The sequence below is a fragment of the Numenius arquata genome, chromosome 1 (assembly GCF_964106895.1).
Source record: "Numenius arquata chromosome 1, bNumArq3.hap1.1, whole genome shotgun sequence".
In the NCBI taxonomy this organism is placed as follows: Eukaryota; Metazoa; Chordata; class Aves; order Charadriiformes; family Scolopacidae; genus Numenius; species Numenius arquata.
Genome location: NC_133576.1, coordinates 54,218,733 through 54,290,821, shown reverse-complemented (window position 1 = coordinate 54,290,821; position 72,089 = coordinate 54,218,733). Strand labels below are relative to the sequence as shown.

At 45.0% G+C, this 72,089-nt stretch overlaps 1 protein-coding gene across 2 annotated transcripts; it reads left to right on the top strand.

Annotated features, from left to right (window-relative positions):
- Positions 1-36,008: 36,008 nt before the first annotated feature.
- PTCHD1 (patched domain containing 1) lies at positions 36,009-70,347 on the top strand. 2 transcript variants are annotated; one of them, XM_074152907.1, is made up of 4 exons: positions 36,087-36,437; positions 49,682-49,708; positions 49,874-50,342; positions 68,693-70,347. In XM_074152907.1, exons 1-4 carry the CDS (start codon positions 36,087-36,089, stop codon positions 70,345-70,347), a joined length of 2,502 nt encoding a protein of 833 aa, XP_074009008.1. The 2 variants fall into 2 exon arrangements, with proteins under 2 accessions (XP_074009007.1, XP_074009008.1); XM_074152906.1 differs by having other exon boundaries at positions 36,009-36,437; positions 49,682-50,342.
- Positions 70,348-72,089: the final 1,742 nt, after the last annotated feature.

The window sequence follows — 72,089 nt, the reverse complement described above, 5'->3', positions numbered from 1 at the left end:
ACTATCCTTTTGTGGGATCATTCTGTTGATCAAAAAAGCTGTTGACTCTGCAGTCACCTGAGAACAACATGCAAACATCCCTTCTAAATCACTGCATTCCTGTTTCAAGCTAGAAACCCTCATCTCCAGTCATGCGCTGCCACAGTGGTTAGACTCGTCAAGGACAGACCAATAACAGGACTGATGAAAAGCTGCCGTGGGTACAGTGTGAAAAGCATGTCTGGCCTTCCTTTTCCCAATCCCAGTGTTTTCCACTTGCGTGGTTACTCAGTGACTGGGCAGTGGCTGTGGCTGCAGGCTACCCTGTTGCAACCAGCCCAATAAGCAGGGGCCGCTTGCATTTGATGTCAAAGTTTTCTTTCTTCTTTTTCATAATACTGCTTCTTTAGCATTTTGTCCAGATGACATCTGGCTGACACCTGTACATTGAAAAAGCACAGAATGAATGGCTTTTGCAAATTCCATTATCACCAAAATAGTGACAAATGACTCAAGAGTTGCAGGAAATTCTACTGTCAGAAAAAGCCATTCTACAAAGAGGCTAATGACTTCTAATAGAAACCCATGATTTTAAGACTCAGAACTTATAATAAATAGTATCCAGGAAAGATGCCTGCTAAATGGTCTCTGTACGACTATCTAAAAGAAATTTTATTGATAATATTTACAGCTATTAAGCATATTGAGACAAAATGTTCTCACAAGTGATTCTAGAGCACCCATTTTTTAGTAGATATGTATACTATAGCTGAAGAATCTTGTCATTCTAAATTCAACTGGGGAAAAACAGTTTGGAAGGAGCAGATAAGTTGCAAACATCAATATTGCAATGTAGAGTTTGAAAAAAAATCAGAATTGTTTTCAGTGTCTTCAGAATGAGCCTCTCTGGATCTAAAGCTATTTGATGTCAATGGGAAGGCTCCTCTAAGTAGTCTTTTGGAGGCTTAGAAACTCTTTACAGTCATCAGAATCAAAGGGAAAGTCTTGCCTTTGGACAGAAACAGCTTGGCAGAATACAAAAGCCATGTAATAAAAATCAAAAAGAAGATGGTCTTTTCTGAACAGCAGGAATTTCCTTTTAACTTGTATAGCCTTGGATTGGTGAGGAGAGGTGGAGTCTGTGGCCAGCAACACAGTTTTGGGCTAGATGCGGGTGAGCAAAAGTGAGAAACTTCAGGTACATAGAGCTGGGCCACAAACTTTGTGGGTATGTGTTTCTCACCTGTATTTGGTGTAAATGCATATATTTTGTGGTAACTCTAAATAAATTAAAAAAAAAAAAAAAAAAACAACAAAGAAACAGAGAAATGTTGAGTTGCATGAAATGGTGGAAATTCTCACAAATGGTCTACTGAAACTAAGCTGATGGGTTTTGCACAGCTCTAGGTAAAAGCTATAGTTGTGTCACTCAAATACTGGGTTTACAAAATAGCAAATTTCTTAACAGTCCAGATAGGTTCCTTTCAAATAAACTGCTTCTAGGTAATTAAAAGGACAGAATAAAAAAAAAAACAAAACTTTCCTAGCATAATTAGAGTAGCTCAGACTAATGGTCCAAGGAATTCCCAAATACTCAGATGCCCTCTTAATTGCAGCTGAGCAGCTATAATGGTAAAAAGCAGTTCCAGCTAACTAAAGGCTGGAGGGTAGACAAGCTGTAAGATTCATTCTTGCTGGAAAACCTGCCAAGGCCAAGCACTGAGCACATGACAGCTGCATTCAGCACCATTTCCCCGTTCTGCAATAAAGTTGACAAATTAAATGACATTTAAAATAAGAAATCTTGCTTGAATATTGGTGCAAAAATATGCCACAATTTACTTCTGGAAGGGAATATCCTGCTAAGACTGAGGAAATGGCTATATCAAGGGACAAAAAGCCCAAATATTTTAAAAGCAAAGGGCTGTCTTCTCTGCACATGTCCCTATTCTCATTAAATATGAAGGATGAAGACCAATTCTTTCCAGAGTACAAACACATTCCTGACTTTAAGTAGATGGCATCAGTAGGATACCTTCTACATTAGGCATATGTTTAAGCGCCTCAGTAAGCCCAAGGCTGATTTTTCAAACAACTTTATCACACAAGTAAACAGCAATAAAAGGGATTTGGGAAATAAATGTTCAAAGAAAGCCCTCTAATTTCTATATTTTGGGCCTAAAAACCGATTGTCTCCCACCATAGGATGTGAAAGAGGACCAGTTTTTCAAAAGGGCTCAGAAGCCAGCTCTTTGTTGGAACATTTAAAGCATTACCACAGGCAGTTCTGAAAAGATGGACGCCAAACAGGTTTGAAAATATGCCACATCCGTGCACACTTTTTCACTATTACCTTTAGGTGACCACATATTCTTTCCATAATACTCGCATGTTCTTATGTTTAAACTATATTCACAAAGATGATCTGTGACCATCTGGTACAGCTGGTACGTAAGTGCTAAAATTTGCACATGTCAAGGTAGACAGGTCAAACATTTCAGGGCTTGCTCTTGTAGATTGGTGCTGAGTACATCTGACACGAAACACCTATTTCAGCTTATCCTGAGGTTTTCAGTGCCCAGTGGCTTTGTAGGTGGGGTGATGGGGAGGACTGTAGTTTGTGGTGGAAGAAACAGCCTGACACACTGGATCAATGGTCAGGAGGTCAGGGGGTCAGAGCAGTGGAAGCTTGAGGGGAAGCTGGGAGAGCTGGGGCTGTTCAGCCCAGCAAAGGAAGGCTCAAAGGTGATGTACTCATTGTCCACAGCTGGTGGTTACAGAGAAGACAGAGCCAGGCTTTCATCAGGGCTGCACAGCAAAAGGACAAGAGGCCATGGGCACAAGTTACAGCAATTAGACATACAGACCATTAGACCACTTTTCCATGAGAGTGGTCAGACACTGGAACCAGTGCCCAGAAAGCTCATGGGATCTCCAGTCTTGGAGATATTCAAAACTCATCTGGTCAAGGCCATGAACAACCTAGTCTTAACTTTGAATGTGGCCCTTTTTGAGGCAGGGCCCCCCCTCCCCGTGAGACCAGACAATCTCCAAAAATCCCTTTCAGCCTACATAACTCTATGACTGCACGATTCTCTCTATACAAGGATTTAAATGCACATAAATTTTTGGCAGAGTTTATCAAGGCATTTTCTGGCGACATTTGCATATGGATGTTCTCGTTTGCATATACAGAAATTCCTGGGTCTTAAGCAGTATGCAGGTTCTAAAATCTCCTTTTTCTATTTTAACTGTGCTCTCTATCATCAAAATGAGAAATAATAGCAGGCAAAAAACATTTGCTTTTATTGATGCTGAGATACAGAATGGTATTTTCCCTTAGAATAAGAATAACTTTTCCTCCAAAACCACTAAGTCTGAATATATGCTCATACATGACTATACCTCTAAAATTATAGAAGAGAAAAATATAAGCAAGCATTATGCTGGACGATTCAAGAAAGTAATTAAAAATAAATCTTTTTGTTTCCACATCCGGATTATAATAAACCCATAACTCAGTTTTATGTATCTTGACCTAAGGATGAACTAACTTGTTCAGAACAGTGGTACTTTTCTAAGTATCACAGGTTCAATATATCTCATTTCTCTTTTTCTCTAAACACACACAAAGAAAACCCATTAAATGTTTTGGATCTAGCCAATACATTTGGAGATTTTTCTGCTTCCTATGAACTCTCTGTCCAAACTGAGAAGTATTTCTCAGTGGCTCGGACATTAAACACTATAAAAAGAGAGATTTTTGAAAGCCTAAGAAAGAATACAGCAGTCCCGTCTCTGACTGACGGTCCAGCAATGCTAGGATCCTGCCTTCAACAGTAGCCAGAAGCAGGCATCTAAAGCGGGGTGTAACGGGTAGGTATATAAGCTACTTACCCTGAACACTCCTCCAGCCTCCACCAATTTGCAACTCAGGGACTTTCTGAGCCTGAGGTGCTTTCTGTGTAGTCAGTAACCTCCATAGATTGGTGAGTATAACAGCCAGCTCGGGCCATCATTCTTATGTATGAAGTCAGGACCGTTGCTTTCCGACATGCACCATTTTAGATTAAATTTCCTTTTTTCCTATTTTACTGCCCAGTTAGAATCATGCAATATCTTTCTGCAGTTCTGCACAATCAGCTTTCATCTTTACTGTTCTGAAAAAATTAGCATCATCAGTACAAGTTTGTCAATAGTCTATATTCACCCAATTTTACAGAGGATTATTTATAAATGAATTCATAACTTCATAGGTTGAATTGCACAGGTCTCAGCACTTCATTAATAACCTCCCTCCCCTGGGAGAACTGACGATTTTTACCCCGTGTTACCTATCTTTTAAACTACTAGTTACCCCTATGAGGGCCTTCCCTCTTATCCTTGGCTGCCTAGTTTCCCAAAGGGACCTTTTCTGAGGGAACTCAACCGAAGGAGGCGCTGATCTCTTCTCCCTGGTACCCAGTGACAGGATGTGTGGGAATGGCTCAAAGCTGCATTAGACAAGGTTCAGACTTGACATTAGGAAGCATTTCTTTACCAGGAAGGTGGTCAAACAGGCCTGCTAGAGAGGTGGTCAATGCCTCTTGCCGGTCAATGTTTAAGAGGCATTTGGACAATAGCATGGTAATATGTTTTAACTTTTGGTCAGTCCTGAAGAAGTCCAGCAGTTGGACTAGGTGATCCTTGTAGGTCCCTTCAAACTCAACTATCCTATTCTAAATTCTATCCTGTTCTATTCTAAATTTTGTCAAAAGACTTGGAAATGTATGTGGATAGTATCAACCAGGTCTGCTGCAGCTACATGTAAAGAAGACCAATAGGAGGCATACCTTCCTGCTACAAAAAACATAGCGACTCTTCCTCCGAACATAACATTCATTCTTCTTCCCACAGATTCTACTCCATTACTATTTCAACAGATCTGCTCAGTAGAGATGTCTGTCTCTCATCAGATTTTCCCTAGTCCCCTTAAAAATCAGGATCCTATTTACTTCCAAACTTACTTACTTACCAACTGCAGAAAACAAGGAATCCTGCAAGGGAAGCTTTACATCAGAGCTCATAGCTCAGGTGCTTTATCACCGTGTTCCTCTGGGATGCTGGGGTGAGTACCATTTCATCCCAGTGACTTGCTGATGTTCATTTTGTCTCTTTGTTCCAAAATGATCGCCGATACTGATCTAAATTCCACTTGCACTGAAGTCAGTGTGGGTTTTAAAACTGATGCCAAAAAGACTGGACTTGGATCGATATTATTTTTCTGTAGAGAATTTTGCATATTTTTCTTATTTTGTTCTAATCTATTTTGGCAAAGTCAGTCACACACTTTTGGTGACTCAAAAGTTCAAAGTTGAGCTAAGTCCAAAGCATATTATATTCCAAAGCTGTTTAAATGTCTCACTCCTATTTGTAAGAAAGAGAACAATTACGAACATGATGTCTTTAGATGAGCTACATCATGTCCATAGGCATAAATATTTTCTAAATTAAAGTATCCACCCAAGCAGACCTGTTGCTGTAGATGCTCCATACTTAAAGGGTGATGAAGTCTCAGCTGCATAGTTCTGCCCTTGTCTTAAGGCACCCAATTATCTGCAGCCCCACGTACACTTAGGATTGTTCAGTCAATGCAATATAATCGAATGCCCCAACACAGCAGAAACGCTGGTGTGGGTGAACCCCAGTGAATTACAGTTCACACAGTGCTATCATCCTCTGTAAGCATTTCACACAAAAGCACATGAAAGAAAAAAAAATATGAAAAAATATAATGTTTCATCCATTGGTGCAATCTTGTCTCACAGCGTTTTTCAGCTGGCACACAGTAACTTAGAGTGTCATGGTAACATGTTCATGGATTCACTTTCTTCAGCAAAAGCTCAGCTACAGACCATGGCACAGTTACCAATAGACCAGTATAATACTAATCTATATTCTTCCACGGCGGCGGGGGTAGGGGGGAGAATGGGTTTGCTGTTTCAAAAACTGAAAGTTTTTGTGCAGCAATATGAAAATTTAAGTATATCCATTACATATCCTTATGGATTTAGAGAGGATGCACTTCCTTGCCTCTGGAATAATTCTTGGACTCAAAAAATGTCTCTCCCTCTAATCTGTCTTTCTGGCAACAAGGCCAGCCCTTTATCATTGCCCTAATGTTGTCAATTACTTTCAGTTAATGCCAGATCCTTCTCATTAATGTCAAGAAAACATAAGCTCCTCTTTTTTCCTGAATTCCCCTTACAGAGGCAGGTTTTGCCTGTAGTGGAATCTGTGCCCAAATGCAGTCTGTGGGAATTGCTATGTGAGGCTGTAACCACACTGGCTGCCTGCTGCTCATGCTGCTTAAGACCTGAGTGGATGAAGAAAAGAAGTTTCATCACTGTTTGCCCTTTTTCTAGCTCAAGGTAGGGATTAGGAATTGCAAACTTTTTTCCCATTGTAAATTAACAGGCATTATAATCCTATCAGCATTTGTATTTTTTGCGCTGGTGAGCACCTTCCTTGAGTGCTACCTTAGACAATACACCGAAGCCCAGCATCCAGCCTGTGCAGCAGGTGTGTCTGTGCAGGGACCCGCCGGCGCCTTCCCCGAGCTGTAGCAGCCCCCGCAGAGACACCCTGGCAGCCCGTCACGTCACCCAAACCGGCTCCCTCGCCTCGCACCGCCTCCCACATCTCTCCCAGCTGCAAATCCTTCCCACTCCTCATCAGCGAGCCTCGCACCGGATTTGTCAGAAGCTTGTCTACATAAATCTGTGGCAGAGGAGCCCCTGATGTCGGGAGGGTGGGGACAGCATATTTATTGCTTTTGCGGGGCAAAGAGGAAACTCAGATTATTCAAGTTTGGTTTTCACCGTTGATCAGGAGGAGGAAAAAATAGGACTAAGAGGAATGGCTTTACAAAGCGCTTAAGCTGCCCACCCACGGCATGTACTCAGCATGTGTATTCAGGTCACCATACTATTTCCTATGAGTCACGTTCAGCTGTGCCTTAGCTGCATATTTTAGTCAGAGTGATCTTAGCTGAAGCCTGTGCTGTGAGGAGGCTGGTGGTGTCCAAATTTGTTCTAGTATCCTGGAATTTGCTCCTTTGAGTGTTGTGACTCAGTATAATCCTACAGAATTAAACTGTTTCTGTGTACCATTCCCACTGAGCTAATGAAATAGTTAAAATCCCCATCCGTGGTAGAGAATAGCAACACAATTGTTATATAATTAATAATACAATATCGAGGTGGGTGACACAGCTCAGATTCAGCTACACCAGCATTAACAAGGAGCATTTTGTTGAGGGAAAAAGCCAAGGCTTCTTTTCCTAATGCAGTTCTCTTGCCTGCTTCAAGTTCCTTATTATGCTTATCTCAGCTAGCAGCACGACTATCATTTTTGACTATTTACAAATGTGGGACAGCTGTCTGACTGGAGAAATAGGCACGGAGCTACTCACAGTAGAGACTGCCCTGCCCACAGAAGGGTGACTGCTTGCCTGTGCTTGCTAGAACGCCGCTAGCAGCTCTCAGCCTCCGGTGGTTCACTGAGGGCCGTGGCTTGGGTGCCACCTGTGAGCCCCCCAGTCTCTCTCAGCAGGGTAACTAACACCTATGTTCTTGTATCTTGAAGAGAAACAGAGACTTCAACTCCAAAACCACCCAGTGAAATCCCCATGTTGTCATCTCCCTCTCTAACCCAGCTTGTCCTGGTCCCATGAGTACCATAGAGCATGCTTTGCTGAAAGTTAGCTGCTTACATGAGGTTTTTTGGTCTTTAAATATTTGAAAACCCATGCCTCGGGGCTGCAGCACTCCCAGTGTTGCAGCACCATGTTGCATTAACACTTGCTCATCTTAGTTGAGACATCTTTTTGTCTTACAGTTCATAAGTACAGTCTGTAAATGCATGCCAGGGTGATGGGTGCCACAACTCCAGGGGATCAGGAAGCTCCCAAGCTTCTTCCACAATAAGTGGAGAAGGGGAAGAGCCAGGAACAGCAGAGCAGAGGGGAAGATCAAGCAGTTTACAAGACAAGAGGTTTTGTTTTCCTTGTGAGCAAACAGCTTACACCAGCCACTGCAGGATTGAGTCCCTTAACCAGCCTTGACCGCATCTGCGGACAGGAGTGTGCAGACTGGATGCTCTGGATACTCTGACGGGAGCAGCAGAACAACTCCCCACACCCAGCAACCACTTCACCAGAGGCAGAATACTTTACTGACTTCATATTATTAAATGGGTAGGCTCATCGCTTGGGATTACAATTAACGTTGGAAGGAGATCCAAGAAGTTGTAAAAGTTTAAAGGGGTGCCTGTCATGTAATATTCTCTTCAACTTAAATTATATCAAAAATCTGGAGCATATGCTTAATAAGTAAGAGCAGAATTAATCCCCTAGCTGTCAGCACAACTGCTCTGAAATGGTGACTTACATCTAATTACGTTTCCTTTTAAAGCCTGGTTGCAATCAGTTAGCTTCTGCCCTGGCTCACTCTGAGAGAAACCACAGCTGTGATGTGAGATTGCATATACAGTGATATGGGGGCATTTACATCAACTAACTCAGCCACCTAAAACAGGAGGCTGGTATCCTTATGTTGTCCATGGAGAGATGTAAACTTCCCCAGGGGGTAATTCAGAGTTTAATTTGGGCGTGCTGGATTGCCCACTGACAGAGTCTGTCCTCAGGAGGGAGCCTGACCCCTCTCACTTGTGTTAAAATAGGTGAAGCTGGATGGAGTTAATACCTCCAAACTCACAGAGAGCAGTGCAAAAGGATAGCATGCAACCCACACCCACCAGCCCTTTGTGCCTGTGAACTGGCATAGGGAAGTTTCTACCTTTAACGCAATCCTATTCCAAATAGCACAGTTCAGATCCGTTTCCTTCTGATCCCTGCTCCCAGCATCCCAGCTGCCACCACCAACTGGCCAGGCCATACCACAGCAATGAAAGCTGTGTAAGAGACTTCACAGACTTGATTTGGGGTTTTTCAGGGAACCTCTAATACCTTCTAATAAGGGAGGTTTTGCTAGGAGGAGCTACAAGAGAGCATAAGCTCATACCTTTGTAAAGTATTTTTGATAATGTTGTGTTTCCTAAGACATTGTAAGACTGAAGCAATCTAACCACTTAAGAAAAGCCTTTCTGATTTTACTTCTAGATGAAAGGAATTTATTTTTCTGGCTTCTTGTGTATTTCCATACTGAGGCCTGTGGGATGTAAGTGCATGACTTTTATTAGCTCTATTTCCTCAAATGCAGGTCAGTAACAAAAGACCATATCCCTTCAAGTTATTCGCTTGAGTTAATATTGCAGTAAAGTAAGAGAATTTTAACCGAGGAAATACTTCCCGCGTGAAGCTAGTATAACATTTTAGGCCTACGGTTTCAGACTAGTTAGTATCAATCCTCAAAATGGAACCGATGAAAAAGAGTGCCAGACAACAAAGCAATTCTTAGTCTCAATCACTCCTTGTATTAAGGCATATCAACTCAGTTTTGTGTTCATTCCTAGTGTTGTAAAACCACATCTCGCGCCTGACTTGGCCCACTCCGTTCCTCTGCACACTCAGATTACCCCAGTGAAATGCATTTTTTCCAGTAAGGCCTGCAGAGATCCACAGTAACTTTTCCTAGTGCACGAAGTGAAGCCGGTGGGGGCAGCTTCTCCCCCCAAGTCACACCAGACTACATTAAGATATAATGCCTACATGAGAGAGAGACTCAAGTGGTTCATATTGAAAAATCTGTCTCGTGATTTTTGTCAAATATGGTTTGTATTAAACCCCCTCTAGACACAGCTGATTGGTACTTTTAGTAATGTATTCAGGTTTTCTCCCATCAATCATCAACCAAATTACTCTTTTTTTTTTTTTTTCATTATTACAAGATCAGCTCCACCATGCAGTACTAATTAGGGAGGAGGATTGATTGAAAAGGCAGCATTTCATTGAAAAATCAAGGTTCCCAGTTTTTGCCAGTTAAGGCAGGCTTCTGCTATTATTTTTACATAACCTAGCCCATAGAGATAGAAGCAACATCCTGCAGAGAACAGAAACGACTTGCTTAGGAATACATCTATAAACCTGACAAGAATCAGCACCCAGAGACTGCTCCAACTCCTGTCCGCAGTCTTTAAAGTTTTCAGCTGAACTGTAGCGAAAATGAGTTTCTGCAGTGCTGGATCCTAACCAGAGAGAAGAGTGGGTACTGCGGGTTTTCAGCCAGGAATCTTCAACAAAAAGCAACAACAAAAAAAACCTTCCCTTGCTTTTATTTGATAAAAGAGCTTGTAGGAACTTTCTGTGTGAGGAGGGTAAGGAATGTGTTATTTTTCCTGGCATTGGGAGTGTAAATGAAAGCTTCCAGTGGGAAGTTTTGCTAATAGGAACTGATTTCGTGCTAGACGTGGTTTCTGTGCCATCCTGGGAACACTAGCTGGGGAGGAGTTGCCCACTGCAACTGACCCCACACCCAACCCAAAGGTGCAAAAGGCATAAGTCAAGGGGCTCAGACTAGGCACTGACACCCAGCATCTTCCCTCTCCCTCAAAAGGGAGAAAGCTGGATGTCTGGCCAGAAATCCGACAGTATCTTTGTAGCAGACTGAAGAGACATGCCCTCTCCTTGGTATGTGCCATTTTGCTTTTACAATATGGGTTGGAACTGGGTGCACAATACAAAACATTGATATCAATTTGGTCTGCCCCGTGGGTGAGGACCTAGATGTACCACTAGCTTGAGAAAATAAAGTTAGACAAAATGAATTCCTGGGCAGGATTTGTGTTCCCTTCAAGGCATCTGGACTTGGAGCTGGCTGGGAGGAGGGCTGAGGCTTGAAGTAGTGATTTCCCTATGAAATGGCTCCCGCCAAACATAGAGGTGGCCAGAGGATCTACACCAGCTACAGTAGCATCCAGCAGCCTCTTCTGAAGTAGAGGTAGCCTGAAGGAGCAAGAAAAAAAAAGATCTTTCTGGGAAATAAGGTGGTTTCATGAGGACATCTTGCATTACTTCATGACCAGGGAGCTGAAAGAGGACCAGGGAGCCAGCTTAGACTCCTAACTCCCATCAACTGCACTCAGTCCTAACAGCACTCTCAGGTCTCCTCCCTTGAGTCTGTGGGTCTTCACAAAGAAAGGGAAAAGTCTGGATACTTCTAGTAGCTTTATTCCGGGGTTTAGCCCAGACACGATTGCACTGCGGTTTATTGTTTGTTCAACAGCACAGCAGAAAATTCTCTGTCCCTCAGACAGAAAGCAGGTATCTGGAATCAAGGAGAGGACCAGAGATGGGAAAAGGGGAAATAGAAGAAGCAGCATGTTTCGGCTGAAACTAGCAGTTAAAAGGAGCAGGTATGCTGTCTTCTGTGTGTGTCCACTGCTAAAACCAACAGAAGCCCAATTTCCAATAGGGTTTGCAAAACACTACCACAGTACTTAACTATTAATAGAAGCAATTTGTATCTGGGTTGATGGGAAAATACCACAGCACAGATGATTTCATTGATCTTGAGAAACAGTATGAAAATTAATTTCATCAGGGTCAAGGAAGAGCAGCTTTTCAAGCCTCTCCTCATTTCTCCACTTCCTAAAAGCAGGTCCCCTCCATTGACCTGCCTCCTGTACGAGTCTTCTTCTCATCTAAAATCAAACCAAACCACACTTGGCTCTCACTGGTTCATGCCACAAGAAGAGGGCAGAGAGATGGAGTCACAACAGTGCTGGTGTTCATATGTCCCTTAGGATGAGCTCTGAGTCTGTCTGTAGGTGGTGAGGAGGACAGGAAAGCTTCCTTCACTTGTCCACCTTTGGAAGAATTCAAAAACCTGCTAAGACCACAACTTGCCATCAGTTGACATCACTCCCACCGTCTTCAATGCACTGTGGTTCAGGCCTTCAGCGATTTACAGATTCTGTGCCATTTCTCTCCAAACCTCAACATGTTTCCTTTGAGGCAGGTAGTGCTCCCCAGGGCTGTTTCTTTCTCTTTCTCAAGGAATCCCAGCACATTAGCTCCACCTCCCTGCAAGGCTCCTGAAGAAAGTTCTTTTGTATAAAGCATTGGCCCCGATAACTGCAAATGAAAGACAAATTCACCAGATAAATGAGCTGGATATTATTTTATTGTAATTTAAACAATCATTTTTGAAGTGTGTAAGATTATATAGAACCTGTAATCAGAGCCAAGAGATGTCACTGAATAATACATGACATGCTATAAATTAAGGAAAGAATGATTATACGTAATAAAAAGAATAAGAAATTTCTTCTTGCAGGAAGGATAGGAACCACATTATTACTGAGCAGAGAGCGATAAAAATCACCACCTTATGAATAAAGCAATGGAAAAAGGAAATGCCAGAGAGAGTGGAACCGACCAAGGAAAGCTTGGATAGGACTTAGTAAGCAAAGCCAGGGGCTTGTAACTCTTCCACACAGAGCAGTGCAGTGATGCTCACAAATAATTTATTCAACAACCAATGTATAAACTGTTGATGAATGATTTGGGGTTTTCAAAGGTTTTCGCTTACTACAACTTCTTGGCTGATAAAAAAAACTGACACAATGATGAGCCCAGTCCTGAACAGAAAGCAGAGTGTTAGCCAGCAAGAGAGCAGCATCCCCTGTGCTAGTGTTATTAACCCTGCGTAAAGGAACCAGAATTGTGTGCAAGCCACTTAGCGAGAGGAGGGTGACTCATCAGGACTGACACTGTGCTCCCAGACACCATTGATCTACCGGCAAAGTTATCTCATTCTGAGTCTGATAATAGAGGTAAAAATGCATTCGTTCCATGGAAATTTAGGCCTCTGCTATCTCCAATATTGAATGGCCACATAGTAAAAGAAATTGCCTGTGTTCAGCCACTCAAGATATGCTAATCACTCAAGATATGCTAATCAGTCACCAAGGTATGATAATACCAGGCTCTCTAAGAAGGTCAATGTGGCAGCCCAGTAGCAACATCACTCAGAAGCTTCTAACTTGTAAGGACAGTCAAATCAGCGCCTGTCCCTAATAAGCTTGCACCCCCAAAGAAAGTATGAGAGACTTTAACTTGTACCCCCTAAACCAGACTTAGTGATGATTGAACAGAAATTCGCATAGAGTGGAACCACTTTTTACTCCGCTTAGAGGAAACAGATGAAAAACATAAAGATATGCCATGCTGAGGACAGAGCAGCAACATTACTGTGACTCCTGTCCTCTGGTCTGAGCCTCCTCTGCCTTGCAGAACGAAAGACAAGGTGGTTCCCATACTCAAGCCAGAAATGCTGCCACAAAGCTGAATGGCAGGGTCAGATTTGGCAGCGCAGAGGGGTGCTTTCCCCAAACTTGAGTGACTACTCAGAGCGCGAGGCAGCAGAGAATTAGACATTCACCTCCTGGACTTGAAAACATTCACTTGAAACCAGGCAAAATTAAGCTCCTGCAATGACAAATAAACCACGGTGTTTCCGAAACAGATGTAAAGTTAAAGATGTGCCTTCAGCTTAAGAATGAGCAAACTGCAAAAATCACTCTCACATCAATTTAATTATCCTCTTATATCTATGCACTGCTATGACCTTCCTATCCCATAATATGCCAGCCCTTCCCAAGTATTTCAGCATAGGTACGACACTCTTTCAATTGCTTTCTGTCTTTGCAGCCGGCAGGAGAAAAAAACCTTATTAGTTTGCAGCTCGGGATGGGAGTAGGAGGCAAAAGGGCTGCAGTGCTCACTGAAGAAAAGCAAAGTCAGCAGCCTGAGCCTGGCATTGAGCTGGCTCACGCCTATGCTCCCTGGGTGGAGCAGCAAGTTCTCCAAATCCTAGAATATACATTGCAATAAGCAAAATAAGGGATTTATTTTTTTTCAGCACTGTGCCTTCAGAAGACGGAGAAATGCCCTGTTAATCAGGAAAGAAATTATGTTACCACAGCTATTTAGCATGCAGGATTGATTTCTAAATGAAACAATACACAGTCTTAACATCATGTCTTGAGTCATTTTATGTACAGAACATATATCACCAGACCTTCCTTCATTATAAAATACTAGTTCTTTCAACTTCTGTGGCTACCTTCCCTGATGGTTGCATATCTGTTTTTCCTTCCTCATTATCTATTTACAATGCAATGTGTCCAACAGCCTATCTGCAGGTCACTCTGTCCTTTCCCTCCGCCAACTAATGCTGGGGCGCTCTCCCAGTAAACAGGAAAATGGGCATTTACACCTGCTCCTTGCTTCATACATTAATCACGTCTGGTTTCTGCTGTACTTTCCCTTGGCACCTGTGAGCTTGGGGTTAGTTTTCCAGCTGCTTTCACCTCCTCTGGTGAAAACCTTCCCAGTTTGCACTGGTGTAAGGAGAGTAAAGGATAGTCTCCAGTACATGAAACTTCGAACAGAGTTTATAGTATATTATCTTCTACAGAGGAGTCTAAACAGGAATTTTTCTGACCAAAAATAATTGTCATTAGAAAATTCCATTCTGTGAAGGCCATTTCCTACATCCAAGAAGGAGTTTCCAGCAAAAAAAAAGCTTTTCTGTCCTCCTCAAGTGCAGACTTACAATCTTAAAGCTTACAGTTACAGAAATGCATGAGCTCAGACAAGTCCCTTGCAAATTCTGCTTCTCTCTGAGGTGACTGAAACTTTCATTTAAAAGATAAGAAGAAAACCTGGAAATTGTCATTTCTGAGTAGCTTTATTTACAGCTCTTTTTTTAAAATCTTCCAACTCTTTCATGGTTGCCTTGCAAGTTAAAAATGTTGAGAATACCTTGCTGAGTAATGCATATTAATGCAAATATTAATTTATTTAAGCTTGTTTGAAAGACTCAGCATCATATCATGCCTAAAGAGACCCATTAACCACTTCTGGAGATCTTTCGTCTTTTTAAATATCCATGATCTTGATAACCCTTTCCTGATTTTCTCCATCTGTACTTGCTAAATATTTTGGATTAAATTCTGTTCACAAAACCTAGCAAATCAAAGAAGCTACAAACCAAGTTTAATAGGCAAATTACACTTCTAAATCCCATTCTGCACTTACCTGGTCTCCTTCAGCAGAGATTTCAAAATATTTTATAAGAGCGTATTGAGTGATTGATAAATTAAGCCTAATAAAACCCCGGGAGGTAGTACAGTTAGATAAACAGAAACACAGAAAGGTTAATTGTCCAAGGTTACATAGCAAGTGATTTGCAAAACCAGGGCAAGCACCTAAGGAGTCCTAACTACGGTTCCTGCAATTTGCTCTGTGAAATATGTCAAGCCTGATTTGCAATTGTCTTCATCTTTGTGTAATTATTTACTGTAGTGCAAGACAAGTGTAAAACAGGAGTAAAACTGGTGCCAAATCAAAATAGCACAGGTATGAAAGGATGAACAAGGGAGAAGGTAATGCAGAATCTCTATATTTCTTGTCCATCATGACCAACTTGTCGCTGGTTCATTAACTCTCTTGTTTACCTACCAACTTAAATGATAAATTTAATAGTGCTCTGTTGACAAAAGGGTTGGCTGGTTATCATTTTGCTGATGGATGACTCTGCAACAAATGAAATCATTATAGGTGTACTCTAGGTGTCATACTGCTTTTTTCTTCTGGTTTTTCAGCAACGACATGTAGGTAGAATTAGAATTCAGATTTTTTTAGTGTGTTGTGGTGGCTAAAACCTGAATCTTAAATTTAACAGAATTCTCTTAAATATAGGAGTATATCATAGTATATATGTATAGTGTATCATAGTATACAATAATATATAATAGTCTATCACATACATATGTATCTGAACTCTCACGTCTTGTTGTATAGCCCTAACTTGACAGTAGTATCATGCCAGACAACATTAAATCCAACTTAATTTGAACAAATTATAGAAAGAGTAAGGTATCATATTAAAATACTCTTACTGGAATACAAAGTTACTAATTTAGCAAAATGCTTCTCATAACATTATTCTCCCCTGCTATCAGATAGCTAACATTTTAGAACACGCTTAATCTCAGTAGTGACTAACAAATACGTTGAAGTATGGGAGGGGTTAAGAGACAGTCACTACAGCCACTGTATTTTGGATTCATCCTACATAGAATTGGACTAGAAACTTTATATTGGAAGGATTTTTCAGCAGACAGTGCGTATCCCACATAATAAAATACTGGCAGGAAGGAAGATATCTGATGTTACTTTCTGTTTTCACTAACCATAAAAACCTTTAAAAGTATCTTGGTTTAGGTAGTCCCATTCAGATGTAAATATTTTATTTTAACACAAAATGCTTATGTTTCGAAGCAGTTCAGCTGGATTTCATTGTAATGGTACATTTCCCTGCTGTGGGCTATAGATCCATGCCCCACCTCTGCTTGGGCCAGTTTCCCTGAGCAGATTCCCCTGTTGCAAAATAGCTTTCTCCCACTACCTGCAAGACCTACATTTGGCTCCGATTGGGGCAAAATAATGACAGTAACATTTTCAATAGCCCACAAAATTTAGCAAAAATGTACTTCAGAAACCATTTTATCTCCCCATTTCATTGTTTCCCTATCAGAATTTACTTTTTTTAAATTCTGGGATTTCAACAGGTTTTTGTTGACTGGATAAAAGTCAATGTTCGAAAAAAAACCCTCCAATTTTCATCCAGCTCTAACCTTACATCTCCCAAACATGAAATCAAAAGAAGAAAGACAAATTATTCCTTTTTTTAAAAAGGAGCCAGCAAGCAAAACAAAGCAGGCTTTTCTTTTTTTTTTAAATTACAAAACCAGAAAAGACATTGCAAGTCACTTTTAAATTAACAGCAACACTAGCTCATTCTGCGGAGCATGGCATTAAGAATATCTATTTGAAAACAGAAACGGTAGGATACCGGGCTAAGTGTTTTTACGATGATCCTTTGACTAAAGTGCTTTTCATGGTACTGTCCATCCAAAGACCTCACAGCAATTTTCCAGCACTGATGCGCTGACTCCCATGACAATGACAAATACACTGTTGTTCTGTTTAGCAGTTATGGAAGCTGAGTCACAGAAAATAAAGTCTCTCACAGGAGGCCTTGCAAGAAGCCAAAGTTTTCTAAGTGTTGGTTCTGCAGATCGGCAAGCAGGCGATTTCCTCCACCCTGCGGGTGCCAAGTTCAAGCTCCCCAGCTGTACCCTCAGCAACATGGGTCCCGCACGTCACCTCCTTGCCACCTCTGTGACACAGATTTTTTCTGCAACCCCCACCTTCACTGCTTTGTCAACACCTCCAACTCAAATATCCTTAATTTTTCTCAGAAAAGTATGCCCAGCCACAATGCTGGAAAGGTCTGGATTGAGGAGTGCATGTGCTCTACTTGAGTCACGTTCAGCTGCAGACCTACCCCAGGACATCTGTCTGATTGTGTCCCTACGCTTGCTGCCTCTTCCCAAGCTCTTGTATTTTGCTCCACATGCTTCTTTATATTCAGTTCGCCCCCGAAGCATCTCCCTCGCCTCACTCCAATTCCCACACAAGCTGTCTGGAGAGGGGGTGGGAGGGTAAAGACAGGGAGGAGGAAAGGCTGCAATTACATGGACCCCGAGATACATTCATGCTACAGTGAGGAATGGTGTTATCCTTGCTTTACCTACCTCCCTTTCTCTCCTCCCTCGCTCCTATTTGCCTGCTTATGATTTTTATTTGTCTCACAAAGATTAGATAATACTTTCTCCAGGCAAGAAGAGGGACCATATTTGGCAGGCATGAGTGGTGAAGCAGCTCGTTGTCCCCTCTCCGGCCCTGGGCCATGACTGCTCACCCTGTGCCCTGCCCAGGGCCGTCCTCAAGTAGGGGCTGCAACTTTGCTCCTGTACATCAGGTGCCTTCTGTGCCTGGGAACACATGGGAAAATGCAAAATAAAGAGGAGGTGAGCTCTTCAGCTTGGCCGAGGCAGGACTGCTTTGACAGAAGCTTGAAAACCTCAAATGCTGTTTTCAATGTTTAACCTTTTAAACTGGCATCAGCATTGCACCACAATTAGTTTTTAATCTATCACTGCCTAAATCCGTGTATCTTTGTCCCAGCCATTATATTTGCTGTAGAAAATGTCTTATGATCACCTGCTACTACAGCATGACACAACTGAAATACGTTCTAGAATGTACCCATCTAACATCATAAAATACCAACGTGTCAAGCAATTTTCATCTTGCCGTCAACTGCACGTATACACAAGCTCAGGAGGACATACACCTCATCTGAGGCAACTCCGGTTTGCATAAATCACAATTAGGCAACAATCACAGTGAATAATAACCAGAGTTCACAGCACAGCACATTGATCTTAGGGAAGATGAGAGTGACCAGGGTAAGTAAAAGACACTAAGGTCACAAAACCTTTGCTTGTGCTGGCAGCAAAGGCTGGCAGATGAGGAATACAATGAACTCAAAAGGTACAAGCAACTAAACTTACATTGCAAGCAACGCACAGACATTAAAACCCCATCAGAGATGTGTTTGGAGCATGCAGGGAAATGGGGAGTGGGAGAGCCTCACATTAGGTGAATCTTCCTGGGCTATGCCACAAAAGCAGCTCAGAGTGTTGGAAACAAGCTGTGGAAGGCCAGGTCTTCACACCAGAAAAACATACAGCAAAGCAATGTTTCTTCTCCCCTTCTTGAAAAAAAAAAAAAAAAAAAAGACTTAAAAACAAAGCGAAACCAGAGTTCCTCCTCAAGGCTTCCTAGCAGGGCAGTGGGAGCTCCTCTTCTCCTGCTCAGTTTAGCAAAAACATGCAGGGACGGGAGGTGATAATCCCCTGGCGACATTTCACTTAACACTTCTCTGGTAGGCAATAATTCCTGTGTGCCACAGGAACCAGCATAATGGAAGCAGGCTCTGTCTCAGAGAAGTGTGTTAATGTATTTGCAGCGCATGAAGGCCATTATTATGAGCTTACCCCAAGTTTTGATGAAAGCAATGTAAAGCTCTTATAAGGCCTTTGCAACATTAGGTGCTTCTGCTTCAGAGCCAGTGGTGTTTGGCAACCTAAACACTGAGAGACACCTCATAAAAGGAAGCCCAGGCTTGACCTAGGGACCAGATATGCAGAAGGATTTCCACACACTGCGGGTACTTGAGCCACATCGTCCATCCCTTCCATTCAAGGTGAGGACAACAGTTGTGGCCTGAGTAAATAAGCCAACATAAGCACATGCACACAAACCCAAAAGTAATAAATGGTCTCAGTAGAGCTTCTCTTAATAAGGGCCCCATGATGAGTTTCAGCTGCTAATTCACAACAGAAGGCTGAGAGCATAAAAACAGGGGAACTTTCCCCTATCACCTTCTTTTTTAGACAACTTATTCCCTCTTCAGACATCCCTCAGAAGTTTGCATACTCATGCACCACGTAGGGCACAGGCTCTGTTGAGCTGCTTTGTAGAGCTAACACCAAGTTTTCTTACAAGCTGGTTTCTCTTCACAGTCAGTAACAGCAGTGCTTACTGCAGCCTGCATGCTAACATATTCTTACACATTTTTAAGGGCTGCTGTGGACTAAGACGTGTTTCGTGAAGACATAGAGAAAAGAAGAAAGAGCAGGGAAATCGGGCTAACCAGGGCTGAGAGTGTTAGAATATCAATGTGAAACTGTATCTGTAAATGATGGTCTTCACTATTTTCAGCTATCGTTAAAACAACAGTAATGATGGATACCACCTTTGTACCTCGACTCCTTACTGGCAGCTGCATCCCTCGCCCTTGTGGCTTTACCACTGCTGCACAAGGAGAAGATTCTCCCAAGGAGACAAGGAAAGCAGAGCAGCTCTGCATGGGACTGTGCCCAGTCGTTCAGCTGCAGAGCTGACACTCGTTTTGCCATGTTGCTGTATAGAAGCTAATTAGCCCCATTGAGAGTCAAGCTTTATTAGCCTGAGTGCATGTTTGTTAACCTTGTCTTACCATCCGGGGACACCGCTTGGCCAGCAGGACCAAGGGTCTTTGCACCAGGCGCCTGCACGTAGACACGCCACATGTTCTGGGTCTGTCCCTGATGCAGCATGCTGCCCCAGTTTCCCCAGTGCAGTGCCCAGCTGGGGGAAAAGGGGGTATGGTTCACTCTGCTCTCCATTTCTTTCCCACTACTCTCACCTGCAGGCATGGGAGAGGGCATGCACCAGCTCAGCAGAAACAACGTTCTGCCCTATAGCTGCTACTCACCTTAAGAGTAGAATCATAGACTCACAGAACTGTCTAGGTTGGAAGGGATCTTTCAGATCATCGGATCCAACCATCAACCTAACACTGACAAAAAAAAATATCATTAAACCATGTCCCAAAGCACCACCTCTACCTGTCTTTTAAATACTTCCAGGGATGACGATTCTACCGCTTCCCTGGGCAGCCTCTTCCAATGCTTCATAACCCTTTCAGTGTAAAAATTTTTCCTAATATCTAATCTCAGTCTCCCTTGGTGCAACTTGAGGCCATTTCCTGTTGCCCTATAGCTTGTTACTTGGGGGAAGAGGCCAGCCCCCACCTCTCTACAACCTCCTTTCAGGTAGTTGTAGAGAATGATAAGGTCTCCTCTCAGCCTCCTCTTCTCCAGGCTAAACAACCCCAGCTCCCTCAGCTGCTCCTCGTAAGACTTGTTCTCCAGACTCCTCACCATATATACTCCTATTACGGTGGTGGTGCTACTTCATTTGGGACTAAGCATAGGCTTACAGCAGTAAACGCTGTCACTATGTATTTTGTACCCACACTCCTGTTACTCCAACTGCAGTTTAGACCCAAAGTGCCAATGTTACTTACTACAAGCTGGACTTTAGGATACCTGGTAATGGACCAGATGCTTTGAGGCATCTCGCCTGGAGCCTGCCTCGCCTGGAGGCAGGAGACTACATGCCCATGGCAAGGCACCAAAGGTCCTCAAGCTTGCAGAATCCTTCAGGGACTGCAATAGACCTGTTCTGGAGCAAACGTGGAGGTGACTGGACAGCTTGTATGTGCATGGAGGTCAGGTTGGATGATAGGCATAGGCTCCCACTTATCCTGCAAAGGGGGAAAAGAAAGTAACACCTATATTCTGAAGAGAAGAAACTGAGGAAGACAATTTGGTCAGGACCACACAGAAACACTGGGCCAGAGCAGGCAATCAGGGCTGACTTGAGTCCTTGCTTTGCTCTTGTATTACAAGCCCAGCCTTCCTGCTCTACAGCAGCATTTTGGCTATTACTGAGAATATGAAATAATGCTATACATCATCTTGAACAGAAATAGTGTTAGGCCATAGTTCACATAACCCAGGGCATCGGGAATGAGTTCCTTAAGCCTTTGGGCTGCCCCCCATGAGATCATTTCACCTGCTGAGGATTTCTGGAGCCTGTTGCCCTTCCGTACGGAAACAGCTCCACAGATCAGGCCCTGGCCACACAATCCTCTCCCCAACACCTTAAGCCTCCGGGTCTGCTCATGGTCTGCCTTCTCCAGCCATCCCCGGGTTCGGGTGAGCACATCCCTGCGGTGTCTAGCATAGGCACACGCTGTCTCTATGGCAATGGCAATGAGAGGGAGGAAGCGCCTGAGAAAGATGCTGCAGAAAGGGCTGTGTCTGGCACCAGGAGGAGACAGCAGAATGTGCAGAAGCCCAGAGGGAAATGTTCCCTGCAGGCTGAAGAAAGTGAGGTGGCCATAGGATGACATAAGTGACCCAGAGGAGGGTAGCAATACATGACTGTTTTCTTCAAGTCAGGCTTTTCTTCCAACTAATGTTTTCATTACTTTTTATTTATAATGGATTAAATTTTAACTATGCAGTACTATAAAAAGTGCTTACTGCACATCACCCAGCTCAATCTTCACCAGGCTCCCGTAAACTAGGAAAGGCAACTCTTCCAGCTTTCTAGTGCAGAATTGCACAGCATGTTATGTACTTTGTTGTAGCGCAGGAAGGGGTGTTATGAAATAAGAAGTACTGCATAAGAGTACTTTTCAGGTGCTGTCTGTATTTGTGTCAGGCTTTTCCCACTCTGGAAGAACTGCAGTTAAAAGGCATCGCATTAGCATAAAAAACATATTTAACTAAAAACATACCTACTTTTCTGGTTTATGGCTGATGATTCAGAACAGGAAAGGAAAGAAAGTAAAACCTTCTAATTCACTCTCCCCTATTTATTGTTTGTTTCCTTTTTAACGCTTCAGACAAGAACAATGAAATGGCCTTGTCAGCCTCTGTTTATGGCTCCCTTTCAGTTCTCAGGTACTGGTGCCATCTTGCCTCATATGCAGAAACAAGGGAAGTATGTTTAAAAATTTACATGTTTTAATTCTGTGGGGATTTGACATGTAACTAGAGAAAGTGCAATAAAAGTCTGCAGGTTTCTGGTTCTGCTATAGACTAAACTACTGATCGTGACCAAGACAATATGAGAGGGATTATTAGTCATATTGCTACAATTCATAATCACAAACTAATTTTAATACTGCATGTACCTATTTGCTTTCAAAATCTACCAAGAACGCAAAGGTCACTTTTTTATTTAAATCCCTAAAAAGAAGCTATCTACAAAAGCCACTGCAGTTCGCCTCTATAATTTCAGGGGGGAAATTAAGGAACAGCACAAAGTTTTACTTACACCAAATAAAGTAAGAAGCAATGCAGCATGTATTTGCAAGATTATTCAAGCTTATTCACCTGCACTGTATTCCTCCTGCATGCTCTTTCCACAGCCAGTTATTCTCTACAAGTGGGGAGGAGTGAGGGGGGAAGTGGAAAGGATGAAATACTGGGATGAGAAAGGAGTATATAATCCTGAAGCCACTGGAGAAATCAATATATAGGTAATATATTCAAGTTCCATATGTGTGTATAAACAAAAGATCAGGACTTAGACATAAATCTGCATATGGTATATGGAACTTTTTTTGGAATGACTCCCTGAGAACATATACTGCTGCCCTACTGCTGTGGTTTTCAAAACCCACATCTTTTCTAAAAGGGAAAATGTCTGCACCTAGCAGATTCTAACTTTGTGTGGGTGTGTAACTAACTTGGTTACCAAAGAAACTAGTTCATGTTCTACACCACGTAAAACTAATATTATTATTAGAATAAATAATTTGAAGGAGAGGAAAGGAAGGAAAAAAAAAAAAAAAAACCATGACTGCACTGCAGATTTGTAACAACCAATTAATGGCCAGAGAGAGAAATGCCATAGCCTCTGTCACAAAATTTTCAGCCTCCCTAAATCGACCAAACAAGCCTTTGCTCTTGATGCAAATATTTCAAAACCAAGCCTACACTGCTGTGTTCACGCACCACTGCACTGCCTACATGACGTGTTTTCTGCATAAGTGAAGGAAAGTTGCAGACATCTTGTACTGTTGCCAAGACACTCTGACACTTGCTCAGAGACACTCGTCTGCTGCTGCTGCTGCTCAGAAATGCTTTGACTTCCTATACTTCAGTGCTGTACCAGGGCTGTTCCTAGCTTCTTACACCTTCGGTCTTGCTTTTCCGTGGCATTAGATTTGCTTTTCTTCTCTGCAGCAGTATCTGGAAGGTGAAAAAAAAATAGAGACTGGCCATTTCTTTTGGGTAGAAATACTGTATTGCTTCGTATTTGATATGCCGGCTGGGTAACACTCACATAGAATCATAGAATAGTTTAGATTGGAAGGGACTTTTAAGATCACAGAGTCCAACCATTAACCTAACATGGCCAAAACCACCACTGAACCATGTCCCTCAGCCCCATGCCTACCCATCTTTGAAATACCTCCAGGAGTGGTGATTGCACCACTTCCCTGGGCAGCCTGTTCCCATGTTTGATAACTCCTTCTGGGAAGGAATTTTTCCTAATATCCAGTCTAAACCTTAACGCAGCCCCACATTAGCATCACCAGCTGCTTTATCAGCTGAGGAGTCGAAGCGTCCGGTTCAGGGACCTGTTTTCCCCAAAATGACACCAGGGCTCCTACACCCGGGCTGGCGCCTCAGCCCATCGCCGAGGCCAGGCTTGGTCCCCTGCCGATCTTAGCAGGCAGGGAGGCATCGCCCGCCAGCCAGCGCTCCTCCGGGCTTTCTGCATCGGGAAGAACTTCCATGCCCGTGAATGCACAGTGGTAGCCAGGCTGGAGACGCTCGTGGCTGCCCCGAGCCTCCCAGCTTGGCCCAGGCCGCGGGGCCGGGCCGCCACAGGAGACGCCACCCGCAACCCCCACCCACCCCCCGGCCACGAAATTGCTCCTGGGCCCCGTGAGGGCTCCAGGAGCTGAGCCTTTCCGCGGTGCCATTCACCGGCGGGGCAAGGCGGGCGGGCGAGGCCCCTGCGCCAGACAACACCGCCACCGTCCCGGGCGGCAGTCCCAGCCCCGGGCGCGGGCCCGGCCCGGCGGAGCCCGCGGGAGCGCTGCGCAACACCGCCGCCCCGCGGCCGCCGCCGCCCGGCCGCCCTCCGCCGCAGGTCCGGCGGGTCGGGAGCCGCCGCCGCCGCATTTTCTTCTCGCCACCCCTTTTTTTGCCCTTTTACCCCCCACCCCGCACCGCAGGGAAAGGCGCGGGGCTCCCCGCTGTCTGAGGGGTACGGCCCGCGGCGGCCGCCGAGGCGGCGGGAGCCGACGAGCTTCTTCCTAGGCTCTTTCCAAGAGCTGGGGGGCAAGGGGAATCCGCACCAGTGTCGATGGAAGGCACTGCATTCTTCGGAAGAACTAATCGAGTTTCTCTGGCGGGTGATCCTCTGTGTTTACAGCCCGAGGCGCGGGCGGGCGGCATCCCCAGCGAGCGCTGAAGGCATTTGCCTCAGCAAATGGCACAGGGGAAGAAATCGTGAAGCTTTACCCAGGGCCAGCAGAGCTCAGCGATCTCTCTGCACCCTGGGCGCCACCTTACAGAAGGTTTCCCTTTCTTGCTAACCTTTTTTCTTTTTTTTTTTTTTTCTTTGTCATATCTGTGAGCTTGATTGTGCCAAAGCCTGGCCATTCCTCACATCCCACTCCCTTTTTTCCTCCCAGCTTCACCTCTGTCCAGGCCATTCCAAGCCACCTGGACCCCTGGCTACAGATCAGCCACCCAGGGATTTGTGTCACTTATCTTGATTTTCCCATTGACTCCGAGGATCTCCTGGCCCTGACAAGAAGACAGATAACAAATTGCAGAAGCTCAGGCTGAGTTCACCCACCTTACCGCAACTCTTCCCCGCTCAAGCCCTTTCCTCCCATACCTTTACCCAGACAAAATCATGCTTCCCAGCTCCTGAGTATCGGAGTCCCCAGGCAGTCAGGCATAGCAGGGAGAAACAAGGACAAAATCCGATTTGCAAAAGGGTATGCAGCTACATAACTCATGAATCTTTCCCTTTCTCTCCCTCTTTCCTCTTCTTTCCAGTCACAGCTTCCTTCCAGCACCTACGGCAAGTGACGCAGGGTCTGGCCTCCAGGGAACAGACTCATTCCATATGCAACTCTAACTCCTTCCCTAATTGATCCTGGACACCTAAAAAGGAAGGGCTTAATCCTGAAAAAAAAAAAGCTAATGTGTTACCATGTAAGTAAAATGTGTGTGCACAGAGGCCAAACTAAGGTCGTATTGGCATCTCAAATTAGGTGTCTCTGAACATTTTGGTGCTTGACTCTGCAACCCGAGTGCCCTTTAAATATATATCTTTATGTAAATTCTGGAATGAAGGCTGGGGGGGATGGTTTTAAAGGAAACGGCTTCCCCTCCCCCATATGAATTCCTGCATGCAGTATTGTCTCAGAGGACCCACTGGCAGATCTGAACTCTTAATATACAGGCTTTGACCTCACAAGCCGAGAGGGAAACTTTCCAAGGGAGGATGAAACATTCCCTTTACTGTGATTGGCGCTACTCTTCTCTGGCAATAGGAGAGACCCAGGAATACAAAGAGAGGGACGTATGGTGGTCGTTACAGACACAGCTCCCTGTTCATTTCCCAGTCCTATAAGTAACGCGTTCCCCAAGCCTGGGATTCACTTTCTTACTGGTACATCCCACCTGCTGGTCCCAGTTCCCCATTGCACTGTTATTCCCCATCAGCTTCCTAAGATTTCTGTATTTCCATGAACCTCTGTTCCTCTCCATTCCAGTCAGACTAATTCACCTTCCATGATGTCAGAGGAGGACGCATTAAGAAAAAGATACAGGAAAACAATCTGCCTGAACTTTGCAGAATTGCCAGGCACCAGAGCAGCCCCTGGCTTCCAAAAAAAGCAATTGCAAAGCCCCAAACTGAGCATGCTAAATACAGCGTGGTTTAAGCAGCCATCTCTTAGGAACCATCTGCTAAGCATGTGCAAATAGTGACTTTTGAGATTATTATGATTTAGTGAATTTGGGAAGAATTTTACAGGAACAGCAAGAGGAGGCTCTAACTACTACTGTGACATAAATATTACAGAATAATGAAATACTGTTTTTAGTCTTAGGAATAACATTCATCTCCCATGAACCAAAATGCAAGCTTGCAGCATCCTTGAGGGAAAAAAATACTCCTGATGATTTCCTCAAATGTACAGTAAATTTCATTGAAATATAAAAGTCTTTACTCGTATGATATTCCCATGCAGTCAAAATAAAGTGTGTGCTTTCAGGTGCAAAGCCGAACTCAATTAGTGTTATACACAAACCAGAATATATGCTGAATTCTGATCAGAGGCAAGCTGATGATTCATACTGCCATGGTCTGCACGTTCATATTTGCTAGGAAAGCCAGTGTACAGCTCGATAAGGGTTTTTGATCCAAAAATAGGCACAGATGGGATTTTAAACATTTGCCTTAGAAAATTAGGTTTTGACACTCTGCTTTAATTGTGTGTCACCTAATGCTGATGGGCACTTACCCAGGTAGAACACCAGCTCCTCAATTAAAATGTAAAAGAATATGTTAAATTTACAGTAATAATATAATTCTACATTCATAAGCAGAAAGCACTGTTTGGAATGCAGCTTTCATAGAAAGCAAACCCAAAACCCTATAAAGATCAAATGTACATCGTACAGTAGGATAATTCCCTGCTGCTGGTTTTATCTCAGGAACACCAGGAACAATTGGAAAATCAAGCCACTCCTATGAAAAGCACGTAAGAGAAAAAGGAATCTGATGTTTTCTTACTTTGAAGGCACACCTGCTTAGATATCTAATGCTTCTGAACTGAAAGTGCACGCCTTAAGAATAAGTGCTCTCTATTAAATGCTGGATGCATTTCACCTGCTCATAAAATGTACACCTGTGACTTACTGCAGTGGGTTTCTTCCAGAACTGTACATTCCGTGCTTTGTCACGGGAGATTTTTAGTGCTTAAAAATAAAACCAGACAGACTGTTGTCTTACCCTAAACATAATCCTCAAAGAAATCTTCAGCTACTGTCCTGCGTATTCTTTACATGGCAACATGGGGTAAGCAGGTAACAGGATATTTTTAAGGGCTATTAAAATATGGCTGTGGTATGTGTTCAGTGATCACATGTAACATAAGGGATGTATGAATTGCCAATCTCCTGCTTTAAAATAATGTGGCTGGTTTGTTTTGTTTGCTTTGCTACTTAAAGGTCCTAATTGGTCCTCTTCTACTATTTTCTCCTGATTGTAGTCAGACCCTGACTTCACTCATGAGTACTTACAGCAGTGCAGGAGAAAGACATGTTTGCACCAGAGAGAAAGAACAGCAGCAGCTCAAGGCACAGCAGAGAAACAGCACGGAGGTACACCCAAACTCTTGTCAAGCACATACCTGGTGCCAGTGCCTGGTGTACATTGAGAAAGCACTTGGGGCAGGACTGTGACAATGGCTATATGGGATCCATATTTTTGTGGGAAGCTGGAAATGGGCTGGCTAAAGAGCAAGTAAAACTCACTTCCCCTTAACTTTTTATTGTATTACTTTGCTCATTTTGACATTTAATAACAATTGATAAGCATAACAAAGCATAACATTAAGAACGATCTTACAAATATGGGTTCTCTGGCCTGAATACTCTACAACTCCACATTGGTATATCGTACTGTATTTCCTAAGTGCTGTTAAATTGCTGATTATGCTCATTCCACTCCCTGTGGCAGGCAGACAATCATTCTCATCCCAGTTTTAAAGATGGGGAAACTGAGGCAAGGGGATATTAACAGTGAATTGACTGTGACCATACAGCAGTGGTAGAACCTGATTCCTGCAGCTTTCAGTCTTTGGTCCATCATCTTTGCTGCACCATTTAAATGATGAAAAACCTCCGTGATATAGTCTAAAATCTAGTCAATCTGATACCAGTTCATGCACACATTCTGAAAGACTGGAGAAAAATTAAGATTTTTTTGTTAAAATGTCCTTTACTGAAGATCTCTTACTTTAAAGCCAACTACACTGTCAATATGACTCAATATGCAATCTAGATGCAGGTGGAAGAACGTGACAGAGCAGTATAAAGACAATTCTGAGTCAGAGCGTGCTGTCCTAAAGCTGTACATCTGTAATTTATATTTATATAATTGTCTTTACTAACAGCTTTAGAGACACAAATCCTAGCCAAAGGCTATAAAGGGGGCATAAGTCAGAATGTGAAGCAGTAAGGTGGGGGAGAAATAGGCTGATCAGCCCTGTCTGTACAGCTTGGCTGCTCTGACAGGGACTGCCACCAAACCCTTGTTTTCTGTTGTTGTAGGTGGGCTAGGGAGAAGCTGTCTTCTGTGCTCAGTAATAAGTGTCTCTGCATCTGCAAATCACAGGCTATTTTTGTTATACTTCATCAGATGTGTATGCGTAACATCTAACATCCTTTGGCTATATCCCAGAGTCACAGGAAATAGTGCTGGCTAACAGAGACCTCAGGGACACCTAGTCCATTTTTCTACCCCAAGGTGGGATTAGCAATACTTATGTCACACCTTACACATTTATCCACTTTGCTTTTAAAATCCTCCAATACTGGAAAGACTACACCATTCCCAGGTGACTCTAGTGCTCCACATTACTATCGGAAAGATGTTACTGTCAGAAAATTTTGCTAGTATCTAACTTAAATGTCCCTTTCTTGCATTTAAGCCCGTCTATGTAAATATATATATAAGCATTTACATGTGTCATAGATATGTCATACATGTGTATATATGTGTGCATATGTATGTATTTGTTCCTAAATTTGAAATCAGATGCTAACCTATTTCAACAGCTCCATGTGTTTTCTTTTGCTTTCACTTGCAACTTCCTTGTTTTGCCCAGTTTTGTATGAAGACACATAAACAGGAAAAAAAATTTCAAACTATTCTAGTAGTTACACTCTGCCAAAATCCCAGTGTCTCCAGACATATTTACTAAACTCCCAGTTAATGTTTTGTTTTATACTAAAACCTGTTTGTCTCTTAAAGCAAAAAAGCCATACACTTGCCTGTGATATTTAAATTATAAATTCCTATTTTTCTAAAATAATTTATCCACAAATAATACCTCTTTTTTCTTTTGCTCCCTTGAATCCTGAATAATATAATTGGTTTTTGAGTATCATCGGGTTTATTCTAACATGAACTTTGTATTGTCTACACAGGATAACACATCCACAGCTATGCTTTTTCATTGGCTCATAGACTTTGTTCCCAAAGAATATATTGTTTAAGTCTGTCCTCTGCTTCTTTGGACAAATTAAAGATCTTGACAAAATTCATGTGTTCTGTATTTTTTTAGGAAGCAGCATCATCCAGTTATTTGATACAACTGCGTTCAATTAACATCAACCAGACTGGGACACCAGGCAGATATATTGTGCTGTCTTGTCTGCTTGTTTTGTTTCTTAAAATGTAGTATGAAAGCTGTAAATTGACTCGTCTGCTTACATTAGCTGTAACATTTCAGTACATCAGGACCACTTAGACTGCATTTCAAAATAAGATCTTAATCCATCTTTCTGCAAGGAAGGACTTTTTTTTCAGGCCATTATTGTTTATGGCAAAGGAAAGACCCTTCCCTAAGGCTGATGGAAGTGTCAGCAGTCACTGTTTTAAAACACACAGGTGAGAGGCTGTGATTAGTAGTCTGGGCAATCACAAATATCAGATAGACTAGCCAAAAATAGAGCCAGAGAGTGACGGTTCAAAGGCTTCAGCTTAAGAAGTAGATCTAGATCTAACATAATATGGGAGGAACCTAATAAAAGCAGAGTTGTGTTTTTGTGCAGCCTATGCCAATATGCGAGGGAACAGAACCATCCTTCCCCTCTGCTGAGTTTTCATACAAGCAGAGAGAAAAAAAAAAACCACAAGCTCCCTGTTACATTCCAGTTTGTTTTTTCAATCTGTTCATGTTAATGGTACAATCGGGGATCTCCGATTTTTGTGTCATCACTGCCAGCAGCAGGCTAATGGAGCATCTCAGAGACAGACCACAGAACTGCAGTTCCAGCCACGCAGGGCACTTCCCTCTTTTTATTACACTCTATAAAAGATAAGTCACACACGCTTTCTCTTAGCAGTCCTCATGAATCAGCAAAGAGCTGCTGAAGAGTGACCATCAGGGCACTCGGGAAAGAATCGGGTGCCAGCTGTCAAAGTATTTCTTGGTGATTTACATTCTTTTTATATATCCCTGTATCCAGTAGGAGGAACGGGCCAGCAAAAGGAGCATTTACGTGTTTGAATTTTACAGGACAGGCTGCAAAAAGGAGATGTTGTCGCGCAGGAGCAGGAGGGAGGATTTCTTTCCTCGTAGCTGATGCAAAAAGATATTTCAGTTCCTGTGACTTCTCCCAAGATCTGCATTAGCAAGTCCAATTAGAGTATGTATGTCCTGTCACGGGTGGCAGAACGTCAGGGCACTGGGGAGCACAACGCCAAAGTGCGTGCACAGCCATAGCTTCTCTTCATCTTTACCTCTCTCTTCCGTTCCGTTTGGTGAACACTAGGGGCTTATGCACGCTGAAGGAAAAATTTCAACACAATTGATTTTGTCAGTAGCCTGTTTCAGGAGGTAAGAAATCAGCCATCTTGAATTCTGGCAACAAAATCTGTGGATGCGCATTGCAAAATGTGTAGCCATCCCTTGGCAGGCTATTGCATCATGGTTTGTACGTTGGGTTAAGAAGGCAGCTGTTGTTCAGATAGCCCCATCCTCCGTGCCCCGAAGGACACTCTGAGAGAGATCACACATGCTAAAAATTCTGCTTTGAGCCTCTATTTCGTTTCTGCTTTCTCTCGTTGCAGAGTTAAAAAAATCACCTTAGTTGTAGGGTTCTCAAACTCTGATCATGCCGTTTGTGGCCATGATGCCCCACTCTTTGGTGCCAGCCAAGAGAAGGTGGGACTGAGGAGACGAAAAGAGAAAAGCAAACCATTTAATTAATTAAATACAAACTATTAACTGCACCAAGACCAGCTTAGAGTTTCCCATGATTGCTTCTAGAAAGCCCTTTTCAGTATAAGCACATTGCCATCTTTGTGGGAGAACTGCTGCATGTATCAGTGAAAAGAGAGATACCTTTGGATAATCTTCCTACTGTGACGGGACCCAGGCTGGAAATATGGAGGAAGTCTCCTTCCACTCTGCTGTTCTGTTAACTGCAAATGGACAAAGGCTACAAGTTGTGAGGTTCCCTCACCAATCAGCAATGGGAGATTAACTTTATCGTTAACCTTGTCTGTGCCCTCGCCAACTTAATTGGCATTGGCCCAGGTCCCAGACCTATGGCCAAGAAATACAGAGCAGAGCTCGGCTGGGTGATGCAATGAGAGCTACTGTTCTCCCCAGACATCCTGGGCTGGCTACTTGTCGTTTTGATCCCTTGGCACAAAACACAGTGTCTTTGCACACCACCAGCTAGACTTTCAGCAGGTATAAATGAGCAGGGAACTTCAGCAAAAAAGGGTTTGCATCCCTTAAGAATCTAGCCATAATTATTAAACTCTCCTTGAAAATTTTCTTTTTAGTTCCCTTTAAAAAAAAAAAAAAAGGGCTTTGTTACCCATCTCCTCACTGTGGGTAACCTCATTCTTTCCAAGCTCCAGCTGGAACCTGCATCACACATTGCTCAGTGCTCTGTTGCAAAAATCATTCCCCATTCGCAGCACTAAATCCCCTGCACACACTCCTAAAATATCTTCTCTGGTTCCTCATGCCTAACTAAACAATGCAAAATCCTAATTCTCTGCATACCTCCCACAGCCATCCCAGCTGCTCCTGCCACCTTTCCTTTCCCTTAGGCCCTCTTCACTCATCTGAAGTTACTCATCAGGAATCCCTCTAACACTTCTCTCGGCTTTTTTCTTTCACTGGACCCCTTTTGGCGAGGCAGGAGGAAGAGGTTATTTTAAATAAAACCTTATCCACTTCTTCGTCTCGCATTAGTTTTTAAATTTGCCATCGTAACAAGATTTGAGCGGATGCACAGAGAGTTGCTCATTTCTGGATGCTCAAAGCATCCTGCTTGTGCTCACAAAAAGGTAAAGCCTTGTGGCCTGGGCCGGGGGTCGCTCAACCCATCCAGGCCTTGCAGACCCCGGGAATGACAGCATGGTCTCATGCTAAGCCACCAGACCTGTTTGTCCTCGAGAGCTCCTGAGCCGGGGTTGAGGCAGTCTTTTTGCACAGGTCAGAGAGTCAACAAATGTTTCACAGTGGACAGGTCTGCTCTTGAGAGTGGACTTGAACCCTGTGCAGATGCCGTCTTTATGAGTCACGTCTTCCCCATCTCCCTTTTACACTCTGTCCCCAAAAGTAGCTGCCCTGAGGCGTTTGCTTTGAAAGGACATAATCATATTGTCCTCCCCCTCATTACCGCTCTTCCCAGCATCTGTACCTCATTGTATGATCATCTCTTCCCATCGTTCTCTTCTTAATTTAGTTTGGAAACTCTCTAGAGCAATGAGACATCATTATCTATTTTGTAAAGCGCCATTCAGAGCTGGAGCAGAGTAGCACGTATATGTGATAGAAATCCTACCCTTCCATTTCCTCCAAAAGATAGGTAGAACTGGTTAATGCTCTGCAGGTTAATGCACACTGCCCGCCACGTGTTACCAACAAGAGCTCCAGTTATCGGAGCTTTTCCCTACGACAGAGGTGAGACCTCAACCGTGCTTTGCTCCCCACGGACTGCTGTGGGAGGCCTCCAGCTGCTCCACTCCTGACAACCGTATTACCACAGAACATATTTTGATGGCAGTTTTTGAAGTGCCAGAGCAGTGACGGTCAGTAACAAGGTGATTTCACTAGCTGCAGAGTCAGGAGTACACAGAAAGTTTCCCCTCTGGTTTGGTAACATCCACAGGATGCTTGCGGCAGCGTAACATTTTGACTCGGTGCGGTTACAGCACACGCAGCTGAGCTGTGTTTCCAGCAGCACACGTCAAGCTGCCTCACATCCCACCCCTCTGTGTCCCTCCCCTACGGGCAACCCCAAAGGCAGGGCAATACCCTGGGCCAAGGGGAGGCAGAATTTTGTGGGGTGAAAACCCACAACTACCTTTAGAAAGACATCATTTCCACCCCAGGTAACTGACGCTGGTTACAACAGGCAATAAAACAGACACTGGTCTGGGAAGACAGAGGAACATCCAGCAGAACTGCTGATACATGCTTCCCTCTCTGCCCCCACAGAATGGATATATCCTTCCTGGGGTCACCTATAGCTTATCCAGTGCTAATGTGCTGAGAACTGCGCTGGATGTCACCTCCTTAAATTAGTTTTCCTAAGGTACTGTGGAAAGCTGCGAATCAGCCACTGGATGGTTACTGAAATAATAATCCCCCTCATTTTTAATCATGATAAAATATACTTAATGGAGACAAAAAAAAAAAAAAATCAGCACAGATGATACTGTCAGCAGCAATGACAAAAGCTCTTTGTTTGTCACTAATGACATGAAGCTCTAGACACATCCCCATGTTTCGCCGTAATATACAATACTGTGACTAAGCCCATGCAGTGACCTGTGTACAGCTGGTAACGGGCACCGAGGCGAGAGTGCTGGACCGGGAGACAAGAGACCAGGGCTCTGCGACCCGACCTGATACCGAACTTCAAGCAAACTTGGGCCCAATCCTCTCCCATCTCTGCACTTCTGCTTCTATTTCCATCTTTGAGGTTTTCTTCAAATTATATGCTTGGGGGTTTTTTGTTGTTTTTTTTCTTAAACTGATGTAGGACTGATAAAAGCAGTAGGGACCCACCTGCATGGGCGTGGAACCAAGCAGAGGCACGATAGGATTACAAACCCCAGCATCCCGGGATTGGGGACACTAGATGCAGCCACGCCAGCCCCGCAGGCAGGGTACTGCCTGGAGCAATTCCTGGGCTTGGGCACAAAGTCCAGAAGAACCAGGGGACATGAGGACCTTATTGGCCATAACTCGGCACTGCTCAACCAAGCCATTCACTCGCTTGCCACCTGAGAAGCGGTAAAACATGGAAAGAGTTTAGCATTCAAGCTGCGTGACCTAGCCGTGAGCGAGGAGACGGGAGTGATGTCAAGGAGGTTTTGTGCATGAAGCGTCCGTGACAAAACATTAGCTCAGGTCAGACACTACTGAAATGTAAAAGGAAGGATGACTGTCAAGTCTATCAATAACCAAAACAGGGAGCTGCTGCCGTTCCATGCAGCAACAGGTCCAACAGCTGTCAAACACAAACTTCCTTTCCGCCGATTTGTAAAACCACTGGCCCGGGCCATAACTGGACTCGGAACACCGACACCTTTGGATGGAGAAACCCCAGCCAGGGCCAGCCGACGGCGGTGGGAATCAGTGCGCCCCAATGTGCCAACAGCCAGGGCTGCCACGACCAACGAGCGTTTCTCCTCCTTTCTTTTGTTTAATTGCCATTTGTGTTTAAAAACGGGGCTGCCTTCCCCACCCCCTCGATCGCACTCCGTGGGGAGGGCTTGTACCCCCCACACAGGTGGGCAGCGGCTTCTGGCTAGGGCAGCGCCGCTCCCCGGCACGGCACGGCACGGCACGGCACCGGCAGCAGCGGCGGAGCCGGCCGGGTCTCCCCACGCCGGGCGCTGCCGACACAGCCCGGGGCGGCTCCCGGGACGACACCGGGGTGCTGGGGAGGGCGAGGCGGGCAGGGGCAGCCTCGCCGCCGGCGCCCGGCTTCCCTAATGGGCATGTGCGGCGTTTCTCGCACATGCCCACTCGGGCGGCGCCGAGCCGGCGGGCTGTGCCGCGCCGCGCCCCCGCGGGAGGCTGCGCGGCGGGAGCGAGGGGCGCGCCGTCGGGCACCCCGGGACGCGGCCCGCCCCGGTCCCCCGGGGGAGGCGGTCACACGTTTCTGGCGGCGGGTCCCCGAGCCAAAGCATCCCCCACGACACGCACGCACGCCGCTCACCCTCCGCGGGAGGCAGGCGCCCGCCCGCCCGTCCGTCGGGGAGGCGGGCAGCCTGCGCTACCCGGTCGCCCCGTGTGCGGGGCGGGGGATGTAGCGGCGCGGTGGTGCCGGCGGCGGCGGGCGGAGCCGGCCGGCAGCCGGGCGGGGCGGGGCGGGGCGCGCCGCGGCGTCCCAAGCGCGGCCCGCGGGGCGGCCCCGGCGGGAGGCGCCGCGCTGCGCCCCGCCGCCCCGTCTTCGGCGCCGCCCGGCGTGGCCCCCGCGCCCCTGGGCGGAGGGCGGCGGCGGCGGGGGCGCCGCGGAGGGCTTATCCGCGCCCGCCCCGCCTGCCGCGGCCGGGGGATTAGTCAGCAGTCTGCGGGCAGCCCCGCTCCCGCGCAAACTCCGCGGCGGGGGCGGGGAGCGGCGCCTGCCCCTTCCCCTTCCCGCGGCGAGGGGCGGTGGGGCCGCGGCGGCGGGGCTCCCCCGCCCCCCCCGCCCCCCTCCCCCGCCTCGTCCGCCGCGGTCCGCTCCGCGGCCGCGGCGAGGGGCGGCGGGTTGGTGGCAAGTCAGGCAACGAGGCGCCGGGAAACTCCTCTCGGGCACGGCGGCGTTGCGGGAGGACCAGCGCCCGAGCTGCCCCACGCAGGCGGGCAGGCGCGCACACACGCACACCGCACACGCACCGACACAGACACGCGCGGCGGCGGCGGCCCCCGGCCCCCCGCAGCCGCGGCCGGCGGGGAGGCGGCGCCCTGCGGGGCTGCCCCATGGTCTTGCGGGGGCCGTGGGGGAGCTGCGGGGGCCCCGGCGCGGCGCTCGCCCTCCTGAGCGCCCTCCGCACTAGGATGTTGCGGCAGGTCTTGCACAGGGGGCTGGGGACGTCCTTTTCCCGGCTCGGCCACTTCGTCGCCAGCCACCCGGTGTTCTTCGCCTCGGCGCCCGTGCTCATCTCCATCCTGCTGGGCGCCAGCTTCAGCCGCTACCAGGTGGAGGAGAGCGTGGAGCACCTCCTGGCCCCCACGCACAGCCTGGCCAAGATCGAGAGGAACCTGGTGGACAGCCTCTTCCCGGTGAACCGCTCCAAGCACCGGCTCTACTCCGACCTGCAGACGCCGGGGAGGTACGGCAGGGTGATCATCACCTCCTTCCGCAAGGCCAACATGCTGGACCAGCACCACACCGATCTCATCCTCAAGGTAACCGCGGCGGGTCCCCGGCCCCGGGCATTACCAGCCCCGCCTGGCCGGGCGCCCCGCATCCCACTCCCCGCATCCCACTCCCCGCCACCCTCCAGCCCGGTCCCCGCACCTGCCCCTGCCGCCACGGACCCAACCCGCGCATCCCGGCCTCTGCCCGACCGCCCGCCCGCCCGCCACCGGCGCTGCCACCGCAGCTACCCGGTCACCTCCCTGCAACAGTTGGGATGCCTGCCCGCCGCGGGGAGCCGGCACCGCGCTCACCGCCAGCGCCGCGGGATCCGCTCTCTCGCCATCCCCCATCCCCTTCCCCCCTCCCTCCCCCCCTTTTCTTATATTTTTCCCCCCTTTTTTTTTCCTTTTTCCCCGTTTCGGCTTTATTTGCTTGGGGTGAGCGAGAAGGGCAGGCTGCTTGCTTAAATAATTTTTCGGTGCCTCTGTACTCGCCTTGCAGTTGCGCTCCCGAGTGAAGGCGACTCGGGCTTTGATAAACTCAAAACTTCAAAAACAGTTAGGTACCAATCTGCCAAGCTGCCGGGAATGCTTTTGGGAGCTGCTGCTGTGTCTGGACTGCACTTCTGCCTGGAGAGGGGTAGCACAAAAACCTCCTTCTCGTTGCTCGTGAAGGCAAATGACATAACTCCACTGATTATTTTTAGCGGGTAGTATTTTTTCTTTCCCCTCCACTCCCAACCCACCATCATAGAAAATGCTGGTTTCAGAGATGAAGAAAAATCCAGCTCAGCTGTAGATTGCAGGCATGGTGCAGCCTGTGCTGCCGGTTCAAGTTAGAGCGGGCAGCATCTTTCCCTGTCACTTGAGCAGCACAGAGCGTGCGAGTCACAATCTAACAGGACATCTCACCATACTCTATGTCATAACATGTCGGAAATCTGCATTTGTTGAAGCTGGTACTTGAGTTTACACCCCAGCAGTTCTGAACAGTCTTGGAAAGAAAAACAGGGAAGACAGGTGCCAAAACTGTGTGTTAAGAGGGTCAAGTTCACCCAAGAAAAAGGAAAGGAACGTTTACAAATAACCAGAGGTGTGGCTAGCTCAATCCTGCACGTTTTCACTGTTGCCTTGTGGAAACCCCAGACTCAGCATTGCCTTTTTTTCCCCCCCCCCCCCCCCTCTGAATGTCAAACTGTCAGCCCATACAAAAGCCAATGTTAATTCTTTTTAGTCGCTTCAGGGAGTGTCTCTTCTAAAATGAGAAAATAGATGCAAATGCCTCTCGTAAGAGACTTTGGGGAGACCTCACTCTTTACTAAACAAGGACATAACTGTTACAGTGGATTTATTTATATTTTATTTCCACTGTAGGCACATACAGAACTGTAGTACAGAGCCACTCAGTATTTTATGTTTTCCTTTTTTTTTGCTGTTGACATATTACCCAATGGTAATCAGCAAACAGATTTAATGAGCATCGACTCACTAAGTACAGTAACAGGAATGTTACTGGCGAACAAGAAAACTCCAGAGAGACGATTTTCATGCCTTCATTTTCTTGTCCCATGAATTGCATTTCCATCCAGTATGTGCACATTTACTCAGTCATAGGATAATAATGATAACGGATTTTTTCTCTGTACTGCTTTCTGTAGAGGTCTGTAGTTTTATCAATAGCATAGTGACACACAAAGAAATGGTACTCAGAATCTTTCCGCAAGCAAACTTCTGCATAAGATTTATCACATCAGCGGAAGAGCTATAACTTAGAAAGTTCTGTCAGTGTTTAACGCTGCCTCGTTTTTAATAGACAGAATTTGCTAACAAAATTATTATTTTTCATTTAGTGAGATAATGAACACCATTGCCATTTGACTGTTTACTCTTACTGTTAATCTGACATTGTCAGGCATATTTGATGCATTATTTCCAACTCTTTAGGTATCTAATTAATTCCAGTATGTCTTGTGCAGAATAGATTATGTCCTTTGTCCTAATTATTTTTCTGTTTGTGGGCAGAGCCAGGCTCAGGCAGCTTTCTACCCAACCCTGCGGACAGCCCCATGGGTCAAAGCACAGCCAAACAGGAGGGAGTGCTCCCAGCTCCCAATATTGTTCTACTCGTGGTGATGCAGGGCTCCATCATTTTTCTGTCAACAGGGCTCACCAAGGGAAGGAGAAAGGGAAAGGTGGCTATCAAGGTTTTCCTATATATGTGCAGTTGGCATGAAGGGGAGAAAGGAGCAAAGGCAGCCCCAGCCCAGAGCAAACCAACTCAAAGGGCTGTGCTTGTAAATAAGCGTCCTGGGTGAAACCATGGCATTAACCCACCTATGTTCCTGAAAATGCTGCCGTGTAGGCACAGTCAGGACAGAGAACCTATACGGCAGCATTGGATTATCTTTTCTGGAGGAGGATGACCTCCCTGAACGCGAGGTTTTGCTTTAGAAGAGGCATCAGGTTGGACACTGGGTCCTCCCGCGTGGTTGTTGCTGCATCTCCACCCACTAGCAGGAGGATGGCAGACCCAGGAGGATGGTTGCCCCAGGCAGGTGCCAGCTGCTCCTGCAGCACCTCTTCTTAGTTTCCTTACCCACCGTATCCCACCTCATCGGCCAAGGGGGGAAGGGAATGAGCCTCAAGCCGCTACAGCTGCCCTAGTCGTGTGGCAAAGGAAGGAGAAGATTTCTTCTGGTTTCGGCAGGGGAAGAAGTCAGCTTTCATTATTGTCCCTTTACTAAATGGGATACGGAGTTTTGGGCTCTGAGCAGTTGAGGTTGAAACATAGCTGGTACTGTCAAAAGTTAATCACTCTAACATCCTAGTCAATTAACTAGTTCATGAAGTAACTTCTTTGGTGGCATCTCTGAAATACTCTGGTTAGTTTAGTGCAATTCCTCATGGGCGCATTATCAGCCCGAGAAACTCCACCATTGCCACGACTGCACCACAGCCTGTTGGCTGGCTGGGGGGAGATATAGGGAAGGGCCCAGCCTCACGGCTGTCGCAAGCCCAGATCTCAAGCAGCGCCGCCAGAGCAGGAGCTGCCGTAGGACTCCCCGCTGACAGCGTGCATCTGCCAGCGCGACGCTGGCTGCTCACATGGCAGTGGCAGGTCTTGCTGAATGTACAAGCTGCTCCATGCAAGGTCTCTCCTGCTCATTAGCAGGCAGGCGTGTGGCTGCTTTATATAATAGTTTTGACTTGGAGGCGATGCCCTTTTTTTATTTTTGTATAAATCTCCATCCATAGTTCTCATAACTCCCCATAAATGCTTAAACCATCCTAGGCCCGCCATGCCAATGTTGTGTTTCCAGCTAGCATAGCCATTTGCAGAAGAAAGGAAGAAGCTTAAACACATACTGAATCTCTGGCATTGAGTAGATGATCCAACAAAACCCCTCGGTAAAGCCTTGGATATGCAAGAGATGCGTCAGGAGACTGAGATACTGTGCGAGGGCAATAATGAAATATTACTCGCGGCTGCACCTGCTCTGTAGCAGAGCGCAGGGCACTGGCATCCCGTGCTGTCGGCGTGCAGGACCTTTCTTCCTCAAGATTTCACTCTTTCAGGAGAGGGAGAGGTAGGAAGTAAAACCACCTAACTGAAGAAAGTGTGCTTTTACCCCTGTATTTCCAAGAAGTGCTTGAAGAAACAAAAATAATTGGGCTATTTGGTGTGGACCGTCATGCAGAAGTTCAGATGATTATGTGAAGTCTGTACAAATGGTGTTAAGTCTAGAATCCCACCTAAAAATAGCGTAAGAGCAGCCCCCTGCCATTTCCTGGTGGTATTTCCACTTGCAGCTAGAAACTTGGTAGGTCAAAGGCATACAGACCTAGCCAGATTTTTTGAACCCCAGAAAATATATTCTGATTTAGCCAGAATTTGAGACACCCATCCGTTTGAGCCTGTTCATTCCTCTGTACTTAGAGTGAGTTAACTGCGCTATACTACAAAAGACTTTTTTTTTTTTAATGAAAGGTTTCCTTTTTTGCAGAAGGATATCCTCTCTTCCACTTACGTTATTGTGTTTATAACAATAACACAATACTAATATTTTTTTGGCAAAAACTACTTAAGATGACAAGACGCAAAGATGAAAAGGGAATGAAATGTAACATGCCTTACTGAAGGGGACTGCATTTGCAGTTTGCCTCTATGAAAATCTGTAGATGGGGGTTTATTTTTTTTTTGAAGAAACCTCTCCTAACCACATATTTTAGGACAGTGCATATATATTACCCCTCTCCTATAACTGACCATCAATAGATCTAGATAACTGATTAAATATCTATTTGAACATGCGAGCAAATAGTGAAATTAGGTATTTCTGTTTAAGGACACCTTTATTTAAGAACTGCATAACTTCTCATTACTGCAGAACAAAACAGTTTAACTTCAAAATTGTGTAGACCTCCTACTTGAGATTTTATTTCGTCTCTCTGCTCCTTAATTATTAAATACCTGTTAATGCGTGTGCCTGCACACTCTGTCTACGGTCTTCCCGGATTTCCTCACTTATTTTCTACGTGTGAGGAAACTGACGGAGGAAATAACCATATTTATGTTCCCGCTTTTGTGGTATTTCCAATTGCTTTGCTGTACAAACATGGCATGCTTAAGCCATTATTTTCAAAGCCGGTGGAAGTGGGTTCTGGTTGTTCAGCAGAGCCGAAAGCTGGGTCTGTCGCAATGCTGGCTAAAGCAAGGTACCCTTTATTTTAAAACTTCGTGTACTTCTGAATGCCAGGACACAGGCAGTCAACCGTGGATCTAGCAATGGATGTAGAAGGTCTCCACATTCTCTAGGTAGCTCCGGCGCTGAAAACACTTCCAGGGAAACAGTCAACAGAACAAATAGTGAATTCTGCTAAAAAAAAAAAAAATAAAAAAAAATTAAAGAATGAAGTCATGTCTTTAGAGCAAGGCTGCGAGATAAGGGGAAGAGTCCTAATACAAGAAAAACAAGGGTGTGAAGGCAGCAGAAGTGCAAGCCTGTTGTCATAGCAGCACAATGCTGCAGGGCTAAAATGTATCTTATGCGAAAACAGATGAGAATTAAGATACGCAGGTAAGATCTGGGCACAGTCAGGGAAGAGGGAAGATAAATAGCGTGCTGCAAGGACAGCATGGAAGCGCCTGCAGAAACCCCCCCTGAGCTCCCGGTGTCAGCAGCATCAGCTCCTCGGCACAGTTCCTGCGGGCAAGAGGGTTTGATCTTTCCCAGCGGCTGGAGCAGAAGTCCTGAAGTTGCCCATGCCTGGGAGGACAACCACATCCTGCTCCAGCAGCCAGCCGGGACGGGATCCCTCCACTCTCCTTCCCACCTGCCATCGTGGGGCAATCCTCCCCCAGGACCTTGCGCCCCGAGCTGCTGCCAGCCGGGCGGCCTGTGCTGGGGACACCCAGCGCCCCACATTGCATCCCATCTCCTGCCCTTGGAAGGTCAGACCTTGCCTCCTGTCTAACAGAGCGCACGGGGGACCGGTTTTCTCAATAGATGGCTAGACATGTGTGACGGGGGGCATCACCCCTCCAGGTGACCCTCTGGGAAAGCACAGTAAGAGGCCAGGGCAGGCGTCGGAGGCTGGGGACCTCCATGCGTCACAGCCACCGAGGCCAGGCTACTGGCACCCCAGGCAGTGCCACAGGGCTTGAGGAGAGCTGCCAGGGCTCCCTGGCAACCGCATTTGGGCTTCCCAAAAGCTGTGACTTGGCCCTGCCTTTAAGTTGGGGTTTACAGCAGGAGAAGCCCTCTCTCTCCTGTTGGAAGGGAGAAGGAGGAGCTGGGTCGTTAATTAATGTGATGGGCTGTGAACTTGCAGTTATTGAGGTTTCCCCGCAGGGAGGAAGGGACCGTTTCTCAAACTTCTGCTGGAGGAGCCCTTGGCAAGAGCCTGCACAGTGTCTCCAGCCCCCTGAGAAGCAGTGTAAAGGATGGAGGGGTGTTTATGGAGAGGTCTGGGGAGCGTGGAGAAGGCCACGGGTGGTGGAGCTGCTGCAAGATCAGCCGCAGGAGCGAAGTTTTCCATCGTTTTTTCCCCATCATGAAAAATTGATTGTGGAGTGGTATGCCAGGCTGCACAGAGGGGTTTCTGCTGCCCAGGCGTCCCATCCTCCAACAGCAGTCGGCTGGAAAACTGGAGTGGGCTTCTCTCAGTGGGACAAATTCAGGCAGAATTATCAGGGCAATTGTCACAATTAAGATGGTATTGATTAGAAAAGGTTCTCCACTTCAGATTAGAAAAGAAAAATCACATCTAGCAATTTTCTGTATCTTATCAAGAGGGCAGATGGAAATGTAAATGCACACACATCTGCCACTTTGAGCACTAATAGTTGTCCCTCTGTTCATGACTTGTAGTTTGAACAATTTTTAGATTTTATTCACATGAAAATTGTTTGGAGGAAATATAGTTCACCAATTTTGGCAGCTGAAAAAATTACTTACAAAAATACATAGCTTGCAGAATCAGTATCTTAGCATCTCTTCAGGAAACCTGCTTGTAGGACTGCTAGAAAAGAAGCCCAGCTACCCATAGCAATCCTCACTGCACGCTCTCCAGCTGCAACTTGCAATGTTTATCCAGAGCCATTAGGATCTGTTGGCTTCCTCCATCGGCTGTGCGCACACTCTCCGTTCCTCAGCCAGACCAGCTTGGTCAGGGGGCTGCTGCCCACCAGCCCCCTTGGAACCTCTGCCCTGGACCCATGGTCTCAGACCGACAGCAGGGCACAGCCCCGTTCAGGGGTTCCCTTGGCTTCCCTCTCTGCACCTTCTTCTGATGAAAATACACCCTTAATAGTTTAATTCGGCCCATGTCTGCAGAGCCCACAGTGTTTTCTTTCGTGATTTAAGCTGGGAGCTGTGCAAGTCTTTTTTCTTTCATATCCCTTTTGCATTTTGACTGAGGCTGTCTCTTGAAGTGAATAAAAAAAGCACTCTGCAAAGATAGGAAATGCCGGAGATTACTGAGATCATAGAAAAAGTGGAGAAATTTATAGCAATCCATTAAAGGCTTTTTCTCCTCTTCATTTTCCTTGGCACAAGTTACCTGTAAAAATGACCAAAAGAGTAAACCAGCTTCACATGAAAATGAAGCCTATATGTAAAATCATTGTCTTCATCCCGCTTTCTAGTTTTTCAGTCTGTCTTGAGCCTGAAACAGTGATGAGATTTTAAGCAGTAATAGATAATTAGTTCATTCTTCACTTTATTTTTGAGCCTTCTCAGGCTTTCCTCCATAAGCATGAGATCAGATGTTTCTTTTTTTTTTTTAATGAAAGCTGAGATTTTATTTATTTTTTTTTTAAATCACAATACTTCAGGCTCCAGGGCTCAGAGAAAAACCAGACTTGGTGAAAATGACAGTAAAAAAATTGTAAGAGTTGGCAGCACTGACTAGAGCAAAGCTCGTTTTTAATTTGAACCATCAGATGTAGACTGAAAGACTAAATGGAGTCAAATAATGGCAGCATCAACCAAAAGAAAAGTAGTATGGCATTGCAAAGATCTTAGTCCTGCGAGTAAAACGTGTCTCTCTATGTGCCAGATCATTCGCAGTACAGGCGGACATCCGTGTATCTGGCTAGGTTTGTCTAGTTGGCCATTCATCGGCTATATGTCAAGTAACAAAGCGTAGTCAAGTCCTTACGATGAGTGGTGTTCCCTATAAAACAACGCATGTCACTGCTCAGCAGCAAAACCAAACACATTTTTGTGGTATATGTGATAAGCAGAAGGCAGTTGTACACACCCTTAGTATTAAAAATGGTGGCGGTGGCTCTGGTGCAGCTCCCGCGGGGAGTCAGGATGTCTTTCCATGAGCTGGGACTCGGAGCTTGGTGAGGCTGAGGCGTCCCGTTGCGTGTTGCTGTCGCTCTCACAGCGGGAGAGCAAAGCTGTACCACCAGCGAGGTGAGACCTGTGTGGGACACCAGTGGCCATCGCTGGGTCCTCATGTCTCATCACCTTTGCCCATAGCTTCGATCCAGGCAGCAGATTATATAATGTGGGCTTAAAGGATTTCTGGGATTGGACCATTTTGCAAATGAATCAGCAGTTTCTAACCCCTCCCTGCTGGGATGGGATCTGTTTGCTTCGCAGGGAGGCTGCAGACTTTTTGTGTTACCTGATTAAATTGACAAAATTCTGGTAATAACTGCTCACTTTCGATTTAAAGAAAGGACTTCTCAAGAAAGCGAAGGGGCTAGAGATTTTCCTCACCCCTTCTTCTGGCTCCCTGCATCTTTTGCATGGATGTAAGAATAAAATCAAGCTTTCCTTTCTGTCCTGGATATACATCTCTAAGAAGAACCCCTTTGCCTTCAGGTTCAGCTTTGCTGCCAGCGTTGATGGGTGTGCCAAGCTCTGTATGGGGAAGAGCTGCCTGGCAGAGTCTGTTGCGGGGCTTGGCCATGCCAGGGCAGCCAAACTGAGCCTACTGGGAGGCTCTGGTTCCCGGCGCCTGCCTTCCTGTGCCGGTGGCAGAGATAGGAGGACCGGCAGCCAAAAACAGCTTGAAGAAATCTTTGCAGCCGCGGCTCTCTGAGGCCCTGGAGCAAATGGTTTAGGCCAGGATAAGTGAAGGGATTTTATGTATTGCCTCCTGGCATCCCCTTCTGGGCCCGTGGGCAAAACCAGCCGGTGGGGCAGTGTGATTTCGCAGCCTCTCATCTGTCTGCTGTGCCACAGGCTGAAACGTGGCTTGGTGTGGAGAGGTGAGACCAGTACAGCCCTCACGTGGAGGTATTTGCAGAAAGGGATTTGTCTCCCGGTTGGAGCCATCTTTCCTCTCTGTCTAAAATAAATAACCGAGTAAGATGGGACTTAAGAGTAAACCAAGACCAGGATGTTACCAAATGCAATTGGCTAAAGAGAAAACGCTGTTCTAGAAATCTCTGGTGTGGCACGGGACACACATCAACACCATTTTCAGAAGGGAGAGGGGAAGTGCAAGTGATGGTTACAGTTTAAACGACAATGAAAGGGAGAGGTGGAAGTTATTATTTCGTGCCTGAGCGCTTCCAGGAACAGTGGGCCACCGTGGCAAGGGAGCTTAGGTGATGCTGTGCAGCTCTCGTGCTGCAGTGCTCTGGCATCTCAGCAGTAAACTGCTTTTTGGTTCCTTGCACTGTTAGCTAGCTGAAAAAGCTGTGAGCGATGAGCAAGCAGTGCATGTCTCCCTTCAAGAAAAGCCATTCATTCACCTTTTGTTACTCCTTTAAATCTCCCTTTCTCCTAATAGGATCGGTAAGGATAAGAAAACAGCTGGATAAAAGAGAATCTGGTGGTCAATCATTTGTCCCAGTACTAGGTGCCAGGTTTATTCAGAATATGGTTACTTGCTATTAAAATCTGCTGCACTGAGGAGTGCAATATGCATTATGCATTAGCATATTGCTAATGTTGTCCCCATCACACACCAGCCTTTACCATCTCCTGTTAAGACACTGAAGTTTCCTGGGGGACCTCCTGGTGTACCACAGGCAAGCCAAATTGCAGTCCGTGTAACCCCTTGAACTCGTAGGATGTGCCCTTGTAACCTCTTGGACCTCTTGTTTTCTGTGGAAGCCAGTCACCTGGGGCTATGGCTGTGGGCTCGGGATGGGGGTTGAAAAACCTGTGTGGCCACAGTTGAATCCCCAGCATGGCAGCAGAGCGGGGAAGAGGGCTGCCACAGGCAAGGGAAGGGAGAGAGACAGCCTGCAGCCGTGCTGCAGCACACCCCTGCCCGGCACTGAGGCGGCAGAGATTTGTTTTCTAGGATCTGGTCTGAAAAAGCAAAGTGCAGGTAAAGCAATGTGTTTGTCTTGAGGATGAAAGTCTGAGTTGGGCTTCCCCAGAGCTGAATCCTTGGGTGCGCTGGGGCATTGCTCGGCATACTTTGCCGGGAGGGAGGGAATGGCAGGTTTTCCTCCTCTTGGGCCGTTTGCCTCCAATTCGAGACCAAATGTTGTGGCCACTGGCAAAGCTCAAAGGACATCTCATAGCTGCTCTAAACTGCACGAGCTTGCAGCCAGCTCTGGGGGCTGCTCGGCTGCTGGGATGTGCCAGGACGCAGAACTGGCTGCCTCCTCCCCTTTCCTCCCTGAAGCCCCACGGCTGGGAAGTGGCGATGGGCAGGTTCCCCCCACGCAGCGCCCAGTCCAGCCCAGCGCAGCCTGGGAGGAAGCACCAGGCCACTACTGCAGAACGGGCTCCTGAGTCTGAAATGATGGTTTCCAAGAAGAAATGAGTATTTTAGGTATGACATTTAGCTTCTAGCCTTTCGCTAAAGATGAAGTAACAGCTGTGACAGATGAGGTTATTTTATAACCTAAATATTAAAACAAAGTACTTCTGATGTGGAAGGAAGCAAATGCAGCAGTGAGGCAGGGTAGGTAAATAGCAACACACATTGGCTGATAAAAGTTGCATGACAGTTTAGTTTCTTCTGCATTGTGTCACTCGATGGATCCTCTCTGAAGGAGCTGTATTGTTAATCTAATGCAGGCAGGAAATTCCTTCTTTTCCTCCTAGCTGTCCTCAGCTGTGCTTCTTTATATGACATCTGATTTCACAACAGTTGTCAATGAAAACCATACAGTAGCTGCCATTGTAAAAAAATTTAAAATCAGTTACCTGTCTTTGATTAGGTAAATCAAGGAAAACTGTAATGACATGCACGTGAATTTATACCCCAGACAGTCTTGAAGATCTTTTAAAGGTGAGAATAACTCCCATACAGGTTCATTTCTTTGGCTTGTTCCTGCAAATCTTTTAAATTGTTTTGGTTTAGAAGAAAGTTGTGCAAAAGCCTCTAATCTGTCTGCACAGACAGTTATTTGTTCTCCCACCGCGATGGAGAATTTTGCTTCTCACCATGGCCAAGTGTTGTATTCTCCCAGTACTGTGAAAAGACTTCTTCACTTCTCAAACCTATCTTTCTAATGTCAATATGGAACTGTTTTTCTGTAGAAAATAAAAACTACTCAAATGTGGAAAAATACACCCCCGAGCTGCTAGAGAAATGAGTTGAGAATATAGGACTTTTGTAATCTTTGCCTATATTATGTCATATCATCCTGAGGAACAGAGGCAGCATAACTAAGTTTATACCTATTGCAGATTATGCAATGTAATCACAAACCAGTCAGATTCATAGTATTGTATAAATGGGGTTTTTTTCTGCAAATAGGTTTGAAATGCCACACAAAAGTCACTATGGCTATTTAACTTCAAGAGACACAGGATTTTAGCCACGTTTATTAGATATTTTCTTCATTGCCATCAGATGAGTGTATGAGCTCTATTGCTCTCATGTACCCTATCTTCTATTTTTTTAATCAATGTTTGTCTTCAGAAGGAGCCAGTTCCATTAAATATCACCTAATCCCAGCCTCTTTACTGGGCATAAGAACCTCCTGCCCTCTTCGGACTGCAGTGGAAAACAACATATGCAAGTAGAAAAAAAAAAAGAATCATCTCCCCATAGCAGGTTTTCACTGTCTTACTCAAAATCTGAAGGCAGAAAATAACTATTCCCCCTTTAAGGAAAGGAAACTAGTCATTCTTAATTTGGTTATTCATCTCCCTGGAAGAGCTGCGATCTCCCCACTTTGCAGGTGATGGAGGGCTTCTCCTTCTGTTTTATCAGCCCTGCTTTTGTTGCCACACCTTTACAATGCTCCCACGAACATTTCCCATGGTGTAAAAAGGACCAAAGGATAAATCCGTGCAGCTCCTTGGACCAGAGGGAGTGATTTGACCCCCTCCTCCCCTGGCAGCAGACGCGGCCACCCACCCCACCAAGCTGTGCAGACTGCCACATCCACGGGGCCATGGGGACCAGGCAGCACACGGGGTGTGCACCCCTCTGCGTTGTCCCTGCTGGCACCTCAAAGGAATCACGTATCGCACCAAGCCGTGCACAAAGCACGTACACAGCAGTCTGCAGGTATTTGGGATGTCGGGTACCCCCCATGCCAGCTAGAAAAGAGCAGAGGGAGCCCCTTCCTGAACTTCGTGGCTACCCAGGATGAAGAAGGGACATCACAGCCGCAGGGAAAGTCTGCTCAGAATGTTATGAAGTTCTGTTACCCATAGCCTCGGCCTCAGCAGCATTCTTATGAAAGGTCGTGGTACTCTCTGCACAACTACAGCAGCACAGAAGTAGTTAAATGGTGATGGTGGTGAGCCAGGGCTGCATATTTTGCAAGTAAAATGTGCAGAAAACCAGCTTGCACTTTGCGAAGGCCCCCAACATTAGCAATCTTCATATTCTACTTTTAAAAGATATTGCAACCCCAGCCTATTAAGGCTACTCCCCTACCATCTTTTAGATTTCTTACTTCTTTTGTGACGACTAAAACAGATTCAGAAAAGGTTGCAAGTTTTCTATATTTTTTTAAGAAGAGGGAGTAATTTTTCTGCCCTTCTGATGCTCAAAAATAACTGAATGCACTTTGGGTCAGAGCTCAGGCATGGCAAATTTCAGAAGGATGCAAACCGACTTACTAAGGAAGCTGTACTAAGAGCTGCTAAACCAAACAATAAGTGGTAGTAACCTGCAGGCCCTAAGATTATGGAACCTTCCCTGATTAACAGAACCTCTCAGAGAAAATGTGTCAGTCCCTGCCGTTGCTTCCTGCTCTCAGACTTGCTGAGGATTTGATGGGGGAGTGAGGGAGGGGAAAAGAGGGCAAATTAGTTAATGCCAGCTATCTTATTCCTGCTATCCCAACAATCCCTACAGTCGGGACATGCAGCTGTGGCCTGTCCATTACTGGGAGCCAGTGCAAGTCCCCTGCCAGCTGCCAGGCTGCCGGTGCATTCCGGGCGGCTGGCACCTCTGGTCACCTTGCTCTTATGCCTTCTGCACCTGAAATTTATCTGTCGAGAGAGTAATTTTGCAATCCCAAGCATGCGCATGTCCCTGGACATGGTTGGGCTGTAACTCTCCCTTTCATGTTCACCCAGATCACTTGACAGTGGAGGTCCAGGCATTTTGAGTTTGCTTATTTAGAGAGGCCAAACGGCAGATGCACATGGCACAGATGCAGGTCGCAACACATCTGGGTTATCAGCAAAGGACGTAAGGGAATAATACTGCTATTTTAATGCATGTTTCCTTTTTTTTTTGCAACAAGTGTGCTATTAATGCTGCAGTCACCAGAACTTTTGTTGTTGTTGTTGCTTAGATCGAATCGGAAAGGGACGGAGGTGAGGAGCCCCTGTTGCTCTGGCTGCTATTGTGCGAGATGAACTGATGAATAACGTGTGTGATTTCTCTTTCCCTTGTAGTTGCACTCTGCTGTGACCAGGATCCAAGTTCAAAGACCTGGTTTCAATTACACGTTTGCCCATATATGTATCCTGAACAATGACAAGACATGCATAGTGGACGACATAGTGCATGTGCTGGAGGAATTAAAGGCTGCTCGTTCTTCTAATCGAACTAATTTTGCAATCACTTATCCGATTACTCACTTAAAGGATGGCAGGGAAGTGTATAACGGGCATCAGCTTGGTGGGGTTACTGTGCACAGCAAAGACCGGGTGAAGTCTGCAGAAGCCATTCAGCTCACCTACTACTTGCAGGCAATCAACTCCTTGAATGACATGGTGGCAGAGAAGTGGGAATCCATTTTTTGTGACACGGTTGAACTTTTCCAGAAATCCAACAGGAAAGTCAAAATGTATCCTTTCACTTCTTCTTCGCTGAAGGAGGATTTCCAGAAGACGAGCAGGGTATCAGAACGCTACCTGATCACAAGCTTGGTCCTTGTGGTCACCTTGGCCATTCTCTGCTGCTCCATGCAGGATTGTGTCCGCAGCAAACCCTGGCTTGGCCTGCTGGGATTGCTGACCGTGACCCTTGCCACCCTGACTGCAGCTGGGATCATCAATCTCACTGGTGGGAAATACAATTCCACCTTCCTGGGAATCCCCTTCGTCATGTTAGGTAACTATCTCCTATCTCCTCTCTCGTGTGTGTGTTTGTGCCTCCCTGACGCATTTCCCAGCAAGCAGAGAAGCATCGCTGCATGGCTGCCAGTGCCTCCTCCCTGCAACGCTGCCCCGTGCCAAAATCCACACGGCCTCTTTTCCTAAGCTGTTTGTACCGTGCCAGGACGTTGAAATTGCGGCTGGGGCTCCGGGGTGGCATAGCGCCCCGCTGTAGAATGCGGTGCCCGCGGGGGAGCGAGGAAGGAGGATGCGTGAATGCCGAGGGGGAGCCCCGCTGCTGCTTTTCTGTGGGTGTTTGATTCTGGTTTTGGTGGCCAGTGTTGGAGGGGAACCTTTGCAGAGGTCCCCGTGCCGCAATGGCAGCGTCAGCCACGCCGACAGATCAGAAGGGCCGGGCGGATGGGGCACTTTAGAGAGCTGTCCTGGCTTGGCAGGCGCCTGTCTCTGGGACGAGGATGGTCATCGGTTCTGGGTTGTGTTACTCCTGGCTAAGCGAGTGTAGGGAGGGTTTCGCAGCCCTAGGGGTGGAGAGCTTTGCCTCCCCCAGCTCAGGGATGGACCCATCCGGTTAGCACCAGTGCATCCCTTGGCAGAGGGCTACGGAGAAAGTGGCAGCAGCCACTCCCTGGCTCTGGTGTCAGCAGGGGCTTCTTCATCTCCCCCGTTTTCACTCACGGTGGGTGCAGGATGGTTTCATTTTGGTTTGGTTTCCTCGAGGGTAGGAAAGAGTAGGAGAGAAGGGCAGTCACCTTGCTCCTGACCTGAAATCAGTCCCCTCTCCTGTTGGCAGCAGGGCGTTTTTGGGGATGCCGCGTGTTGTATCCAAACAGGCGGGAGGACTAAACGGGAGATAAAACAGGAGCTCTGGAGAGTTCACAGCCTCTTTGTTTGTGTTTGGCTCATAACCAGTGTGAAAAGCATTGTGCGCTGTAGGTGTTTAATACGTCCTCGTTCACGCCATTATTCATTTGTGGAGAATAATGCATGCATTGATTTGATCACAGCGTCCCCAGCTGAAAATCGGTGCTCAGTAATATTTCAGGTTTCAAGTGTAAGAGTGTCTCCACTGACTTAGTCACATCGTGTAGTGATATGACACGTTTCAGCACGGCTATTTTTATATCCAGCACCGGGTTCCTATGCCATGCCTGTACTGGAGCTGTGGTATTGTTGCACTTTAATTAAAGACTATGCTTCAGTGCGTCGCACTACCAGTTAACGTACAGAATATATTCAGTGATAAAGAGAATTTGGCTACATTACAAATCGGCTCTCGTTTTCAGATGACATCCATGAAAATTAAACTGTATCATAATCTAGAGGAAATGCAGCATGAGAAAGCCAGAGTCAAAGGAAGGTTAGCTTTCTCACCTGAGTCTTGTGTGGGGTTTCTTTTGTGGAGTTCTATGCCTATGCATGTATTATAAAATCGAGTTCCTCAAAATAAGTAGTTTGTATTATATATAATATTACAGAGGGGAGGATTTCCAGATGTGTTGCAAGAGAGTAGCCATAGCAGAAAAGCAGTCTAAAGTCCAACCATGTGAAATATAAGTACCTGGAGAAAGCTACTCAAAAATATGAAATATTAGCTCTGTTTAGGGATCAAAGCATCTGCTCTCTGGGACATTTCAGATCTTCAATTCACTAATAGTGACTATGCTGAGACTTGAACTTCTTGAATACTTACAGATAACTATGAAACGTTTCACAGTTCTATTTTAGTCCTTCTTTAACTGCCGAGCTGTATAGCCAACTCTGCTTTTCCTTTTTTTTTTTTTTTCTGGGGTTTTTTTTTTTTTTTGGTCTTGCTTAGTTGAAGCATTCCACTCTTAAAAGGAGTAAGTTTCAAATACGCAGCTCAGCTCTCACTGTGAACAAGTCATCATGACAGAGCAACCAAATTCGTGTGAATCTTGCCCGCTTCCCCAGCTGCATAAAATCTCAGAGGGACAGGAGTATCAACAGGTGAACAGAAGGCACTAAAGACATTCCAGAGTTTGTCATGAGAACTGTTTTAAAGCAGCAGCTAGCTAGAAAAGCAGGGTTTCCTTTTTTTTTTTTCCTGCAGTGCAACAGGAAGATTCAGCATGCATTTCAAAATGTATTGCATGTCTGTAAGTTGTTTTGCTTATAAAGCATGGTTTAGCTCAAGGTAACTGAAGGCTAGAGACACAAACCACCCTCCATTTTAGCCCGCTGAACTGCTTCCACTTAATTTCAGTGACCATCAGATTAAATCATAGATTAAGTGACCTTTAGAAAGCTAAAGGATTTCTGGCTAACAGTGTAGCCTCGTAGCTATTACTCATAATCTCTATGGCTAAAAGCAAAAATTAGATAGAAAAAATGATTACACTGGACGCATTTCAGGCAAGGACCCTTTACTAGTATAAATCATTAATGAAGTTTCCACGTTTTATAGCAGCTGAGGATTTTTAGCTTTTCATCAGCATGGCAGAGCTGGGGGCGAGGGGGGGACAGTCTCCAGACATCATCTGCCCTCTGCCACTGGACGGATTACGTCTTTCCAAACAGATGCTTCTCGTCCTGCACTTTGTCTCCTCCTTGGGCCGCTTACCCCAGTGTTTCACTGCGCTACCGATGCAGCATTTGCATCATGTCTGACCCGAATTCCCCTTCTGCAACTCAGCTGTCCTCATTATTTGTCCTCTGCATCTGGCAAACAATTTCTTTTCTTTTTCTTTGCATATTTGGGACCACTCTCACTTGCCTAGCCCTCTTCCCTTTAATCCCAGGTTTCCTCAGACTATGCTTACCAGACTTCTAGCAATCTTCTTGCTTTTGGCGGCTCCACATCTTCCGTGGAGCGCTGTGCCTAAATCCGGGCGCAGGATTCAGGCTGAGGCTTTCAGCAGCAAGTAGAGTAGGAGGATGATTTCACACATCTTGCATATGGCACTCCTGTTCATACATCCCCATATGACATTAATTTTTTTCTCAGCAGGATGAAATGGTTGGCATTTGGTTGGTGGCACATGGTAATTCACAGATCCTTCATGTCACTTTCTACCCTGTTTGCACAAGGAGTTATTCCAACCAATACATAGAAGGTTACCCTTGTCCTTGCTGAATTATAGCTTGCTCCTCTTCATTAAGTGAATCTTGAGACCATCACTACCCTTCCAAGATGCATTAACTGAAGTTGGTCAGCAATGTTTTGCAATTGTCTTATTTTCCATATTTTCAAGAATTGCTTTCTGAGTAGTTTCAATAGTTTGTCCAGTCACAAGCCCATTCAGGCAATATGTCTGCAAAATACTCAGTTCAATGTGTTCTGTAATACTTGATCTCATTCGCCATGTTTTCTGTAACATTCTTTCAACATCAGCCATTTCCAAGAACAAACAAGCTATAGTGATGGGTACCAGCCTCTGTAGGTGTTGAATCCTTAGCTTTTGCAGCAGTAGGACAATTTTACATCATTAAACTACCATGGCTCACCAAGTTGTGCTCTTAAGCTCAGATGGTGTGAAGTGTAAACAGGAACATCTTTTGCCTTCCCCACCTGTTAAATACAGCATACTGGTTTAAACACTTGGTGCTTTGGGTTTAATCACCTTCATGGTAGTTTATTCTAATTTATTTTACTCTTTAATTAAGGCAGGTAACCTAGCTCACAAAAGGTAACTCATTGAGTCAGAATAACTCAGTCATTGATACAGTCATTGCACATAATAGCCTGAGTATGTCACTACCGTGATGATTTTTATGTTGTAGCAGGTTTCTTTTTAGCCCTCACAGGCTGTTAACTGAATGGCAAAAATTGAAGCCAGGAGAGATGTTGCCAGAGACCTCCTTCCCCAGCAGGTACCAAAATAGTAGGGGGTCCCCTTTGGTCACCGGAGGTCCAGCTGTGAGAGGCAGTGCCTGGGGCTGGCCCGTGCCTCCGCAGAGGGGCTGTGCTGGGGACGAGCTGGCAGAGGAGGGCAAGCTGGCTGCAGCCGCTCTCTTCTCTAGGGATATCTTGTCAAATCAAACCAGGAACTTTTCTTCTTCAGCTCTGGATGTATACAGGTACTTTTGATGTGAAAGTGAAGCTTAAAACCTGTGAAATTTGGTAGGCTCCCACCATTCTTCTGGGCATATTCTGAATTAGCATATGCCTCTATGGTTTTTTAAAACTATCATCTGCATTTATCAGTGTGTAAAAGTGTAATTTAAGGACAAGATTACTCACATGCCTAGTTCATGCGGAATACTTTGCTGAACTAAAGTTATTCATTTTTGACCCTAAGAAACAAAAAAATTCTTCCATTTGGTTGAATTTAAAATAGCTGATTTATAGTGTCAGCTGAAAAGCAGGATTCAAATTCTTATTTCTTATTGCCCACTCCATTAAAAACTCCAGATGTTTGGTCTGGCACAGATGCTACCGTATTCATCGTAAGTTTCCTTTACGCATTAAGTGCTGTTTAATAGCTGCCGATCCTTTAAAAATACCAGTTTCCTCAAAAAAAAAAAACCTGATAGTGTTACCAAACAAATCGTAGGACAGCAAGTGGCACTGGCTGAACAAGATTCTGGCGTGATGGTTTTTACCTCCCAGAGGCGGAGCGCAGCATTTAACTTGGGGACTCAAAAGAAAATTGCGGTATTGCCCTTTGCACTGAAGAGAAAACTAGCAATCTGTTTCCTATTCCTCTAGAAACTCCTACAGCTTATTCGGGGAGAGGCGGCTCTCTTCAGCTGCCAAGTTCGTGAAAAGCACCGGCTCTGCGAAATCGCGGTGGAATGCCAGGCGCTGCCAGATACGGGCAGGGACGCAGGGCCGGCTCCATGGGCTTATATTTAGCCTCCGACGCTGGCAAGGGAAAACCGGTTAGCGGTTAGGGGAGCGGCTTGAGCTTGCAGCAGGCTGTAAATGGAAACGATAGCCAGCCCTGTGTGAAACTCGGCAAAACAGGGACAAATGCAGATACCTCTTCTTACCGCCTCACTCCATCCTCCCATCATTTCCCGCTCTGGCGGTGCAACCCGTCTGAGGAGAGGGAAGGGGAAAACAGTAGACAGAGCAGGTCCAGGGAGGGATGACTGGGAAGGAGCAGGTGGAAGTGTCGGGTAGGACCCAGGCAGGGTCCTCCTGAGGTTCTGTCATGGGTCGGGGAGAGCCAGGGAGAGAAGGACAGGGCTGTGTCTGGCAGAAAGGGGCACAGGAGCAGGAGAGATGCAGAATGCTTTGGGAGGTACCTGGAGGTACCAGGGCTCATAGGAGCACCTCACAGATGCAGAGCAGTGAAAATCACTTTTCAGGAACACAGATTTTTTGGATGCACACCTTCCACATGGACTGGAGGACAGCCGTGCTGGTGGAGGAGTGAGGCGAGATACCTGTACAGGGGCTTAATGGATGCAAAAAGTTGGAGCAGCAAAGCTGGGCTCTGAGGTCAGAGACAGTGAGGAATGAAGGTCAGAAGGAAAATGCAGAAGAAGAGGGGAGGTCAGTACTTTTGATGTTTTTCCTGTGAAAAGCACAGGAGGGCAAGTGAGAGGATTGCTGAAGGTTAGGTACCATAAAGGCAACAGGTAGCTAAACCGAGCAGGTCAGCTAACAACCAGCATGAAAACCCTGAGAGGACGAGGGTGCTTGGGCCAGTATGGGCCCAGCACATGTGGCTCGCTGGAGCTGCACCTCGGTGCCAGTAAGGTGCCCAGCTTGGCTCCTTCTTCATTTTTCTGGAAGAACATGCTGGTAGGGAAGTGCAACACATGCCGAATTTGTACACCCTAAAAGCATTCGTTATCCTCCCTATCGAGCACCCAAGTGTTTGCTATATTCAATAAAACTGAAGTGTCAACATTGGTTACATAGAGTTTCAAAGAGAACCAGCCCTTGCACAGGTCTCCCCGGTGCCCTTCAGTCCACACACAAAGGTAACACGCACACACTAATGTTTGACTTCGTATAGTACTTTTCCACCAATTTTCCTGTTGTCAGTTAATAAAAACGTGAAGCTTAGCGAGTCTCTCTTGTTTTCACTCCCTGAGCTAAGCTTTCTCACTCTCCGTGTCCATCTGCCCTTCTGCTGTCTCTCTGTGCCGGGAAGAAGCGTGCCCTCCCTTAGCTGGCTACCTCAGCTTGCTGCCCGTTTCTCCTATCTCATCCCTCTCGTTTGCAATCTCTGACAGCCTCCTCCAGCAAGTCTCTCCCAGCTCCAGGCCATAGCATCTCCTTCCTGATGCCTTCACAGCCCTCAGTATCTTTTGGTCTCCCTGAGCTTCCTTCATCTTTTCTCCTGTTTTCCCCACTCCTGCTAGCATGTCCACTTTGCCAGTTTGGGGTTTTTTTTAATTTCTCTTCTCTCCCATCCTGCCCTCTCCTTGGCCACAGCTGGGTCTCTTGCTCCTACCCTTCTCCCTATATTCTTGAATAACTTCCTTGGCTCGCAAGCAGATCCCCACCATACCCTGCAGTTGTATCTCAGCTGCTTCAGACTTCTCAGTGATTTCCACCATTCATCCTTTGCTTTTTTCACGCTGCCAAATGACTGTAAGAGTGCCCTGGAAGTACACTTGGTTTTTTGTCACTCCATCTGCTCAGCTTTCCCAGTTCAACCCTGCGCAGCTCAGTTATGCTTCTAAAATATTTTGTGTTTTGTTCCTTTCGTTACCCTTCTAGGAAATAAATGGAATTATCTGGGTTTATCTAGCCTGAGCAGAATCCCAGGCATGTCATTTTCCTTGTCATTGCTTTTTCTTCTCCTTTTTCTCTCCTCAGTCCCTCAGTCTCTTCCTGAGCTCTCTAAGCAGCCATGCATCTTCTGCAATCCCTCAGGCATTACCCAGCATTTCTGTTCCTCGCAGGGAAGAGCAGAAATAGGCCCTCAGGCCACCCCCTGCTCTCACAACGTACCAGTGAGTCCTCTCACCAAAGTCAGTGTTTTCCACCCAAAGGTGAGGTGATTAACCACCTCCTCCACCTGCTGGTCTCCTTCTCTTCAGTTCTCCTGAAGGACCTGTGCCCTAAGCCCCTTGACGAACCCAAACACCAAGAAGCCACTGATGTATGAGAAGGAAATAGGCTTAAAATACAAATGGTGGCAGAGTATTTTAGACACTTGTACCAGCCCTTTCCATGCAGTGCAAAAGCAGCAAGCAGAGCTTGCAGCCAGCCACATGTGATGGTGACATGGTCAACATGCATTCGTGTTCCCCCCTCACCACCACAAACCCCAGTGGGAATCCTTGCATGCATACACGTTTCTTGGCTTCAGAAGAGTGTTGATGACTCAGTACATATAATGCTTTTTGGAAAAGAGGAGCTGTATCTGTAAAAAGTCAGTCCAGAGAACAGTTTAATATTGAAAACAAGTGCTGTAAAACCGTAGAGTAAAATCAGGCATTGCCTCTTGACTGGTAGTGCTCCAATATACACTTATTTCATAAAATGTGTTACCAGTGATGCAGTGCATGTAATGAGCATTCATTTATGCAAAGAGTAACAGAAAGATGTTATACTCCTACTGTCTGCATTCTTTTAACTACCAAGAAGTCAGAGCGTGCCACAGTTTAATGGAGGGACTTGTCAGAGAAGTCCCAAACTGCCAAAGGTTTGGCTCTGACATCCTGATTTCCTTCAAGTAGTGCAGTCCCTCAAGACAAACTTCCACATATATGAAAATATATTGGAACTTCACAGGTTAGAGAAAAGAAACCTTTTACTATCTCTAAGTATGTATGTAGGAAATATATTTATACATTTGTGGTATACTTTACATACTGGACTTGAATGGTCAATGAAAACCTGGGGAAGGTCAGCAGGAACTGATAGGACTTTTCATTTTAGGTCTTTCTGTGAGAGAGATGGTGCACATTTTGTGCTTCAAATACTGACATTCCCCAAATAGGCAGTAGCTGAGAAGCACATGTGGCAGGGAGGGAGCCTGCCATTTTCAGGTCATGAGACCTCTGCGTTCTGGCAGAGGACGCTGGCAGAGATGAATTAAGTTTAATTGGAAAAAGTTAAGTCTGGATGCTTGGTGGGAAGCCCAAGCTGAGTTCCAAACTTGCAATGAATTTTTTTTATTATTTTTTTTTTGTCAGTAAAAATGATAGGTCATATGTGCTTTAACTGAAGTTTCGCAACTTTTTGAACACTGTGTTTCACATATGGTTGATCTATAGATAATGAGTAAGAGTAATGACAAACATCGCTTAAAGCGGGAGAATTTACAAGTATGCTTGAGATGTTTTGGTTGCAGCTTTCTCACCAGAAAAGGGGAACTTGAAGTGTGGTAAACTAATCCATATTCCACTGGCCCATATTCCACTAGGAAAACACTCCTAGAAGCAGTTGGTATTTTGGCTTGTGGGCTTAGAAATTTAAAAGAGATTTAAAACACGATTTTGCCCCAGATGTAGTCACTGTGTCTTGCTCTGTCCTCAGGAGCTGTCGTGTACTGTGTGTCACTTGGCTGTTCTGTAACATGGTAAACATTAACCTTGCAGAGGTGATTGCAGGTAGCTTTCATCTACTTTTAAGTAATTTTTTTACACGGTGTGCATAAAATCTGTCAAAAACTCACTTTGTGGGGAAAAGCAGTTCGTGTTTTTGTCTGCTGATATGAATCTAAGCATGTCACATGCCAGCCGAGCGCAGTAGTACTTAACATATAACTCTACATCTAACCACCTCCTTGGCTAGTGAGGCTTGAGGTACACGCATCATGGGGGAAATTTGTCTTCTGTCATTCCTTAACTATCCTGGCATCGGACTCTCCCGCCCTTTGTGGCTCTCCTGGTGCCGAGGGTGGTCCTGGCTCTCCCTGCACACGCCGGGGTCCGTGTCCTGTGCCAGCCACAGTGGCAGGCAGCCACAGCTCTGTGCCCTTCTCCTTTTGTCATCCTCAGTGCCACCACACTAAGCCTTTCTCCCTGTCTCTTCAAATAACAGCTTAGGCAGGGCACTGTGCTTCCTGGAGGATTTTCTGGTGTTTCCAAGTTAAAGATGGTGAAGAAGAGGCGTTACTGGAAGGAGTGGAGGAGTCCCAGGCAGGGCGACCCTTTGAAGGCCAGCAGGAGTTAGATGCTCCCCTGCTGTCGGTCCCAGAACCATGGGCTTCCACCTACAGCGCAGGTTTGGCTCAAATGCTTTCAGTTTGGATCTGCACAAGGTCTGGGTAGTCGGGACATGAGCACACCATGGAGACATAAATATTCCAGCAGTTAAAACCAGCTCTCGCTAACGCTCAGCTCCTTGTGCTGCGCTGAACGAAATATGACTTTTAACTTTTGCCAGGTCTTTAATGAAAACAGAGGAAAGCAAGTCACACGTTTAAACAGAGTTGACAGCCTGCTATTTAAATGCCAAAACAAGCCTTTACCAATTCTTAAGTGGAATTAAATATTCACTTTATATATAAAAGTAGATTTTGAACCATAACTTGCTTTGCTTATCTGTCTTTTTCAAAATAAAAGAGCCACTCGAGTTTTCTCTCAAATGTATTTCTGTTTTTAAAATGTGCTTATCTGACATTCTTGCTATCACTATAACAACAAAATCTCAAAGATTACATTGGTTCAATACTAAAAAAGGATGATCCAAGCAAAAAACCAACATTTTCCCAAAGCCTAAACCAGTAATTTTTACTGTGTTGAAATCAATGGCACTATTCAAGATTAACCATATACTTGCTGAATTTCCCATAGAATCATAGAATCAAGAGGCCATTTATATGAATTGGATTTGGTGTGGTTAAAAAAAAAATAATGAAAATGCAACATTAAGTGAGAAGATGGCTTTTTTTATAATGAATAGCTTTAAAATACACACACTCCAAAAAGAAAAAGTGGCAAACCATGTTACTGCCATTGCTGATCAGGGATTGTGGTGGAGACTAGGACTATGAATACCGAGGCATTGCTTAATTCTCCTTATTTAAAATAATTCTCCTCCTGTTTCTTTTCTTCTTATATAGGTAGAAAAATGACAGGAATGTCTGTCTGTGTCTTGTGTAGGTGCATGTATTTCTTCAGAGCTGAGGATTTGTATGTAGAATGACTTTAATTTCACTAGTAATATGTAGATCATGTTCTTAAAACTAGCTTGTGATTTGTATCATTTTCTAAAACATTGGCTCATTGTTGCTTGTTTGCCATGATAAAAGATAGTACTGAGGGGGTTTATAATTGGGATGGGTCATGTAACCCAAGCATCGCTGACCGTGTCCCCACCATTTTAGGGTGAGACCAAGAGCGTGAGGGTGATTTGTTTTTGTCAGTGCATTCTTTGTGCAAATGTGTACTTTTTAGTGTAACTCAGAAAGGGCTTCCCCTGACCCAGCCAGACTATTTCACAGGAGAACGGAGAGCTAATCCTATGCTGCATTTCAAAAAGTTAAGTTTAGAAACATAGAAAAAGTAGGATATTATGGCAGACATTCATTGCCAGCAGACCAGGATCAAAATGACCCTGGTGCAGCAGATCCATGAGACTCTTACGAGCAATCTAGCCCTCTTTTAAGCTGTGCTTGGTGATGCTACACCAGACCTAAACAAGGCATAAACCAGAGGCACCCTCTTCTCCTGCCTGTGCGTTGAGCAATTTGAGCGCAGGCTTAACCGCCCGGAGAGTCTTTCTGCAGGATCTATGACTAAAAATAACATCGTGGTCTCATACCGTGAAGCGCTGAGCACCAGTTGAAGATTTGCACCAGCCAATACGGTGTGTTGTACAGGGACACTTTTCTCATCTTTGGTGCGCTTCTGTGGGCACAACCGCCCACAGCTGTGAAGCACAGCAGATACTGGGAGCATATTATTAAACATTTTGGTTTCTCTTGTTTTGTTGCCAAGTAGATACAGCACAAAACACACTCTCTCTCTGGAGACTGAGGCAGATTTTTATCCAGTGTGAACGCACCAAGACGCTTGTACTTTTGATCCCGGTAGTAAGTTGAGTAATGCATGTGCATGCCTGGAGCTTTCTGACTGGGATGCCCAGTGCTGTTGCAAGCACAGCTGGAGAAATCAGCCTGACAATTGAGGGTGAATGGCTAATGTTCAAATGTAAAAGAATCTCAAGAGATTGATCTAGCAGATCAATCAGGTATCATGCTTAGATGCCTAACAGACTGACATATCTAATTTCAGTATGTTTCTCTTTTGGGAAGATCCGAAGTCGAATGTTAACATCTGCAGGCATAGTACACCTTATTAATATATGTGTAAAATTTAGTAGTCTTTAAAGCAATAATTGAAAATACTGAACCCAACAGCACTGTCATCACATTTTTGAGGTATGTTTTCATACCTGTAGTCCAGTTACAATACAGATATGTAGGGTCTGTGTGACAGGAAATGAAGAAGGCATTGCAATATGTACAGCCTGCGCTTATACCAGTGCATCCCATCCTATATCGCTCTTCACGTGTTCTTCTTAATCCAGCTACCATGCCTGCACGTAGCCTTCATGCTTACTTGCCCTTTGAACCTGTGCTTGGAGGTATGAAATGAAGTCAGGCTGTGCTTGGGTGGCTGGGACTTCACTCATTTTGCAAATGAGGAGGCATTTAAGACTACTCAACTCTCTGCAGACCTCAGTGCCCTTGCCACAGCTCTCCCGGGATGAACACTGCTGCCTGGGAACACAGTTGATCAGATAGGTCTGATGGTCTTTGAGGTCTGACATTCACGCAGCAGAACTGTAGCATTGCAGCGCCATTTATGGACCACAAAGGTGGATACCGGATAGAGTAACCCACAGTTTGTTAGCTAACTAACAGCTAACAGCACACTAACGATGATTTAACTGTTCGGCTCAACCCATGCCACTAAACTGTGACAAACTCAGTGAGAACTGTTGTGTACGTCAAGCTTGGTGCTAGTTCTGTCGGCATGCTGAAGGATCTCAGCTAGCTGCAGTTATTCTATTATTTTAGCGAGAACAGAGTATGAAGCCAGATGTTTGCTTCAGCTGGATGCAAGTTCTCGTGCTCTGGCTGCATATTCAGGAGCACTTTGATCCTGCTGTATGTTCCGAGGTCAAATTGTGCCTGCTGGGAGAGGCCGTGTGAGGCAGGTTGCGTATTTAGGCAACAACTGGTTGATTGAAACTCGTGTGACAAAGGGAGTCCGGATTAGCAGTTTCACTTGGCTTTTCAGAAGATGGGAGCTGATGAGCTCACTGATCTAGCTGGAAAAAATAAGTCAGCAGGGGGGAAATTATCTCAGCCTCTTTGTTGACATTGCTGTGGAAAGCAATCGCAGAGTTGAGCGGTGTACATTGTTATTTTTAATACTGTCAGCTAGGAAAATTCATTGCACCTTCATTATATCATATGTTATTACAGGTATCGTTTTGGAAAGGGCAATTCCTGTGGTATGATTCTGATCTCCCATGTACTAATTTTGCGCAAGTGCAGTTCTTGAGACCTTGCCTGCATTGGCAGCAAGCTGGGATATGAATTTATAGCATCCTAGCCATTTCATGTTAATTCACCCGGTGTTTGTCTCTGCGGATGATATTTCACTCCACTTTGAATGTTCATCAAGCTGCCCTTCACAGATTTCCACAAAGAAAGCGGGTAGAACATAGCTAGCCCTCTGTAAATTCACACACTTTTTCACAGCACACTAAATTCCTCTTGCAGACAAGTGCTCCTATTCAGTGGGATGATTTCAGGCTTAAATCAACCTAAGTGAGACGGCATTCGTCCAGCTGCACCGATAGTGTTACAAGGATGCAGGCATTACAATGCAAGCAAAAACTTTAAATCAAAATCCAGACCTAACCCCAGTAACTCCGTCAGAGCAGGCTTCCACTTCAGGTTTTTGCCCACCCAGTTTCCAAGGCTCCCATACATCCTGCCATGACTCATTCCCAATTTCAGCCAGTCTTTTGTGCCATCAGTGTCAGGAAAAGATTTCAGATTAAAAAGTAACCCTCAAAAAAAAAAAAAAAAGATTGCTGATGTTTCTAGTACCAACCATTCCTTTAGTCAATTTGGACTAGAAATGGGTGAATTAATAGCAGTGAGGGAGCAGCAAACCTTGGTAGGGGAGGCAGTGCCTGAGAAGGGGGAAACACCCCTTAAACCAGCTTTGCTACTAGAGGAGTCTGGCCCCTTAGGAAGACAGTTTGGTGCTTTATTAGTCTTAATTCTGGCAGTCAATGGGCAACATACGTACTGGTGCAGCATCCAGCCTCACCGAGGTGGAGATCAATCATTATTAACGTTTTGTGTGCCACTGCATTAAAATGGGATGAATAAAATTAATTACCCCTGAAATGCCACCTCCCACACAGAAGGCTGGAACTTCACAACCTGTAAGTGGGATTTTACTCAGAGAGATTGTACTCAGGTATCCAACACACACACATACACAACCTTCAAAACAGTAAGAACAAAAAAAATGAGAGCCACAGTGTACTGTTATTCTCTACTTTCACAGGTGGGAAAAACTGCAAGAAGAGAAACCAAAACCTTGTTCTCAGTCATCCCCTTTACTTTCTCTTACTGAAGAAGTCTGTGTGGATGCCCAAGCCTCGTCTAATCACACTAAGATAAAAACCTCATGTGATTTTAGTGTAAAAATTGAATAGATCCCTTAATCTTTAAACAATAAAAGCAGGCAGCAGCCTTTGCTTTAGGAAAACAGTTAAGCCAAAGGAATAGAGCTGGGCTGTGACTCCGGTGACCGGGAGCTCACTTCGCTGCTCTCCCGCACGCAGGCTCTGGGGCTGCTTTAAATCCCTTCACCCTTCTCTGCTTCAGTCCTGCCATTTGCCAGGCAGGAGCAGAGCCAACTTTAAGCCAAGGCTGCCGATGCCCATTCGTAAAGGCCTCTTGCTTGAGCAACCCCTGATCAGGGGAAAGGGTGCGTTTCCTTTTTGAGATTGTAAAATGGTACTAAAAAGAATAGTTACAGTGCCTGCACACAAGTAGTGTTTAAAATGGGGCAAATAATTTGATAATTTTAAGCACCAGAAAATCTGGCTTTAGTTTTCACAACTTCCTACAAGTCGTTGTTTTCTCTCATGCATGCTCTGCACTGATTTTGCAGAGCATTTGTAATTGCAAGACTTAGAATCATAGAATGGTTTGGGTTGGAAGGGACCTTAAAGATCATCGAGTTCCAACCCCCCTGCCATGGGCAGGGACACCTCCCACTAGAGCAGGTTGCTCAAAGCCCCATCCAGCCTGGCCTTGAACACTTCCAGGGATGGGGCATCCACGACTTCTCTGGGCAACCTGTTCCAGTGCCTCACCACCCTCACAGGAAAGAATTTCTTCCTGATATCTAATCTAGATCTCCCCTCTTTTAGTTTGAATTGATCCTGAAGGAGGAAAATGAAACTTTTTATAGCATTTTCAGGCCACTCATAAAAGCACTATATTTAAGCTAGGCATAATTTATTGTTTTTATGACTGATATTGTTATTAGCTTCTAAAATTAAAGATAGCCCACCTCAGCCTGTAAAATATTTAAGCTCCTCAGAAATAACAGTGACTGTCTTCTTCATTTTCTTTGGCTACAAAAGCCAGAATTTCTGTCCTCAGTCATTCAAGGCATGTGGTATGAGCATCTCCTACAATGCGAAATAGTAGAAAAAGAGAATAAGGAAAAAAATATTTTGGTCCCCATTTCTCCAATGCTTTTCTCCTATTCCCCTAAGATTTTCCTTTGCCCATTCAGAACCTCGTTTCCTCAAAAAAAAACCCTGTCTTTCTGCGTACTCCTTCTTAGCTCATGATTGTACAGCCTGACTGTAGGGCACGACCGGTGAATCATAATAGCAAATGTCAACAGGAAAAGATCTCCAGTAGCCTATTAGCTATTTGAGTTCATATTTATTATTTATTGAATGACTGTGAATAATGAACAAATTGCTCTAAATCATTACAGATTTGTGGCTAAATCTCTAGTAAAAAGAGAAAATCAGTTAAAGCAATTACAGAATTTATTTGCAAGGAAAAAATTGCCTTCGTCTCGTTAATATTATATAGGGTAGACATAGCACCAGTGAGAGGAATAGAGGTAATCAGTGCAAATTGGTTAGGGATACAAAAAATAGAAACTCTGAAATGACAGAAAAGTTAAAGAAATTCTCACAAAACACTTCCATGGAGCTATCTATCTGCCCTAATCTCTATGGGTTAGAGCATCAGTGAGCTGGACAACACTGGAGATTGTCACCCCAAGTTGTGCTTGCAGTCAGTATTTAGAGGAATAAATTAGGTTAGGTAAATCCCATTCTAGCTAAATAAGGCTAATCTTTGGAGTGTCATGCCTGATTTGTGTATGAGTTTGGCCTTAATCTGTTTCTCAGAGGATACCAGATCAGGTCAGTAGTGCCACTGATGCAAAAAGTGTGCAAGTTTGTCATTTGGGCTTGTATTCCTAAAAGTAAACGAGAATTTTGTAGCTATTTATACAGATGGAGAGAGGAATCACAAATTGTACAATTGAAGGAAGATACCAATTCCAAGCACGCAGATTGTGTAGCAAACAACAAAAGGAACCTATCCTAAAATAGAAGAGTAACTAACTGTTTTTCTGTTGGCTTTGTGGAGCACATGCAGTAACGCCTCTTCATGCATTTATTTGAGCAGTTCTTTAAATCAGATTCCATATTTGGGTAGTCTCAGTGATTATATAAGAGCAAATTGTGGGTTTATGTTTCCTACTTAACGAAAATATGTGGTGTCAGGAGTCATGTTATCAGACATTATCCAAAATCTTATACCTGTTTAAAAGTCATGCTCAGCATCGTATTTAATTAGCTCTAAATTCTTTTTTTCATCGCAAAGTCAAAGGCTTTCCAAATTAATGCGGCTATTTGAGTATTTTTAGGCAAGAGCCCATTAACTCCGAAATGTTTTTTTACAAAAACATGTTATAGCTAAAGCTCACGATGGAAGTAATTTGTAATATTCAATGACCTCATTTTATTCTGTTTTGCTTACTTGAAGCTAATGCATATGATGCTATGTGGAATTCTCAGACGAGCCTGTCTGCAGGACTTATGGGAGCCATAAATGGATTAAACCTCTCGCTCCCTGCTTTGGCAAGTGATCAGTTACATTTAAATAAAGGTCAGTCTGTCTTTACAAAGAACACACTGAAAGCAAGCTTAATAGCTTTCCCTACTGAGCCTAAAACATAACTATTTGAAACATAATTAGCAACGGGGTGCCAGTCACTGATTGTGCTTTTTGCTTGATTTTACGTCTGGGGAGTTCCAGTATTCCCCATTAGCTTTTAGAGGGGGCACGGTGCTAGTTATCAAATTGACAGTCTTGACCTGGCCTCTGAAAGCAGCTGTAAAACATTCTTTGGGAAAATTAAGATGACTGCCAAATGCCATACCAAAACCAGGATCGTAATATTGCTACAAATTGGACATTCGTGGTCCATGCCGTGACTCCAAATAACAACATAGGCAAGGTATCTGATCTACATGAGAGCACGGACTTTGTTACTCTAAATACCAGGTGACAGTGATAAGGAGATACACCAGCTGTCCTATTATCTCTCCTTTTGAGCTCTGTATTTGGAATTCTTTATAAAATACCCCATACCTATTCTTTTCAGCATTAACAGAGTAACCCGCTCTGGCATCTGTTAAAATACAGATAGGATATTCCTTGCAGAAAGGGTGGGGTGAATCAGCTACAGCTGGCCCTACAGTAAAAGCCACCAACCACAAAAGGATTATTTTGTCAGGCTAATTAAAAACATAGCCTTCATGAGGCATTTAAGAATAAACATGACGGTAGAATCTTAGAATGGTTTGGGTTGGAAGGGACCTTAAAGACCATCTAGTTCCGACCCCCTAATACATTTGCTGGTTTTATGGTTCTTCAGAATACCTCTTTTGTTTGGGGGTCTCTTGACCGATGTTCATAGCCCTTGTGGCAACGGTAATAATCATCTACAGGTGGAGAGAACAGAGCTAATAGAGCAATTTTGGTACTCTGCAGCCAGCCTGAAATTCTAACAAAGATCTCTGAATTACCTTGACCTGCCTGACTGGAGCATCAGCTTAAAAAATCCAGCGATTGCACTTCAGTGTCATCAGCAACTAATTCGGCACTGATCGTTTTATCTAATGTTATCAGGGAATGGGTAAGAGTAAAACACTGTGGACTGACTTTTGGGAATTTCTAGAGATAATGCAAGAGCAGACTGGAGAGGTAGACAGGGGACAGCAAAAACAGCAAAAGAATAAGGAGGAGGAGTAATCAGAAGGCAGCAAAGAGGGTGGGATTAGATGGAAAGGATCTATTAAGTAAGGATGAACATGATACAAATTATTATGAGAAAATATTAAAGTCTTACATTTTAGGTGTGATGCAAAGACTATATTTTTACGTTCCTCGCTGGGTGAAACACCAACCTACTTTTATCCCAGCCTCTCTCATCTGATAGCTGGTCCATGGCTGAGTTCCCAGCTCAGATCCACTATGAGAGAGCAGGGGTCTGTGTCCTCCAAATGCGCCTTGGTTATCAATCACAAAATAGAAACCGTAAGACAAAGATGACCAACCAGGGATTAAGATAAAACTATGCACTTTTCCTGATTTACCCGCACTTAGGGGTCAAACACAGGATTTTAGGTCTGCGGGTCTTTATCTCCTTTCATGAATGCTATATCCATTTTAAGAGTTAATTAACTACATTACAAAATGCAGGAACTGCCAAGAAAAATAGAACTGTATTTGGTTTTACAAGCCCTTAGACATATTAAATAAGAAGACCAATACCTTAAGCAGTTCCATATCAGTTCTACCGTTCCACATCTCTAAAATTTATTTGTGCTTTTTTTTGTTTGTCTGTTTCTAGGATTTCTTTTTCCTAATGGAAAATTTGTATAGGATGTGGAGAAATCAGTGACTGATTTACTTGATAATGTTCAGCTTATATGAAGGTTTTGGTTTTTTACAGATGTTCTACAAAGCAGCCAACCAATGCTCTGCTTCAAGCATAGGCACTTCAAGGTTGTATTTCTTTGTTTTCACCACAGGTCAGACCCCATCACCAGGAAAAACTAATTTCAAAGCATCTTCCATCACAGGCACCCCGAAATAATGAAACGAAACAGGCAACCAGAAAAAAAAATCCTTTTTTCTTTAACCCATCAACCCTGCGCCAGCGATGCAGAACTCTCCTCAAGCTCTGGCAATAAGGTTTGCTAGTCAGGTAGCGAATGCGCTCTTGTGGCTTAGACCACCATAATAATTTCTCTCTTCTACAGGACGTTTACTTCAAGCATTGATAACAGCAAGCTGTGTCTCCGTTGAGTCTTTTAGCATGTCCACGTTACATTTTTTCTCATGTTGATTCAAGTACTTTAAACACTCGCTTTGTTCTCTGTTGTAGGTCATGGGTTATATGGGACTTTTGAAATGTTGTCCTCCTGGAGAAAAACTAGAGAAGACCAACACGTTAAAGAGAGGACTGCAGCCGTATTTGCAGACTCCATGCTCTCGTTTTCTCTCACCACTGCCATGTACCTGGTCACTTTTGGAATAGGTGCCAGTCCCTTCACTAACATTGAAGCAGCCAGGATTTTCTGCTGCAATTCCTGTATTGCAATTTTCTTCAACTACCTCTATGTACTCTCCTTTTATGGTTCCAGCCTGGTGTTTACTGGCTACATAGAAAACAACTACCAGCATAGTATCTTCTGCAGAAAGGTACCAAAGCCAGAGGTATTGCAAGAGAAGCCTGCATGGTATAGGTTTCTTCTGACAGCCAAATTCAGCGAAGACACAGCAGATTCAGAGGAAACGAACACTTATGAGAGTCATCTTTTGGTATGGTTCCTTAAACGCTATTATTGTGACTGGATAACAAACACTTACGTCAAGCCTTTTGTAGTTCTCTTTTACCTTGTTTATATTTCCTTTGCCTTAATGGGCTACCTGCAGGTCAGTGAAGGGTCAGACCTGAGCAACATCGTAGCGACCGCAACTCGGACCATCGAGTATACGACTGCCCAGCAGAAGTATTTCAGTAACTACAGCCCGGTGATTGGGTTCTACATCTACGAGTCGATCGAGTACTGGAACACCAGTGTCCAGGAGGACGTGCTGGAGTATACCAAGGGCTTTGTGAGGATATCTTGGTTTGAAAGCTACTTAAATTACCTTAGGAAACTCAACATATCTACCGGATTGCCCAAGAAAAACTTCACTGATATGTTGAGGAACTCCTTCCTGAAGGCCCCTCAGTTTGCCCATTTTTCAGAGGATATCATCTTTTCCAAGAAATACAACAACGAAGTTGATGTCGTGGCCTCCAGGATGTTCTTGGTGGCCAAGACAATGGAAACCAAGAGGGAAGAACTTTATGACCTCCTGGAGACCCTGAGGAAGCTCTCTCTCACCTCCAAGGTGAAATTCATCGTTTTCAATCCATCATTCGTGTACATGGATCGTTATGCCTCTTCAGTGGGAGCCCCCTTACAAAACTCCTGCATTAGTGCTTTATTTCTGCTCTTCTTCTCTGCATTCCTGGTGGCAGACTCTCTGATCAATGTCTGGCTCACTCTAACTGTTGCCTCGGTTGAGTTTGGAGTTATAGGTTTTATGACCTTGTGGAAGGTGGAACTAGATTGTATTTCTGTGTTGTGCTTAATTTACGGAATTAATTATACAATTGACAACTGTGCTCCACTGTTATCAACCTTTGTCCTGGGCAAAGAGTTCACAAGAACTAAATGGGTGAAAAATGCCCTGGAAGTGCATGGGGTAGCTATTTTGCAGAGCTACCTCTGCTATATTGTTGGTCTGATTCCTCTTGCAGCTGTGCCTTCAAATCTGACCCGTACACTGTTCAGGTGCTTGTTTTTAATAGCATTAGTCACCTTCTTTCACTGCTTTGCCATTTTACCTGTGATACTGACTTTCCTGCCACCATCCAAGAAGAAGAGGAAAGAGAAGAAGAATCCTGAAAACCGTGAGGAAATAGAGTGTGTTGAAATGGTGGATATGGATAGCACCCGAGTGGTTGACCAAATTACAACAGTCTAACTTGTTTGTTTGTTGCTTTTTTACACTAGGTCTTACTGAGGGGAAGAAAAAAAAAAAAAAGAAACCAGTACTGACTAAATATCTGGGGAGAGGAAGGGGTTTGGATGTTTTCCCTCCCCCCTCTAATCTAAATCCAGGAATATTCAAAATGATGGGAGAAATTAAAAATAAATTTTAAAAAAGAGCTGGGGGGTTGTACCTTCCTCAGCTCCTATAACAGCTATTACGAGAGAATTTGCTCACACATGCAAAGAGGGGTTGAATTTTAGACGCATGAAGTAAGATCTAATGAGGGAAGTTGAGTTCCTAAGCAGCCATCTGCATCGCCTGTATTGCAGATGCTGCAATTATTGTGGCTAAACCCAATCAGATCGAAAGGTCAACTGTCAAGGCTGAAGTAGCACTAAACGTTCGCTGGATGTAAAGGCTTTACAAACTTTCTGCACAGCAATAACTCAAGTCAGTGAGTCAGCTCTTATAGGTCTTAGCCATCACATATAATTTTTCTTTTCTCCCCTAATCTAAACATTTATGCAAGACTGTATAACAGATAGCAAACTGTACTGGGAAAGAAGGCAGTACACAGCAACCAAACACTTTTATGTTATGAATCACTTTTTTTTTTTCTAAAAATATCATTATTTTAAAATGTAAATCATCCCTTGATACATTTTTAATCATGGTTTTATAGCTGTTTCTTTTTCTTATAAAAACAAAAAAGAAAAAAAAAATCCCAGTGACTCTGTCACTCTAGAAAATATATAATTCTATTTTATATATGTCTGGCTACTAGTTAAACACGTAATCTGCTTTACCAACTGTAATTTTGTTAGCACTCTACTAACACGTGTGAGTGGATCTAGCAGCAGACAGAAGACGGTGTACTGAATATTTCAGCACCAAAATCCATGACACAAACCTCAAATACTAAACTGTCATCAAGAAAGTGAATGTTAGGGCTCTTTTAGTGAGAGCCTATTTCAGGCCATTCACTGGTAATGCACACTAAGAGGATTAGTGGGTAGTTTTACGTAATGTATAACTTAATCCCTCAATCTTCCTGGAGTACCTGTAAAGCAATAGACCTCGCAGCTATGGGCTCTTCCAAGACACAGTAGACCATGAGGGTTATATGGAAGAAACCGAAGGTTGGGACTGCTGTTCAGCAGCAGTGAGCTTAACAACGTCCCCAAAGAGCCCGTATCTAAGGGGCCTATTGAAAACATCACATCTGAGGAGGGGAAAAAAAAAAAAAAGTTAAAAAGATTACATTACTGAGTCTTTTTGGAGCTGTGAGTTCTAAATCAATAATTCTGTCAGCATCTGTGATGTGGAGTAATACAGATAAAGCAGCATCTCTTTCCTCCTCTACCCCCCCTCTACCCTTAAGAGCAACAGGCTTATTACTGTAAGGTTTTATCGTGCGGTTGAACCCCAGTGGGGATGCGTAAGCCAAGTCTGTAGGTTTTACCGAGAGCATTCTGACTATACATTACCTGTGAAAACCCAGTTGCAGGAAGCTGGCTGGCGTGTCGGGTGGTCTCATGGATATACGAACTGTTGCGTTGTGGTGCAAGGTGAATGTATGGCAACCGGACTCCTTTTCACAGCTCGTCTGGAAAGTAAGAATACTTGAAAAGTTTTCAGTGGTTGGCACAGTGTTTGCTTCAATCACACTGTTTGGAGGGTGAAGGGATATCGCAGGAGCCACGGGGCTTGGGAGCGCCCTGGGAGGGCTGTGG

Bases quoted from the DNA above. Each gene is read 5' to 3' on its own strand.
- PTCHD1 (XM_074152906.1), top strand. From the start codon at position 36,009: ATGGTCTTGCGGGGGCCGTGGGGGAGCTGCGGGGGCCCCGGCGCGGCG. The intron at 36,438-49,681 runs GTAACCGCGGCG...TTTCCCTTGTAG, and splicing joins ACACCGATCTCATCCTCAAG to TTGCACTCTGCTGTGACCAG. The intron at 50,343-68,692 runs GTAACTATCTCC...TCTCTGTTGTAG, and splicing joins AATCCCCTTCGTCATGTTAG to GTCATGGGTTATATGGGACT.